The 63,865-nt window shown below is 43.0% G+C and overlaps 1 protein-coding gene across 1 annotated transcript; it reads left to right on the top strand.

The window, feature by feature from the left end:
- Positions 1 to 23,815: 23,815 nt before the first annotated feature.
- INO80C (INO80 complex subunit C) lies at positions 23,816 to 47,341 on the top strand. Its single transcript, XM_006889182.1, has 5 exons — positions 23,816 to 23,968; positions 31,874 to 31,984; positions 33,028 to 33,139; positions 34,252 to 34,319; positions 47,073 to 47,341. The coding sequence occupies exons 1-5, from the start codon at positions 23,816 to 23,818 to the stop codon at positions 47,202 to 47,204; spliced, it is 576 nt and encodes a 191-aa protein (XP_006889244.1). The 3' UTR covers positions 47,205 to 47,341.
- Positions 47,342 to 63,865: the final 16,524 nt, after the last annotated feature.

Genomic DNA, 63,865 nt, shown 5'->3' with positions numbered 1-63,865 from the left:
CAAGGATTCTGAAGCTTCGTCTGACATACTTTGGGCATGTTGCAAGGAGGGGTAAGTCCTTGGAGAGGGACATCATCCTTGAGAGGGTGAAGGAGACAGTGCAAGAGAAGAAGACCCTCGATGAGATGGATTGACTCAATGACTGGCGTAATAAAGGTGAGTGTGTCGGAGACAATAAGGTTGGCACAGGAAAGAGCAAGCTTCAGAGCTGTTGTACATAGACTTGCTACAAGTTGCAAACAACTTGATGGCACATAGCAACAACAACATATAGCATATATTGTAGGGTTTGAGGGAAAAAAATGAAAAGATAAGTGGTAACGAAAATTGCCAAGTTATATTGTTCCCCACATTCTCTCTCATCCTCTTGGTGTGAACTGCTGTAAGGCAGGGACAGTGAAGCCCACTGAATAGGGACCATAAAGAGGCCACGTTGAGTACAAGGTTCGGGGGGCAGGTGGCCCTCAGGATGTGAACTGCCTGAGAACTGTTGCAAGCTTGGTTTTAGACTGAACCTTGGCCTCAGCTGAAATTAACCAGCACTCTGAGCTATGAAAGGCACTGAACTCGTGGTTTGTACCCTGACATAAAGCCACACTGTGATTTCCTTCTCTGTGAAAGATAAAAAAAAATGCAGGACTGAGCAGGGTTTCATGCTGTCTTACACAGGGTCACCGTGAGTCAGAGCTGGATTGGAAACACTAATAAATGACATGTTTCAAAATAATTTTAATTTAATAATAAATAAATTTAATTTAATAACAATTTTAAAATCTTAGGAATTTAAAAAACTTAAAAAGTTTAATCTGGTGGAGAGGTGGGCAGGAAGAAAAGTGCAATAATGAGTGAATGGAAATCAAAAGTCTCTGTAAATTTTCATTAAAATTAATAATAATAGCAATAATAATAAAGTTTCATCTATTCCATTATGAGGTTTTCAGCTATGGGACATTGAACGCTGGCCTTGACAGGACTTTTGCACTAAACAGTGATGTATTTGAGCTGTCACCACCTCGATAGAAATCAAAGGATTGTCATCACACCCTCCTTCAAAGTGTCTACAGCAGAAACTGTGTGAAACTTCAACCCGCTGCCATCACGAAATGTCAAGAGCTTTTCAAACTCTACCAGCAGGCAACTGATGACAAACTCAAACTAGGGTCCTCGGAAAAAGGTTACCAAAGGCGCAGTTTAGAAAAAAATGAAGGCTGCCTGAAACCAGAGAGGTGAACATACATGTGGACAATGCACAGTGTTCATTCCAGTACTTTTCACAAGAGACAAAAGGTTGAAAAGCAAAATTCCATCAACAGATGAGAGGACCAACCGTGGAATCTGCATACAGACACCGTGACTCGACCATAAAGCGGAATGAAGTCTTGATGTGTTCCGTACACAGTGTGCCTGAGCCTAGAGAGCGTTATCCTGAATGAAATAGTCAATCATAAAAGGGCAAATATTGCATGATCACACTTATGAGAAGTACACAGAAACTGAAAATGACCAGTGATCACACTTACGAGAAGTACACAGAAACTGAAAATGACCAGTGATCACCAGGATTGGGAAGTGAAGGGGATGTTTTAGTATCGTATATTGTGTGTGCACTAAGAATAATGGAATAGTTTGAAAACAGATATTGAGGATCATTGTATGACTTGAAGAATGTGATTAGTATCATTGAATTATGGGTGTAGATATTGTTGAGCTGCTATTTTTTATTCCATGCGTTTTCATTTTTAAAAATTGATTTGAAGGGTAGATTGTTGTCATTAAGGGTCATCAAGGTGACTGTGGTTCCCGAATAGCTTGCCCTTCCTGTGACATCCTCACAATTTTTGCCAGGCTCCAACACACTGCTGCAGTCACGTCTCAATCCATCTCCTTGAGAGTCTTCTTCTCTTGCATTGACTCTTTACTCTTCCAAGGATGATGTCTTTTTTCCAAGGACTGATGCCTCTTGCTAGCATGCCCCAAAAGTACAAGCTGACATGGCAGCTTCTTCTTGTTGTTTTGTGCTGTCGAGTCAGAAATGACTCATAACTGACCCTCCAGCAGGTTTTCAGGGGCAATTAATTGCACAGGAGGAGATTTCTCATTTTTCCACTGAGCATCTGGTGGATTACAGACCCATGCCTTCAGGATTGTAATCCATCTTCTTACCACTAGGCCACTAGAGCTCCCTAACACTACTTGTTATGTGTTACTGAGTTACTCATGAGTCATAAAAACCTTATATACAGGATCCAGCGCCGGTGCCCCTTTTCCGGGTGGCGGTGACCCGCGCCGACCCCGGGCTGATCGGCGGAGCAGCGCGAGGACGCGCGCGGGACCAGACCTGCGCTCGGCTCGCGGCGGAGTCCCGTGTTGCGTTCTGGTTCCTAAGGAAGGAAGAGCAAGGCAGCCCTGGAGTGGCTTTACTTTACAGTCATTTCAACAGAAGGGTGAGAGATGGAACCCGAAGAAGAAAGGATTCGTTATAGTCAGAGACTGTGCCGACAAGATGGCGGACGGGGAGCTGAACGTGGATAGTCTCATCACCCGATTGCTGGAGGAAGTCTACTATGCTTAGTGGTAAAAAGATGCACTACAGCCAGCGGGAGCTGCATCACTACTGACCTGCCCTCTGGTTGACTCAGCAATTCTGGTAAATCACCACCTGTAGCAGAATCATCACCTGTACTAGCCACCCCAGAGGAAATCGCTGAGATGCAAAGAAAAAATGAGCTGAAACTCAAGATAAAGAATATCTTGCTGCTTTGCAGTTTGAAGGCTGCAACACTTCCATGATACATCTTCAAGGATATGAGCATATACGGCTAAGCACAATTGATAACAGTGCATCTAAATTCCAAAATCAATCTCCATAACAGTCTATGTGTTTCCTACTGCCAAAGGGGCCCTTTAGAGTAGTGAGAGAAGGCCTTCACCCTGAAACCCACAGTGTCCCTTTTCAGCAGGAAGTAGCTAAGAGAATACGCTATCCCCTTTTCCTTATGAATCAGGGTGAAGTCTCTCTCAGGGAGGAGAGATAGGGAATGGCAAGGGACACACTGACAAAGGAGATTAATCAGAACTGGCTTTGACAAGCACTGTGGCAATTGGACAATTAAAACAGACATGGGGGGGAAGAAGAACGAACTGGGGAGGAGGGTGGAGAAAACAGTGCAACAATGAATGAATGAAAACCCCAAATCTCTGTAAATGTTCATTAAAACTAATAAAATTTAATAAAAAAACCCCTTATATACAATAGGTCTGAAACTTCCATCAAGTCGCCAAGGCTACAAGTCCTCACACAAGGAAGACCATCTTATCTTTCTCTCAGGGGCAGCTGATCAGTTTGAACCATTGGCTTTTCAACCAGCTTGGGAGGGTGGAGGGACAGCGCAAGAGAGGAAGAACCTCAGTGAGATAGATTGACTCAATGACTGAGGTAATAGGGGTAGGTATTTCAGAGACAATGAAATTGGCTCAAGATGGAGCAGGGTTCAGAATTGTTGTACATAGGGTTGTAATGAGTAGGAGTCGACTCGATGACATAACAAGAAAAACACACCAAAAGAAGGGAGCTCTCATGGCCTAGTGGTAGTGGTGCGGAGCCACACTGTAATACCGAAGGCATGTGGTTCAAATCCACCAAGAGAAAAATGGACAATGTCCTCCTGTGCAATTAACTGCCTCTGAAAACCTTCTGGAGGGTCAGTTATGGATCAGTTCCAACTTAGCAGTACATAGCAACAATATGGAAAAAAACACTGCATGGTTTGAAATAAAGAAAGATATGTGTCAGGGCAGTGTCCTTTCTCCATACTTATTCAATCTGTATGTTGAACGAATCATTCGAAAAGCTGGACTGCATGAAGAGGACTGAAGAGGACTGTGGCATCAGGATCAGAGGAAAACCCATCAACAAACTGCACTATGGAAATAACACAACCTTGTTTGCTGAAAATAAGAAGGACTTAAAAACACTTATTGCAGAGGATCAAACAACAAGAAGACAAAATCTTCACCACCAGAGTTGGTCATGAACATCATGATAGATAGAGAAAAGATTGAAATTGTTAATGATTTCATCTTACTTAGATCCACAATCTACACACATGTACCAGTGTGTTTCTTGACTAAAAACTCAAAAGGCATGTGACTTTGGGAAAATTTGCTGTCGAGGACATTGCTAAGGTATTAGAAGTGCTGGTGTCAGTTTACAGACTATGGTGTGCCTGATTAAAGCCAGGTCTTTTCAAGTACTTGCTAGGTAGGCATCTGCAAGTTGGATAACGTATAATGATGACAAAAGAAGGATCAATGTCCTTGATTGGATAAGAGCCCTGGATATCTCATGGACTGCCAACAGAACAACAAATATGTCTTGGAGAACGTGCAGCCAGGGTGCTCCCTAAAGGCAAGGGTGACGCAACGTCATCTCTCATATTTTAGGCATGCTGTTAGGACGGTTCAGTTCTAGAAAAAGGGCATCTTGCTTAGAAAAGTGGAGGGTCAGCCAAGGAGAGGAAGATCTTCAACAATATGGATGGACACAGTGACTATAAGCCTGCATATATCAGAGCTGATGAGGTTGGCACAGAATAGGGCAGGGTTCAGATCTGTTGTTCATAGGATTGCTATGAGCCATCATCAATTCGACAGCACATTCCAACAAAAAACATGCCAAGAAAGGGCAACCGTGTACACAGTTGAACTGCACTTTTCCAGCAGAGGTGAAGCTGTGCTGTGTTCCCCAGGGCTGGACTCTGTCTCATCACTTCCTGGAGCTCCATCTTGGCCTCGGGAAATGTTCTTGACCCCAGACAGTCATAGTTCTTTTTGACTCCTGTTTACTAAGAGCCCAGAGGCTTATTCAATGCTGAACCAGCTCAAGGAAAGACAACAATAAAAGGATTAAGAAAGAAATACGGGAGAAGGAAAAAGTATCTAGTAAGGAGAACTGAGCCGAGGTAGGCACAAAGAAATGAGCCAAGATTTATATACAAACAAAAACATCAGAAACCTGAGGAACCGGGGAACATGCAGCTAATCTTCAGAATTTTGGTGGATTTTGATGGGGTCAGAAGCCATGCTCATTCAATGGATGGGGGAATGAGGGAAATGGGAAGGATCTTTTGTGGAAAGCAACGTATTCAAACTTTGTAAATAAATCAATATAACATTTTAAAATTTTTTTAAAAGGACAGCAGCAATGCTTGTTACTCATTGAAATACAGCCCAACACACTAGCAATGAAAACCTCAATATTTATTTTCTAAATGAAGCTATGTTTTATTAATCAGTTCTTACAAATTTTAAGTAGTGTGTGATAATGCAAATAAAAGTGGAGTTTTCGAAATTTACATTTGGGTAATTAATTCTATTGGGGAGGGCAGGGAGCAGTGGAGATAATATGTGGACTGGACCCTGGTAGATTTCTGGAAGGGCGCTCTGGTGACCTAGCTTTAAGGGGGTGTGCTGCCAACCGGAAAGGAAAGTAGTTTGGATTCACTAGCCTCAGCAAGAAAGAAGAGGGAGGGCAATGCCCTGTGGAATTTACAGCCTCTGAGAACTCACTGGAGGGTCTGTTATTATTCGATCTCCTGGGGACATGACAGTAACAGATTTCCAGAAGGAACAACATGAGTCCTGGGAGGTGGAACAGGACCCAGAGAGGGAGAGATGAGGCCAAGCCCAGGACCAGACTAGAAAAGAACTTTCTCAATCCGAAATTGTAATCTTTAAAAAAGCTCTATAAAAACTCAAACTCATTGTCATCAAGTCAGAGCCCACTCCTAGTAGATCCTCCAGTAGACTTAAAGAGACCGTAAATCTTTTAGGGGAAAGTTGCTTGACTTTCTTCCTTGAAACATCTGGTGGATTCTAACTGCTAGTCCTCATGTTAGAAAGCAAAAACTTCCTACTGATTAGGCCATCAAAGCGCCTTGTATTTATCATATTTCATTGTGCAAGATTTATGCATTCACCCTAATGAATAAAAGAAACAAAGCATTTCTCATCATTCTTATTCGACATTGTATTAAAAATTCTGGTCAAAGAAATAAACAAGGAACAAGCATTGATTGGCTCAGGACTGGCACTGGTAAGAGAGGCTTCAGGCTTCAAGACTGTACTGAGAATTTCTTACTTGGCTTGAAAAATGAACACCTCTGATCCACCAAGTCCCTTGCTGTGTGTTATTATTGTTATATGCTGCTGAGTCGCTTGTGACTCATAGCGGCCCTGTGTACAACAGCTCTGAACCCTGCCTTGTCCTGCGCCCATCTCTCTGCCTCCGGCGCACCTCCCACCATGACCCCAGTCACTGAGTCAATCCATCTCATCCGGGGTCTTTCTCTTGTCCCTCCACCCTTCGAGACAAGGCGCTGCCAACCCAAAGGTGATGGTTGTTGTTAGGTGCCATTGAGTCTCTGAACCCTGTCCTTTTTCCACCCTCACAATCAATCTGTGACACACTCAAGCCCACTGCTGCAGTTACTGTGTCAATCTGCCTGGTTGAGAGTCTTCCTCTCCTTCATTGTTCCTTCACCTTTCTAAGCATGACATCCCTCTCCAAGGAGCCTCTTCTATCAACATGCCCTAAGTACGTGAGATGAAGCTTTGTTATCTTTGCTTTCAAGGAGTACTCTGACCACATCTTTGCCAAGATATTTATGTTTGTCATTTTGGCAATACATAGGATATTCAGTTCTCTTCTCCAATACCACACTCCAAAAGCATCTATTCTTCCGTCATCCTGATTAAGCCTTATTGAAAACTCAGTGGTACGCAGTTCAAATGGTAACCTGTTTCATAGGAGAAAGATAGCCTGGAGGGTCAGCTATGAGTCAGTTTCAATTCAAGGGTACTCAACAGCGACAAGTAATCTACAGGTTGGAAGTTCAAAACCATCCAGCAGTATCACAAAAGTAAAGGTTTGGTGATCTTTTCCCATAAAGATAAAAATGAAGAGAATCCTGTGGAGCAATTCTGCTCCACAACATATGGCATCACCGTAAGTTAGAACCGACTTGGAGGCAATTGACATCACATAGAGTTTACACCACCTCTGCTTCATTTCATGGAGATTGTGGCCGTATCTTCTGCCTGGACCTTCTGCAGTATAACCTCAAAGTGTAGAGACAGCAAGTAGAAACCAAAAGTATTACAAGTGGATGATAAGAGCAAACAAAACAATTTAGCAGACGAGTTAGGAACCATGATGTCAAGGGCATGGTTTCCAAAGAGGTCCAGGGGCCTCTTCGAGTAAGAAATACAAAGTTCTGACTCAGATATAAAACTTGGAAAGGATACTGCTACAAGAAAGACACTGACACCGGACAAGAGCAAGTGAAAGAAACAGAAGTTTATTTGACGTTCATAATACACTAAGAACAGGTCAGGGAAGTTTGATTCTCTTCTTCTGTATTGTTGTTGTTGTTATGCACCATGGAGTCAAAACCGACCCATAGCTGACCCTCCAGGGGTTTTCAGAGTCAGTTAGTCTCATGGGAGGTGTCCATCCTTCTCCCACTATCCTTATATACAAGTGTATATATGTTCTCAGTGGGGTCAAGTTTACACAGCTTTCTGGTGGTGCACAGCTCCTGACAGATTTATGGTGGCCCCTGGGGTCTGCTCATCTGCTGCCTCCTTTTAGATGAGTCTGTTTTCCTTGTGTTGTTTTGTCACTGTTTCACATCACTGTCCAAAAGAGTTTTCTGATCTATTTATTTTGCTTGTGTTTCCTTTGCCCTTCCCTATCAACAAACAGGAGGGAGAGGGAAGGAGAGGAAGCAGCCTGCCAATTTAAGGAGGCAGGTGTCTTCACTGCCTAGGGCTTCACAAATTTGAGGTCTTGGAAGGGCAAAATAGGGAGGCGATCTCAGAGATAGAGGAATGATAGTAATTAGGATTGTTTCCATGCTTTACAGTGTGCACAAAATGTAAGTGTTAAAACAATAATTTCTTTTAAGTAATGGGTTGGCCTCTGGTAAAAGAAGAGAATGGACAGAGTTGCAGAAGGGAACTCATAGGTAAAAAGGGCCAGGAAAACACCATCCAGGGACCATGATCCAGGCTCTCAGACTTAAAGATAAGTACCTTACGATTTATCAGTATCTTTGGGTTATATATGTCATCGTAGATTAGTGTTTACATGGGAGGCATGGAGTTAAGAAGCATAATTTTCAGAAAGCAAGTTGTAAAACTTTTCTCTCACTCAACTCTGGAAATGTTAATGACAGAGGTAAAAATTTACAGAAGAGATTGTGTGGAGTTGACTCTGCCAGATATGACTGTGTAAGAAGCCCCAGCCCAACCTAAGGGGTTTCATTACCTTGTGGCTGATGTGGAGGTGCGTTCAAGAGTGGAGCTGTGTTCCTCACCTTGACTACAAGCACATGGCAGCCATAGGCAAGCCTCCAGCGCTGTTAATAAATCTCTCTGTTGTCTTTTTAGTCCTTTCTCATTGGAGTGTCAATGGATGGCTTTTCCAAACGATCCTACGACCCTTTCCCAGCCTCTGCCACCCTCTCTCCATGTTAGCTGGTGACCCTGTCTTCCCCTTCACTGAGAACGCTGGAGCTGAGAGATGGAAATCACACTCATTTCTTGCTCATCTAAAATTAGAACAGCATCTGGACCAGCCCAGCCATCCTCAGCTTCAGCCTCAAGTCAAGTCCCAGCTCCCTGCTTTTCACATGTGCTTCTAACCTGATCCCCTCAGGACAGAGACCCAGGAAAAGCTAGCGTCTGGCTCAAGCTTCATTCTGGCCACATCCTTGTTGATTGAGTGTGGAGCCTTTGGCAACAAGGAAACTTGCCCACCCAGTTCCACGCTTCTGCCCTTCTAGAACTTGCTCCAGATTCCAGGACAGTCAGGGGCTCCTGCCCAATAAGTCCTGTGCCTGTTTCAGGCCCCCTCTAAGTCTATACATATATGCACTTCCTGGCCTAGTAGATGATCAAGAGAAGGCTGTTTGCAAAGCTGGGGGTGGGGGCGTGGTCAGGGAATGAATGGAAGTTGATTTTCTTAGGGGTGAGAAGGGGTGGCGCTTATCTGGGCTAGGGTGACTTCTATGCTGCCACAGTCTGGAGCAGAACTGTAAGGGACTCTGACAATTCTAAAGTCAAATCTAGATTTCTGAATCACGGAGAGAAGGAGAGCACATTTTAATTTACATGTCCCTAGTTTGATTTGTAGGAAATCCTGGCAGCACACAATGTTAAGTGCTCGGCTACAAATCAGCAGGTCAGCACTTCAAATCCCTCAGAAAAGAGGCCTACTTCTGAAGGTAACAGCCATTGAGAATCCTATATAGTGCTGTTCTACTCTACACACAAAGGCATCAATTAGATTCATGGGCAGTTAGCCTGGTTGTTGTTATTGTTTGCTCTCTTTTTAGTGTAACTTCTAAATTTCATTATTAAGACACATGATATGTAGGTCTCTGGTGGCCTAGTGGCAAGAAGCTGTGCTGCAATCCCAAAGGCACGTAGTTCGAGACCACCAGCTGCTCTGCAAGAGAAGGATGCGCCATCTCCTCCCAGGCGCTTAATTGCCCCTGAAAACCCACCAGAAGGTCAACTATGGGTCAGTCTATGGTAAACAACAACAACAACTTGTATTCTTAGAGAACAGGGAGTGATGATAGTATAGTCTATAGGGAGTTGCAGAGTTTAACCCAAAGGAGGTGCTTCTTTGGTGGTTTGACTCTACCAGCAGCTACATGGGAGAAAGATGGACAATCTCCTCTGGAGTAATTTACGGTCTTCAAGAAGCCGCTGGAAGGTCAGCTCTGAGTCAGTTCCAACTAGATGGCAATGAGTCTGAACTTGACTTGTAGTCGTGCCCTGAATTCTGCAAATGTTAAAGACCAGCCTATTTTCAATTATTTTATTGCTTCTAACATTTACATCTCTCAGGTAAACTCACTTTCATGGGATTTATTGTTGTTATGAGGTGCCGCCAAGTTGAGTATGACTCACAGAGACCCTATACCTTACTCCGTCCTGTGTCATTCTCATCATCCCTGACACACCTTCAGTCATTGTGTCGATCCATCTGGTTGCTGGTCTTCTTGTCTTCATCAGCCCTCCACCTTTTCAAACATGATGTTCCTTTCCAAGAAATAGCTTCTCCTAAAAACATACCCAAAGTATATAAGATAAACCTTTATCATCGTTGCCTCTGAGGATCACTCTGGCTACTAGAGATATATTTCTTTGTTCTTTGTGGGATATTCAGCACTCTTCTCCAACACCACTCCTCTAAGGTATCAATTCTTCTTCTGTCATCCTTATTTATTGTCCGGCTCTCAGAAACATAGCAAATGATTGAAAGGACTATGGTCTGAATCAAGCTCACTTTAGTCTTCAAACTGATATCTTTGCTTCTTAATAATTTGGAGAGGTCCCTGATTGCAGACTTTCCCAGTGCAATGGATCCAAGTTAGAAGTTGTTAACAGTTTCAATCTTTTCTCCATCTGTTAAGGTGTTGCCTATTGGTCCAGTGGTGAGAATTTTTGTTTTCTTGGCATTAAGCTGTAATCCGTATTGAAGGCTGTATTCTTTGATCTTCTGTGACAAGTACTTCAAGCCTTTCTCACTTTTAGCAAGCAAGGTTGTGTAGTCTACAGGCTAAAGGTTACTGATGAGTTTTCACCCTCCAATCCTCATGCCACATTCTTCTTTATAGAATCCAGCTTTTCGAATAATTTGCTCAGCATACAGATTGAATAGGTATGGAGAGAAGATACAACCTTGACACACACGTTTCTTAATTTTAAGCCATGTGGTTTTCCCCTGCTCTGTTCACACAACAGTCTCTCAATCCAGGTGCTCAGGGGTCACATGATCACAATTAAGTGCTCTGGGATTCCCATTCTCCTCAATGTTAGACATAAATTGCTATCATCTTCACAGTAAAATCCCTTTGCATGATCAATAAAGCACAAACTGACATTCTTCTGATATTCTTTGTTTTCAGCCAGGATCCATCCAACATCAGCAGTGTTAACCCAGGGGCCCACGATCTCTTCTACACACAACTACAACTTATGGCTGGAACAGTTCTCTGTTCATATACTGTTCTAGGCATTTTTGAATGATCTTCAACAACAGTGTTGCCATGTGATTTACAACCTCTGAAAACACATTGGAGGGTCAGCTATGAGTCAATTTCCACTCCACAGCACATAACAACAACTTCAGATAAGCTGAAAGCATAGTGTGTAGCATGTTACTTGGTCAGCTGAAAAGTCAGTGGTTTGAATCCGTCAGCCACTCTGGGAGAAAGATGGGAAATCTTGTTACAAATTACAACCTTGAAAACCTCATGGAGACTCACGACAAGTTAGATCACACAACGGTGGTGTGTTAATGAAGCAAGAAATAAGCAAGCAGCTGATGTAACAAAAGTCCCTCTTTGGCCCCCACTGGCCTACGTGTAGTTTTTGTTTAGAGCACTGAGTTATTCTGCTTCACAGCTACCTCATGGTGTTGTAGCCATTGTGCTGACCCATCTCTCTGAGGGCTTTCCTCTCTTTTTTCAGTCTTCTTCTCCATCAAGCATAGTGTCTTTCTTCTTGGGGACTGACCCTTCCTGATAACATATCCAAAGTGCACAAGGTGAAGTCTTACCATCTTTGCTTCTAAAGAGCATTCTGGTTATACTTCCAAGATAGATTTGCCTGTTGTTCTTGCATTCCCTGGTATATTTAGTATTGTTTCCCAAAACAATTCAAATGCATTAATTTGGTTTTGAGCTTCTATTTGTACTGTCTAGTTTTTGCATGCAATGAGGCAATTGAAAAAAAAAACCAACTGTGCCTTGGGCCAGACGCATCATCGTCACCACAGTGGTATTTTTACCTTTTATGCTTATTTTATGCAAAAGAGATCTTTTGCAGCGGATTTGTTGAGTGAAATATGCCATTTCATTTCTTAGCTCTAGCTTCCATGGCAATGATTGTAAATCCAAGTAGAAGGAAATCCTTGAAAACTTTTACCTTTTTCCCATTTATCATGTTGTGTATTGGTGCAGGTGGGAAGATTTATGATTATTGTTAAACTCGCCTTGTAAACACAGCTTAATTGTTCAAATAATGGAAGACTTAGTAGACCATCACTGAGGACCTGCGGTGCTCTGAGTACAGCCAGGAGGAAGCAAAAGTCTCTGAGAAGGAGTCAACTAGAGTAAGGCCAGCAGAGAGGCAGGATATGCCAAGAAAGGAGGTCACCAATGACTTCTTAACAAAGGTAAGAAGTTTCCATTGTGACTTCTTGATTTCTTTGGCACACGGGGCTTTTGACTGTAACTCTGTTCTTCCTAGCTTGGCTTTTGTGACCACACTTTGCTGACTTTGCTATGATCTCCTCGTTAGCCTTGTTTCAGGCTTTCCCAGGACTCTACCAGCTTTCCCGTCATGGTTTCACCCACTTCCCCCTCCTCTGTTCCAAAGCTTAAATGCCACAAACACTCCCAATATCAATAGCTCTGCACACATCTCCCCTAACTTCAACACCTTTTTCTTTCTGACTGCGTATGCTCCCTTTGCAGTTGGCCATACCCCTCTCGCCTTCCTCCTGACTTAGGCTTTCATCTGCTCTGAGGGACTGGCACAGTAGGGGCCTATTTGGCCTATATCCCGCCTCTCTGCCAGATTACTCTTCGTAAGTTACAAATTTAATTTCATCTCTTCTTCCTTAAAAAAAAAAATTAAAAGAATCTGGGCGAGCTCTGGTGGCCTAGTGGCAAGAAGCTGCACTGCAATCTCAGAGGTGTGTGGTTCGAATCCACCAGATGCTCTGCTGGAGAAGGAGGAACAATCTCCTCCTGTACCAGTCAGATCTGATTTGACGGTACACACAAGAAATAATGAAATAAAGTAAAATTTTTTTAAAAAGTTAAAAGGATCTGAAAAGGGGTAAAGGAAATGGGAAAGATCTGCTGGGGACCTTAAAAGACTGGGTAATGGTGGGCATAGTGACAAGTAATTAATTTTATAAAACACAGTGTATGGAAATGATTGTAGGAAACATAAGGTTAATGAAGGAAAGTGTGGGGGAAATATTTTTTAATAAAAAAGTGGGAAGAAAAGCAATGTGGAAGAAAGCTACTCAGATAATTGACTTGATGACATTGATATTTGTGATCATTCCAAATAAAGATTGTGAAACAGAAAAAAAAAACAACCAACAAAAAACAAAACACACACTAGAAAGCAGGATTGGCCATTGATTTTTCAACAGTAGACCTTTGAAAAGCCTATGAATGGCAGAGGAACACAGGTATCTATAGTATTATAGGTAGAGCCATTATATGAAGATACCACAATTTCTTTACCAATTTGCCTATTGATGGACACTTGGGATGTTTCCAAGGCTTTTCTGTGGTAAATAATGCTGCAGTAAATTGAGTGTGTATGTTACAACAAAAAAAAAATGATCTCTATGCATCTTAGAGCTAGACAATGACTAAGGACAACTGAAAATAATTGATGCCTTTAATTGTGGTGTTGGAGAAGAGTACTGAATATCCTATAGACTGCCAAAAGAACAAACAGATATTGCTTGGACAACATGCAGCTAGAGTGTTCCTTGAGGGCAAAGATGAAGCTTTGTCTCACACACATTGGGCATGTTGCTAGGAGAGGTTATGCCTTGATGAGGGAGGGGCATCATGGTTGGGGAGGTGAAGGAGAGGAAGACCCTCAACTTGGTGCGTTGACACAGTCAATTCAGCAGTGAACGGGTTGGGTGTTTCAGAGATTGTGAGGATGGCACAGGGTTCGAATCTGTTGTTCTTAGGGTCACTACAAGTTGTAGTCAACTCCATAGCACCTAACAACAAGTGGTTTTAGTGGGAAGAACCTGTGCTGCAATCTCAAAGGCACATGGTTCAAATCCACCAGTAGCTCTGTGGGAAAAGGATGGGCAATCTCCTCCCATGTGATTTATTGCCTCTCCAAACCCACCGGAGAGTCAGCTATGGATTGGTTCCAACACAACAGTACATAACAGCAAACTTTGTTAAAATTTCATCAAAACTAAAGAAGAAAAAACAAATGAACTCTTCAAAATCCATTTCCTTTCAAAAAGAAAGTCTACTTCCTTGACACTCCATGAGATAACTTCAGATTGCGTGGTTCCACAGTCAACACTCTTGGCATTAGCAGTCAGAAAATCAAATGATGAATTGTATTAGGAAAGTCTGCTGTCAGGGACCTCTCTAGAGTAATGAAAAGCAATGATGTCAGTGTAGAGACTAAGGTGCACATGATCCAGGCCATTGTCTTTGCAATTACTTGCCATGCATCTGAGACCTGGACAATAACTAAGGATGATAGAAGGATCAATGCCTTTGAATTGTCATGCTGGAGAAAAGTATTGAAAATGTTGTGTACTGCCAGAACAACAAACAGGTCTGTCCTGGACAGGTTAAAACTGGGATTCTCCCCAGAGGCAAGGATTTTGAAGCTCCATCTCAAATACTTTGGGAACCTGGCTAGGAGGAACCAGTCCTTGGAGAGGAACATCATGCTTGGAAGGGTGGGTAGAGGGACAGCACAGAAGAGGAAGACCCATGATGAGATGGATTGACTTAGTGACTGGGAAAATGGGATTAAGTCTGTAGGAGATGATGAATTGACTCAGGATAGGGCAGAGTTCACAGCTAATGTGCATAGGGTCTCTAGGAGTCGCAGGAGACTAAATGGCACATAACAACAACTTCCTTGACACAGTCTACCAACCATTGCTACCTCTCCATCTTTTTCTCTCACCATTCAGCGGTCCTCATTCCCTGTTCACCCATCTGCTTACTTGCTAATCTCATTACCAAACCAGATTGTTTGTCCCCAAGGCATCTTGGCTTTTGCTTTCTTCTCTACTCGGAGTATCCACAAGTCCCTCGTTGCCTGGCAAACAGTTAAGGGTTCATCTTCCAAGCCGTGCTCAAGTATATTTTTTTCTTTTTCTTTTCTTTTTTATGCTGTCAAGTCAGATCCGACTGGCACAGGAGAAGACTGCCCCTCCTTCTCCAACAAACCATCTGGTGGATTCAAACCATGCACCTTCAGGATTGTAACAGAGCTTCTTGCCACTAGGCAACCAAAGCTCTCTTCAAGTATACTTACTAATAAGCCTGCCTTGAGCAATCTGCTGAGAACTCAGAGTAATCCACTCAATAAATAGTTTCACCCCACCAGGTTGATGTTGTTTGCATTTATTAGAGCAAAAAATCACAGTTCTAATTCTAGAGGGCCTGCAAAGTTTTCTGATTTGTTTCAGCACACACTCTTGGCTGTTGCATGGAGTTGGGGGCTCTACAGCACACTCCAAACACGAGAACTAATGTTCACAGAGGTCAAGTGGCTGTCCCAAAGTAAGACAGCTGAGAAGTGCTTTCTCATGTACTGCATATAAAAGACTGCATAGTGTTGAATGGAGTGTTCTGTATGGTGGAATTGTGAGATGGGTGGTTCATAGTCTAATGTTCTTATTGACAGTCAGAAAGTGTAGACTATTAGAGGTTAAGACAAAGGTAATTCCCATAATGACCCAATCTTTTTTTTTCCCCAGGGTCTTGGTGAAGGTGTCTGGGCTCCAGATCTAATCATTTCATGCTTGCCCACTGAATGTCTGGAATAGAAATTGTTTGGAGCAAGAGCTTCTCCTTCCCGTGAATTGATTGCTGCTCTTACACACCAGAGAAAGCACAACTGATCTCTAAGGGACAGCATCGTGTTTGTTCCTGGCTGTATATCCATCTTAGTTTCTTAGTGCTATTGAAACAGAAAATCTGCACGTGGGTAGCTTTGCAAACAGAAGCTTACTTTTTCATGTCTTAAGAGGCTAGAGTTCAAAACAACTATGAGATATCATCTCACCCCAGTTAGAATAGCAAAATTTAACAGAACAGCAAACATCAAATGCTGGTGAGGTTGTGGAGAAACTGAAACCCTTATTCACTGTTGGTGGAAGTGTAAAATGGTGTAATCACTATGGAAGGCTGTATGGTGCTTTCTCAAAAAGTTGCAAATAGAAAACCATTTGACCCAGCAATTCCACTACTGGGAATTTACCCTAAAGAAACCATAATTGACATCCAAGCAGATATATGCACACCCATCTTTATTGCAGTTTTGTTCGCAATAGAAAAGAGCTGGGAATAACCCAAATGTTGATCAAAAAACGAATGGATAGAGAAGCTTTGGTATATTCACACAATGGAATACTATGCAGCACTGAAAAATTAAGAACTCATGAAATATTATACAAAATGTATGATCCTGGAGGACATTATGCTGAGTGAAATATATCAGTCACAAAAGGACAAATATTGCACAGGGCCACTGTTGTAAAATGGGACTGACATCAGGGTTGAGGGAAGACAGAAAAGGAGGGATGAATGATGTATATGGCATTGAAACAGATGAGGGAGAGAACTGTTAAAAAGGGACATATGAATGGATATTCGTGTCATTTCAGAAGTCCAGAATAAAGGCTGCATAGTGGAGTGGACTTGGGGGGAGGGGTTGCGTAACAATGAGTTTTTCTTTTTCTTTTCAAAGAGAAGAGTGAATTGGGGGGATGGGGTGGGTAGGGAGAAAAGTGCAACAATGAATGAATAGAAATCCTAAGTACCTGTAAACTTTCATTAAAATTAATAAGGAAAAAAGACATAAATTAATTTAAAAAAAAAAAGAGGCTAGAGTCTGAATTAAAGACTCTCAAGGATGACTTTCTCTGTGAGCTCTGAGGAAGATCCTTGTTTCCTTTCAGCTTCTCTTCCCAGCTTCCTTGATAATTGTCATGCATCTACTTTCCCTCAGCAGGCTTTCCTTACTTTTGTGCCTCATCTGCTAATTCCATATGTATCTCAAATGTGACTGGCTTAAACCACATCCTAGAAGGGGAGCTCTGGTGGTCTTGTGGCAGGAAGCTGCACTGCAATCCCAGAGGCACATGGTTTGAATCCACCAGATGCTCTGCCAGGGAAGGAGGGACAATTTCCTCCTGTACCAGTCAGATCTGATTTGATGGTACACACACACACACACACAAATAATAAAATTAAAACAACAACAACAACAAAACCCCATATCCTACACTGCTGGTCTTGGTAACATAAGGAAAACCTACCACCAAATGTCAGAATAAGACCCAAGACAAGGACCTTCCTCCAGAACCGTAGAGAAAGAAAGCCCTCCCTTAGAGCTTGAACCCGGGACTCAGATACGGAGCCTCCTAAACTGTGTGACTTAGCTGTCAGTTTGTTGTGTTAGGATGTTGATCTGCATACTGCTAATTGTTTTGTAGCTTGGATATTTCTATTCTTGCTTATTAGTGTTCTAAGTCGTGCAGTGCTTGTCTGTCAGTTTGCTGTACATTTGAGTTGCTGTGATGCTGAAAGTTATGTCATGAGTGAGTGTTTCAAATGCCAAAGAGGTCACTCATGGTGGATAGGTTTTAGTGGAGCTCCAAAATTAAGACAGAATAAAAAAAGAAAGATAATAACAAATACAAATTCAACATCAAGAAGACAAAGATTCTCACCACTGGGCCAATTGGCAGCACCATGATAGATGGAGAAGAGATTGAAGTTGTTAACAATTATAACTTGCTCAGCTCCACAATTAACACTCTTGGCACCAGCAGTCAGGAAATCAAAAGACTAATTGAACTGGGAAAATCTGTTGTCAGGGACAGCAGAATACTGAGAAGTAACAATGTCAGTCTAGAGATTAAGGTGTACCTGATCCAAGCCATGGTCTCTGCAATTACTTGCTATGCAGCAGAGAGCTGGACAACGACTAAGGATGACAGAAGTAGAGTAGATACCTTCGAGTTGTCATGCTGGAGAAGAGTCTTGAACATACCATAGACTGCTAAAAAAACAAATAGGTTTGTCTCAGAGAGGGTGAAACCAAGTTTTCCTCAGAAGCAAGGATGTTGAAGCTCCGTCTCACACACTTTGGGCACCTGGCTAGGAAGGATCAGTCCTTGGAGAAGAGTGCTCAGAAGGGTGGAGGGACAGCACAGGAGAGGATAAGATAGATTGATACAGTAACTGGACTAGTGAAGGTAGGTGTGTCGGAGTCAGTGAGACTGGCTCAGAACAGGGCAGGCTTAAGAGCTGTTGTACATTGGGTTGCTATCAGTTGCAAGAGACTTAAAGACGCATAACAACAGCAGCAACAAGAATTGGCCAACCAGTTTTTTTAATAGCAGGCCTCTGAAAACCCTATGAACACTAGAGGGACACAAATTGATACAGATTCCCAAATATGGTTAAATACACCATTATAGGGGTTAGGAATTATATCTTTTTTTTTTTGAGGAGACAATGAAATTCTTCAATTCTTAATAACCTGTAATTCAGAATATGCAGTGCAATGCCTCTTTCATTGGCGAGTTGGAAATTTTGAGGGACTTTACTGCAGCTTCATGATTTCTTCACGTCATCATCAAGGAGTCACACACACCAGCTGGAGCAGCCACACTGCACACAGTGAGCAATGCTCATCATGCTCTTCCATCGATTATTGTGTATCCATTGTGCTTCCTGAGATTTTTGGAGACAAGAAATTAATTATCCTATCATTAATTTGAGGTAGCTTAATAATATGGGGTATCTTAACAAGCACATAATTAACTTTTAATCACTGCGTATTAACTGAGTTCAAGGCTCTTGCTGATTCTGCTGAACCACTATGCTCCAGAAAGAGCAGGAAAACCCCACGGGGCTCCAGCAGCTCTCATAAAGGAAATGTGGCATCGGTGAGGGACACAAGCATGACAGGTACCGGCAAGGAGACTGGAGGAGAAGTCCATGAAAACTCCTACGACAGCAAAGCTGAGTCCAGCCTGGTAAGTTCTCAGGTGTTAACTGTGGATGGTTCTTGGGGATGGGTTAAGTCCTGCCTTAACATGCAAGCAGGCAGAATTTAGGTTATCTGTGTTAATGTATCATTACCCAAGAGTGTGGGAAGCTGTCAGTTGTACATACAACAAAGTGTGTGAAGTACTGCTTGTGTCAGTGCTGCTCAGCGACTCGTGTTTCCACCATGGATGTGGTGCAGGTTCTGGGCTTCTGAAAAGTGTCCTCATGCTTTTCTCCCACTTTCCTTGTTGCCATCATTTGTTGATGCTCAGCCACCCGACTCCTGATTAGTCTGGCAACTGCCTATGCCTAGATCATTTCTAGTCAGACAGACGTACTTAAGCTCTCTTCCCCTGATAAATTAGGAGTTGCCTACGGGTAAGGGCTTTTTTGTTTGTCTTTGTCCTCATTCTCACTGCATAGCACATAACAAGCAAATGATAGCACTAGATGACTGAGGCTGATGGGAAGAAGGGTTTCTGTCACATGAGTTAGAATCAACATGATGATACTCAACAACAACAGATGTGTATGGAATGTTCAGAAAGTAGGGTGCAAGGCAAGATGGACAGGGGAGTGGGACTTATGGAACAGAAGAGGGTGGTACTGGAAGACAGGAGTCCAGACAGGAGGGGTGCTATGTGTCAAGGCCCTGAGAAAAGAGAGAGCACAAGTGGTTGTTGGAAGTGAGGAAATGAAAACAGAGTTAAGAGTCCTGAGCTAAGGATAAGGTTTGGGAGATAGACAGGTCTCCAAAGACATCTGAAATCATGGTAAGGACATTGGACTTCCTTCTTGGAACTGTGGGAAGCTACTTAGGGGTTTTAAATAGAGAGTATGATCGAAGTATTTTCACTGGTATTATTAAAGAGACCATCTAGGAGTGTTCATGGGGGCCAGGTGGGAGGGATCAAATACTGTTACAAGAAGAGCCAACTCGTAAGGCTATGTGGGAGTCCAAGAGAAGAGTGATGGTTTTTGGAACAAGGCTATGATATGGGGTGAATAGAGAGGAGGAATCAAGGTGACCATTTGGTTTTTGGTTTGGACAGACAAAGGCATTTACTAAGATAGGAAACATCGAAGGAGAAACCAGTTTTGGAGGAACAGGGAGGACAGGGAATTCTGGGCAGGCTGTGTTAAGTCTGAGGTATCTGTAAGCATCTGGGTGCTGATGTTATGTTGTTGTTGATTGTCGTCAAGCACAACTCATAGTGACTCTATGAACAAAAGACCTAATCCCTTTCCATAACTGTCGTCATTTCATCAAGTTCATAGAGTTTCCAGAGGCATGTGGTTTAGGAAGTGGATGCCACTCCTGCTTCCAAACCTGTTCCACATCTGGGAGCTCCACCAAACACTGTCCACATTGGGAAGCCATTCTTGTATTTGATACTCCAATGGTACAAGGTTCAGCATCACAGAAAACCCAGGTTACTTCATACTGCACATTGACAAAGAGTGATGGACAAAGTGGAAGAGTGTCCCTCCAGATATAACAGCACTAGTTTCACTTAGCAGTGCTTAAGTGTCATCAAATCGAATACGACTAAGAGTAAGTTTTGCGCAAAAGACCTAAGCTCTGTTCTATGCCTAACATCATTTCTGTACATAACATTGTCCTATAACTACCATCATTTCTGTACATCCTGATGTAATAGAGGAAATGATATTGATCTTTGGGGGAAAGATCAAGCTAGGAAATGCATTTAGATGATATTGAAAGTCCCGTGAGTTGATGAAATAGCTGGAGGTGGGTGGGAGAGGGGGTTATAGACAGATTATAGACTCATAAAGAGACAGCCCCGCACAAACCCTGAAGAATTTTCAATGTGCAAGAAGCTGCTTCCAAATCTGATGGATCGTTAGATAGACCTGAAAAACTAAAAAATGTGTGTCTTGTGGATAGTTTATATTTCTAAAACCCATTGTAGCATTAGAAAATATTTGATACAGAAGGAAAACCAACAGAGAGGCTGCAAGTAGTTAGGAAAGAAAGACCCAAAACAAGAGTGCTGGTTCAGATAATAAGGGAAGGTTTTAGGAAGAAAAGGTCAGGATTGAATTTAGCGATAGGAAGCTGGATGGCGAAGCATCCACTTGTCTAACTCCTTACAAGCAGAAACCTGGTGTTTGAACTCAGCCAACATTTATCAAAGGATCACAGGAAGGAGCTCAGCAGATCATCCTGTGTTCAATGCTCTCAGAGGCTGACACAGGTTGGAGGGAAGACAAGGAGGAGAAGGAAAACACATCAGATAACGGTAAGTTTTTCACTGGAAGTAGCATCTGAATTGAAGACACATGAGATATTAACCAGATAAGGAGAAATCCTATGAGAGACACCAGTGTGAGTAACTGTATCATGAGTTAAAATGCAGGGGATGGGGGCGGGGACGAGTACACTCTAGAAAATAATTTCTGGCTAAAGCACAAGGAATTGAGTGATGGGAATGAACCAAGAGAAGGGGGGCAGGGCCCAGTTATTAAGAGTTTTATATGCCAAGCTACCAAGTTGTATGGATTCTATCCTGTAGGCAAAGGGTAAATATAAGAAAGTAAAAGACACAGATTTGTAATTTAGAATGCCCACTCTTGTCAACCAGTGTGAAAGATGGGCTGGGGTCAGGAAGGATTAGGGAATGATGGAGACTCCAATTTCCTCTAGGAGACTCTTAAGGATCTAGATGAAAGAAGATGGGTGGGTTTGCCAGGGCAGGAGGAATGGAGAGAAGTGAGTTAGGAAACAGGGAGGTGTCACTGATTGGAATGAGATGCTAGAGAAGTTGGTCCCAGGGAGTCAGGACCACACCCAGTTTCTGCCTAAGGTTTTTCTAGTTGGAAGGAAAACTGATCGAGATAAAAAGTACAAGAGAACAGATTAAACTATCTGTAGGTGTGAAGGTTGGGGCTTGGGAGGGAACATTTCAACACTGGTAGGCTACTCCTTTCCCCAAAGGAGATATAATGCCAACACCTTACTGCTATCTCCCCTATCTGGTTTCTCTCTCACCTCAGTCCTACAGCCAATTTCCCTCAAATATGCAGATTATAGTGGGCACTTTGCTGTACTGCTCATTGTAGTTCCCAACTAGTCACTGTGATGGGTTCATTCATTAATTTTAAATAAAACTCATTTACATATGTTGTCAGTTTAGAGACTAAGGTGTGCCAGATGCAGGCCCTGGTCCTCACAATTACTTGCTATATGCATCAGAGAGCTGGACAACAATGAAGGATGACTGAAGAACTGATGCCTTTGTGTTGTGGTGCTGGAAAAGTCTTGCACCACCAAGAAAACAAATGTCTGTCTTGGGGAAGGTGAAACCAAGTTTCTCCTTGGAGGCCAGGATTTTGAAACTCTGTCTTACATATTTGGCAGCATGGCCAGGAGGGACCAGTCCTTGGAGGAGGACATCATGCTTGGAAGAGTGAAGGGACAGTGCAGGAGAGGAAGACCCTGTATGAGGTGGATTGACAGGGTAACTGGGGCAGTAGGATTAAGTGTGTTGGAAATCAGTGAGACTGGCTCAGGATCGGGCAGGCTTCAGATCTATTGTACATAGAGTCGCTATGAGTTGTAGGTACATAACACCACCATGTTGTTGTGGTTGTGGTTGTTGTTGATTGTTGAGTCAAGCGCAACTCATAGCGACTCCATGAACAAAAGACCTAGTGCCTTTCCATAGGTATCATCAATTCCAAGTTCATAGTTTCCAGAGGCATGTGGTTTAGGAAGTGGATGCCACTCCTGCTTCCAAACCTGTTTTACAACTGGGAGCTCCACCACACAGTCCACACTGGGAAACCATTCTGGTATTTGATATCCCAATGGTAAGAACATCATATGTATTTATTTATATTCACCCCCCGAATTATAATGTGCCAGCTACTAGAGACAGAAAAGTTATAGAATGGGTCCTCTCCTCACAGAGCTCACATCTTGAAATAGTTGTGGTTGTTAGGTGCCATCTAGTTCACTACAAATCATAGCAACTGCTCTGAACCGTACACTATCCTGCAGCATCTTCCTCATATAATCAGTTTCAGTAACTATGCCAATCCATCTTCTTAAGGGCCTTCCTCCACCTTTCTCAGCAGGTCTTTTTTTGTAAGGACTGGCCTCCTCCCGACAATAAAGCCCAAGTATGCGAGAACTTTCACCATCCTGGTCTCTAAATGGCATTTGGTTGTACTTCTTCCAAGACAGATTTTTGTTCTTTTGTCAGTCGTGGGATATCCAGTACTGTTCCGCCAACACCACAGTTCAAAGGCATTGATTCCATCCTAGCAGTAGGGACTTTGCCATATATACTCTGAAAGTGTAGAGTAGTGTGAGGAAAATATAGGGAGTGGATCCATTGAGGTCTATTCAGGTTCCGGCGGGTCTGTGAACTTGGACCAAAAGCAAGGGGGGGGGTCTATTTGAATCACTCTCAGGCCATTAAGTTTACTTGCACAGCACGATACAACAGAGATGGTAAAAAGCGGTGGTCTTGCATAAAGTTAACAGCTTGACAGGTCTGTGAAGATGATTCTAATTTTGCTCTTACAAATAACTCGAAGTGAGGGATCTTCTGATTTTGTTCGAATGGACCAGACAGTTGATTTTTTAAAAAACAAAACAAGACACCACAGTACTGGAAAAGATCGTCAGATGATCTATATAGGTCACTGGGTATTTCCTAGCACGTGTCTGCAGACCGAGGTAAGAACACAGTAAGTGGGACACGCCCCGCAGACGCCAGCCCGTCGCTGCAAAGGAACAAGCCACTCCGAGTTCCGTCTTTTAGGTTTGGCCGAGGGAAGTCAACGAATCCTTTGCGAATCCAGTCCGGGTTTTCAGGCATGAAGACAAAAGCGGCGACGAGACGGAAGTTTCAAGGCCAGCATCAGGAAGAGGGGGGGGTGGGGCAGGCAGCCTGGGGGAAGAGATGGCGGCTCAAATTCCAATAGTGGCCACCAGTTCCACTCTGGCGATAGCCCGAAACACCAAGAAGCGGCCAGCCAGCCCTGCCAACAACGGCAGCAGCGCCGGGGCCTACAGCGCCAGTAAGAAGAAAAAGGTAGCTTCCAACTACGCGCAGGTAAATTCGGCTCACTTCGGCTGCGCTTGCGCAGAGCCGCGTGGAGGCGGGCGGGGAGACTGCGCATGCGCGTGCTGTCACGCTGTTCGGTGGTGAACCCGGGCAGTCCAGTGGTTGGTGCTTGGTACCCTGCTATTGCTCCTGACCTTCTGATCCTGTAGTGTATCCTCTATGGTGCAAAGGAGTTCTTTTATCCTTCGTTTTCACCAGTGAAATTTTAGCTAGTGAAGAACTCCCTGCCTCACTTGACCTTGGGGAGAGATTGGAAGGTTGTTATTGTTGTTATGTGCCGTCGAGTCGCTTGAGACTCTTAGCAACCCTATGTACAACAGCCCTAAACCCTGCTCTGTCCTGTGCCAATCGCCTGGCCTCCGACACACCCATCCCGATTACCCCAGTCACTGAATCAATCCACCTCAGAGGGTCTTCCCCTCCTGCGCCGTCCCTCCACCCTCCCAAGCATGATGTCCTTCTCTAAGGACCTGTCCCTTCTTACAACATGTCCAAAGTATGTTAGACAAAGCCCCAGAATCCTTGCCTCCAAGGAGTAGCCTGGTTTAATCCTCTCAACGATAAATCTGTTTTCTTGGATTGGAAGGTAGTACGATTATTATTGACGTAATAATAGACTGATCTTGTTGGTGTTTGGAGATTGGGTACCTTTCTTCAGGAAGTAAACCTGTCTCACCTTGATCTGTTCCGCAGACCTTTACTAACCACCCTTAATCAAAGCACTCTGACACGGAGGAATGCCATGGAACGTGCCCTTCACCCATCTGAAGTGCGTTTGGTGTCTCTTATCTCTTAAGGTTTCTATGAGTGTTAGGTAATGGTTATAATAGCACTGAGCACAGCAGCAGGGCAATGGAGGCCTCACAGTCCAGCGAAAAAGAGTTTTAAACTGGAATGAAGTGTCGGCAACTCCATTTTACTTGAATCCACAATCTCACAATCCTGTGAAAAAGTGTTATAAACACGGATTAAACATCAGCGACTTAATCTTATGTGGATCCACAATTCATTCACTTGGTTACCTCAGTCAGCAGGTCAAGAGATGTATTGCACTGGTAAAGCCCTCCGTCAGGAATCTCTCCAAATTACTGAGGAGCACAATGATGCTAGGACTATGTGTGCCTGATTCAGACCATGGTCTTTTCAGTCGCTTGCTGTGCTCCCTGAGAGCTGGAGAGTAAATAAGGATGACAGAACAAAGCAATGATGCCTTTGAACTGACGTATTGGAGAAGAGTACTGTATATGCCATGGACTGCCAGTAGAACAAACAAATGTCTTGGAGAAGATGAATCTTCATTGCTTCTTGGAATGAAAAATGGTGAAGCCTCATTTTGCATACTTTGGGCAAAGCTAGGAAAGGCTATTTTCCTTAGAAAAGGACGTCATGCTTGGAAAGGTTGACGGTGGGCAATAACCATGTAGATTGACACAGTGACTACAGCAGTGACTTTGAAGGTGTGAGAAATTGTGAGGATGGCACAGAATAGAGTAAGGTTCAGATCTTTTGTTCATAGTGTCACTGTGTTGTTCAAATGGTCAACAACTGTGTTGTTCAAAAAGGTCACCATATGGAGAGCAGTAGAGAGTAAAAGAGATTGGCACATGTGACTACTGCAGTTTAAGCACCCTGTCGTGTACCACCAAGTTGGAACTGACTCATAACTGACCCTTCCGCCGCTTTTCTGAGGCTGTAAACCACACAGGCAGTGACTGCCCATCTTTTTCCTGTGGAGCTTATGGTGGATTTAAACCACCAGAGAGGCATCACCTTTGGGGAAACAGTGCAACTTCTTTGGGGCTGTGTCACCAGAGTTCCCTTTCTGAATATGAGCCAATGAAAACCTTATGGGTCACAACAGAGGACTTTCTGACTTGCTTGCTTTGATATCGAGAGGGACCCTTTACTAGATGAAGACTTCTTATTTAGTGAAATAGAGGGTCTTCAATGAGGTCTGTTGACATGGTTGCTCCAATAACAACAACAAAATCCTGTCTGCGTGAAATCAGTTCCAAATCATAGCTTTCCTGCTATGGAAAGCTCAGGGTGGTTTGGAGGTAACTGATTTCCAAGGCTGTAAATCTTTATGGGATGACAGTGCCCATCTTTCTCCCTCAGAGTGGCTGATGAATTTGAATGCTGACCTTTTGGTTAACAGTCCAGCCTGTAACACACTACACCACCACAGTTTTGGTTAACACCATTTAATATGTAATACTCTTGATAAGCATCCTTTACCAGATATATGTGTCGTGATTACTTTCTCCCAGTGTGCACATGGTTAGTTTTGGTAGTCAGTGTGTCAAGACCAAGGAGTATAGTCAGTACATACTGGAAGGAATGATTTTTTTTGTGACCAAAAGCAGGCTGCTCCTCCCACCCCATCAAGCTTTAGAGAATGGCATATGCCTACAGGATGCTGGAAATTCCCTGTCATCCACCTTGATGGAGATCACTCTTTAAAACTCTTGAGGAAGTCTACTCCTTCTCCTTCTACTTTTCTTCATATTTAGAGCCTACTAAGCCCTCAGGAGAGGCTGGGAAACCTGGCTTTTTTCAGAAGTTATTGTGTACAATAGAGTCAGAACTGACCCATAGCTGGCCCTCAGGTGGGTTTTCAGAGGCAGTTAATCACATGAGAGGGGATTGCCCATCTTTCTCCCGTGGAGCAGCTCTTGGCCTTGAACCACATGCCTTCAAGATTGCACCTCAGCTTCTTGCCACTAGGCCACCAGGGCTCCCTTTAAAAGTAGGGATTTCTTTTGGTTTTGCTTCCCTGCTGACATTTAACTAATGTGAAATCCAGTAACCTCAACTGACCCTCAGTGTTGCATAAGGAAGTAAAACATTTGTGTCCCATCTCATGAAAAGCTCTACTATAGCTTTTCAACTAAATGCTCTGGTGGTGCGATCCACAGGGAGTTGTACTGCTAACCTAAAGGTGATGCTTCCCTGACAAGTTCACATCTATCAGCTGATCAGGAGAAAGATGGGCCATCTCCTACCATGCCTGTTTACAGCCTCCTGAAAATCCACTGAGTCAATTCTGACTCGACCACTATGAGAGAGAAATCATCTCGGACTCCAGTTTGTTGTTTGATGGCATACGAGGGCATCAGCACATTTCAGCCCTGGGGGCTGCCCAGTCTTCCTGAAAAGGTCCTCATCTGATCCCTTGCCCAGCCCTTCTGTTCTGTTGTATTTCAGTTCAGTCAGCAAGAACTTAACTGTGTTTCTGTTCTATTCCTAACAGTATGCTTAAGACATTTCAAAGGATTATAACTTGTCTCTGCCTTTCAGAAAAAAAGTCTCTCAGGGGGAGAGACACATTACCACAAATTATGGCTTAAAATAACATCCATTTGTTAACTCACAGTTCTCTAAGTTAGGAGTTCTGGCATTAGGAGACTGGGTTGGTTTACTGCTCAGGGTATCACAAGGCTGGAACCAAAGTGTTGGCTAGACAGAGTTCTTGACTGGTGACTCGGTGGGGGCGGGTGAAGAAATCCATTTACAGGCTCATTAAGATCGTGGGCAGAACTCAGCTCTTTGTAGTGGCAGGATTGTGGTTCCAGTTTCCTGGCTGGCAGTCAGCCACCATCCACATTTCCTTACCACATGACCACCTCTGTCTTCGAGGCAAATGGGGGAGAATTTACCTTATAGAATCTACCTTGTGTCCAATCCTCTCACACTTCAAAACTTCCAGACTTCTCTGCCTCTAGACTCTAGACCCATATTTAAAATATTTATGTGATTACAGTAGGCCCACCCAGATAATCTGGCCAGCTGATTTGGGGCCTTAATTATATCTGCAAAATCCTCTTGCCACAGTGCCTAGATTATTGCTTGAGCATCAGAGAGAAGGTCTGTGTTCAGGGAGCAGGAATCTCGGGCGTCGTCTTGGAATTCTCTCTACCACAAGTATGAGGCGGTTTGGGAAATGAAGTCTTTTCTAACCATGATTTTAAGAGTTTGTTGTTCAAAATGGCTTCCCTAGCCACTGTATTTGACTTTGTCACTTGGATGGGTTGGAATAGATGAATTAGGGCTTGTTAGCCTATCCACAGGGAGATTGGCTAGTCTCACCAGTCCACAAAGGGAATGGCTAGTCTTGCATCTTGCCATTACTCTGAGCAGATCCAGCAGCAGAATGGGAGAATCTGTCACTAGCAGAGGAAAAGCAAGCATATAGAGTGTGTCCTCCAGGCCCAGAGGTTCTTGTGTCAGCTGGAGCCACAGTAGCAGCAGCCGTGGCCAGAGCAGAGAACCAGAGGCCCAACATGAGGTGGAGCTGACCTTAGAACTGCTACCCCTCACTGACAGAACCAGAGCTAAGAGCCTTTGCCCGAGTTTGTTGGACAGCTGGGGAGGAGGAAGACGAGGAGAGCCGTAACTGGCAGGACTAGGAGCTTTTTAACACTGACCTAAAGCCATGAGGCTCAAGGCCAAGGCTCCTGCAAACACATTTCAGAAGCTGTCCTGACTGTATTCTGCTGCTAAGCTGACTTTGAGCCTTTTGCCTTCCTCAGTATGGTTCTGCATGGTCTGTGAGCTATTGCATCAGATTTTGGACCTAGGAGAGCAGTAGGATTGGTATGGGAATAAGTAGCTATAACTGAGCGTTAGATTTCTTGTGATAAAACAAAGAATATTTGCCTTCCTTCTTTTAACCACAGACAGCATGCCTGTCTTATCCATCTGTCTGAGTGAGAGTCACACAAGCTGCTTACAAGTCAGGCAGTAATTTTTCTGTGATTCTACAGATGCCGAAGGCACACAGTTCAAATCCACCAGCTGCTCCATGGGAGAAGAAGTACAGTCTCCTCCTGTGCGATTAACTGCCTCTGAAAAGCTACAAGAGGGTCAGCTATGGGTCAGTTCCAACTCAACAGTAAACAACAACACGGTTTGCAGAGTCCATTGGTGGAACATATGGTTAATACACTTAGCTGCTAATGAAAAGGTTATCAAGTCCGGGCCATCTAGATGAGCCTCAGAAAAAGACCCAGCAGTCCACTCGGATGCCCTGTTGGAGCACAGACATACACTCCAGGGGTATGGGAGACATGTGTTGTGTAGAATCTACTCAGCAGAACTGCTTTTACGGCTCTGCCTTTGGTTAGTGCCGGGCTGAGACCCCAGGGCTCACTGACACCAGCTCAGCAGCCCGCGTGCATGTGTTTGATAGCCAGCCAACTGCCTCTTCCCAGGGACTCCCATCAGCTATTCTAGAGCTGCATGCAGTGGGCAGCCCTTACTCCTAGGCGGTCCCTCCTTCCCTTTGCTTTGGGCGTTCATGTCTCAGGGCGGGACAGTTCAGCTCGTAAAGTCTCTTAGTGTTAATAGTGGTTTTGTAATATGGAAACTATACATCAGTTTTCATTTTCTTTTATTGCAGCCAAGCCTCTTAGACGCAATCCGTCCTTGGCAGGAGGTCTCTCCCTCGCATCCTGTCATGAATAGACACAGGCATCTCCGCTTGGCTGAGGCCGAGGGGAAGGGAAAAATGAGGCTGTGGTAACACGGGCAGGAGTTACAGCAGAAAGAAGGGTGGAAAATCTGCTTCTGGGGCCAAGGGAGGGGTGGCCTTCTTTTGGAGCCCAGATGGTGCAAAGAGAGCCTTCCACTATCTCAGTGACAGGGTGCAGCTCTCTAGTTACATGGCCCAATTCTTGCTGGGGACTTCCTATCTTCAGCCTGACTTCCCAGTGGGTATCTGACCCGTGTAAAGAGAGGAGAGAAGATGATTATGTGGATAATCATAGGAGGAGTTTGTTTTGAAGGCCATTTACATTTTCTGCTCAGTTCTTCCCTCTCGTACTGCCCACAATCACAATCACTGTTGTAGACTTCTGACCTCTGCTCACGCCACTGTCCCCTCACTTTATAGTGACTGCACCTTTGCAGTGGTGGGTCCCCTCCACTGGCAGAGCTCCCAGGCTCTCCCGCCATTAGCCTCTCCGCCCCTTACCGACATATCAACTTAGTGGCCCCTGAGAAAGCGTCACTTGCTAGAATCTTTTGGCGACAAGAAGATGTTTATGCCTGACACTGTTTTCTTTGGAACAAAAAGTTTATGTAAATGTCCCCTGTACCTCTTCCCTCTCACTGTTCATGCAGCAGCTTTGGGCTTTCTGGAGGCTTTTCCCATTAGGGATCATGGAAGTGACACAAACAGAATGGGAGAAGGGAAGTCTTGGAGCTTTTCTGGCATGGAGGAGAAGGCTGACATCACTGCCCAGCCTCCCTGGAGCTGGCATGCAGGTGGAGAGGCACCTGTGCTTCTCAAGGACTGAGGAGAATGTCCAGATCTCCTGACTACAAGGAGCGTGATGTGAACAGGTCTAAGGAAACCCATCAGTTTTGAAGAAGGAAAGGGCCATTCTCCTGATGAGTCACAACTTCAAGGGCACCACAAAGACTACACAGTGAGGGGAAGAAAAGGAACTAATGACCTTAAACTGTTCAGAGGCTGGACCTACAGGGTGACTTAAATAAAGCAACTGAGAAGCAGTCCTAAGTATTAACCAGTAAGCATCACATCGGGACCAAAACCCAAGATTACTGTGAACAACTTGGGTCTGATCTAAAAACTTTATTCTAAACTAATGATGACAAGCGAGTACTGGGTGCTGTCAGAGTCCATGTACGTGGAGTTCTAGAATAGGAGAAAGTAGAAACCAAAACAGTGGTTACCCCTTGGGGTGGAGGGTGATGACAGGGAAGGGGCCTGACAGAAATGGGGTGGGGGTGGCACTGCTACATCTTTACAGGTATAAGTTATATAAGGATAAACATTATCAAACCTCATGAACCCTGTACTTCAAATCTTGTTCATTTCACTGTATGTTAAGTATGTCTCAGTTTTTGAAAGGTCATTGCAAGATTGAGAACAGTGTTTTGCAAAATTTTAGTGTTTTGAAGTGATTTTCTTGGTTTTTTAAATTTTTTCCTTCCTGATTGTTAGCTTAAAATGATTTTTCATCTTAAAGCATATTCACTGGCTTGCTCAGGAAACTGGCTGTAGCCAGCTGACCCGTGGCCCTTGAGCCTCTTTCCTACTTTCCTTCCAGCAATCCTACAACGCCTTGTGTCCCTTAAGCACACCAGCTCCAGCCTGGTTTCTGGTCAGCTACACTTCTCAAGGTGTTGGCCCTTTTATGTTTTAACATTTCAGGAAGTAGTCTGGCCTCAGCAGTAGTTGGGACCATATGGTATCATGGAGATGGGAGGGCCTTTTGATATGGCTCAACTTGAGTTTGAATCTAAAGGCTTTGAACCTATTGTTGACCTTTAACTTTCCCGCTGAGCCTCAATTTCCTTTCCTGGAAACTAGGGATAATAGCACCCAACTTGTAGTGATAGAATTAAAACAGCTCAGCTCAGCTTGGCCTAGAGAGCTGGGAAGCAAGGCAGCTGTGGCTTCTGACAGCCTTTTGGCTTCTCCCTCCTCTGTGCCTGTGGGGCTCTGGGTGCTGTCTTTCTGCATTCAGCAAGCAAGGTTGTGTCCTCTGCGGGCTGCAGATTGTCAGTGAGTCTCCCTTCAGTCCTGATGCTTTGTTCTTCATATAGTCCTCCTTCCTGGGTTCTTTGTTCAGCATACAGGTTGAATAAGTATGGCGAAAGGACACAACCTGGATGCATACCTGCCTTATCATTAACCTCCAAGTATGTCCTTGTTCTCTTCAGACACCTGCCTCCTTGTCTAAGTACAGGTTCTCCACGATCACGTTAGGTGTTCTGGTCTTCCCTCCTCTGGTTCATAGTCTGTACCTGCCATATCTCTAGTGCCCTGTCTTCCCTTGCACGCACATCTCTATCTTACAGGGAAGGGATTTGGAGAACTTGGTTAAAGAACCTGACCTCTAACCATTCTTCCTATATTTTTAGGGGATCGGCATAGAAGCGGTGAATGAGAATAAAATGGTGCCGTCTGATTTTAGCACAGGACCTGTGGAAAGAGCTGCCAAGCCCTTGCTATTTAAGGATCCTAACTTTGTGGTAAGCATCTTAGGTGTTTAAAATATACAAATACAAACACATGTACCTCAGCTGTGATGATAGTGGGGTCCTTTTCTTTTCCCACTTGAATTGCCACCTTCTTCCTGACGAGCTCGTGTGGGAGAGGTGGGAATGAGAAGAGAGTGGCCTTTCCTGTTGATCTCCAATGTGTCAGTTCCCAAGGATTTTCCACCTTCTTTGTAATTTGGTAAAGGACACTATTTTGAGTGTGAATCCTTTCCAACGTGGTTGCTCCATTCTCTTTTCATTGGCCTTACATAAGTTTTTGATGAGGGTTAAAATAATTAAAGAGTCAATAATGTAGTCATTCATTTCTTTAAGTAAATCTAAACTGTTCAACTGTTTAGAATTACCTAAAGAAACTATTTCTACTGTTTAGATTCATTTAAAGAAACATTATTTCTTTTAAAGTAAAAATAAAGTGCTCTCTCTCATTCTGGAGAGAGAGAATCAATGATAGCCATTCAGGTCACACTATTTAAAATTCTTTTTGATTAATTAGTTTTGAAAATGCAGTTGTCCCCATGCCTGTAACAGATTTTGCTATAGTCCATTTTACCAAGGTTTGCTGTGCTGAGCTTTAGACTCACAAGTTTTCCAGGGTTACCAGTAATTTATAAGGTTGTGACTTAGCCCCCAAGGGAAGCTTAGTAATGTGGTCATGAATTGCAGTCTAACTTCTTAGTAAATTTATTTTAAAAGGTTGGGAAATTCGTGAGTGAATTTCAAAAGATTAGATCCAAGAAAAGATTGCTTTTCCCTCCCTCTATGTTCATGTATAGAAAAGTAACCTTTTATTTCGACTCCCTCATCAACCCTTGGATTTTGACAATCCTAAAGGCTTTATTTCTTGTTATTAAGATTAAAGTGTACAATGTCATACTTTTTGAAAACGCCGCAGGGTTACAAAAGATTGCTGACAGAATGAGGAGTATATTATAGTTGTGATTAAACAGTGTCAGATTCACAAATGGCAGTCTTCATTGATTTTTATTTCCTCTAACTCTTGCTTTTAATTGAAGCATTCTGGCCACGGTGGCGCAGTAGCTGGCAAGAAGAACAGAACCTGGAAGAACCTGAAACAAATTCTCGCTTCTGAAAGGGCATTGCCGTGGCAACTGAACGATCCCAACTGTGAGCTATCTAGAGCGTCCCGTGTGTTTATAATGTTCACACTGGGAACTTTCTCGTAACAAGCCCGCATTATTTCCTTGTGTTTGTATTAGGAAAGGGAAACAATTTTTATCCTGAGACTTTCCAGTGACATCAGTCTTGAGCTCTATTTCCTCCTAACTATAGTGAATCTGTTTGTTTGTGTTGTCATAGCTGTGTGGTTTTTAGGGTCACTGTGTAGCATTTTAGTCTGAAGAAATAGGTCCTGACATGATAATATTAGTATTGGTGTTACGAAACTTTTTATTCAAAAGTCTTCTCTTAAAATATGCTTCTAAGGACAATAGAGACCTCAAGGATAAACGCCAGGTTTAGAAGATTTTTATCAACCAGCTTAAACGCCAACTCTGATGACCTCCATGAACCACTGTTTCTTAGGGTATATGTTTTATGCTACTTATGTCCACATCTATGTAAAACGCTTGTGTGTTCGCCTCAGCATTAATGAAACAGACAGGTTCAAGGTCCCTTTCATCTGTCCCCTGCACATCTTCCATGGCATGAAAAAGGTGGCACACCAAGTGAGCCATTTGTCTGAGTGTGGACGTGCTGGTATCCAGACACTCAGTCAGCATGAGTGGGTTACTAAGCATCTAAACACCATCACCCCAGAGAATCTGAGATGGTGCAAGGAGCTCATGAGCAGATTGATTTTTCGGTGATTCTGCTGGAGTTGACCACAAGGCTCAGTGCAGAGCCCATACCTGGTCTGTGGTACACTGGATTATTCCTATGACTCTTTTCTTACGTCTTTGGTTAATTCCCAGAGAATTCTGTGGGTACTTCGTCATAAAGTAAAAGTTAGAAAGTGTTATTAAACAGAATTACCTGGTTGTGTTGTCTATAGGGGGACGCATTGTTAACCCAAAGGCAGTTCAGATCCACCAGCTGCTCCTCGGGTGAAGGATGGGCAGTGTCCTCCTGTGCAGTTTATAGCCTCTGAACACTCAGGAGGGTCAGCCATGAGTGAGTTCTGACTCAACGGCTGTGAGTTTTGGTGTATTACATTACAGAATAAAGGAGAATGTTTTAAGCCAATTTAATTATCTCTTTTTTTATTCTTTCCCTTCTAGACTTCAGTATTGATGCTCCTCCATCCTTTAAACCAGCTAAGAAGTATTCTGATGTTTCAGGTCTTCTTGTGAGTATAAGTTCATCTATATAACTTATAGCTTTAACTTGAACAGAAGATTTCACGCAGGCGTGTCTGTTAGGTAATGCTGAGCCTCAGTCACTGCTGATCCTGCCTGGAGCCTGCGCACTGTGAATAGGCAATGCATTCCCACTGAGGTATTCAGGCATTTGCTTCGTTGCGGCAACCTAGGGCCTTGATGTGGGTGACCCAGAGGGAGAGCTACCCCAGAAAGCCAGAGACCCACATTTCAATTCCCTCTTCCTCCTCTTGTTACTACCCTGCAGGAACATGAAAGAGATAGCTGTTTTTTTCATTAATGAAATAAAAAAAAAATTGATGCATTTTAGATAATGATTTTTCTCTTTTTGAAAAAGAAATGAAATGAAACATTTAATGGTAAGGAGTTGTGTTGCACACAATTCAAATCCACCAGCTATTCTGTAGGAGAAAGATGGGCAGTCTCCTCCTGTGCAATTACCTGCCTCTGAAAATCTTCTGAAGGGTCGGCTGTGACTCGGTCGGACAACAAAAAGGCAGTGTGGTCAAGGTGGTAATTTTCAAACTTGCCCTTTAGCATCAGATCTTCTTTTTTCCAAATGAATTATTTTCTAGAATTCAGTATAGCAAAAGCCTAGAGCCCCTCTGCCCACTGTCTTCTCAATGGTTTTAACCCCTGACTTCCTCCCCACCCACTCTTGACATGACTCCCCAAAGCATACTGAGAACCACCAATGTCCTTTTAAGAGTGGGAATCGGGCAAGTTGCAGAAACTCCGAGAGCCTCATTTCTTTCCCTGCAGAACATCGACTAAGTGTGGAATTTGTAAAAGCACCTTCATACTCCTTCATCTCTAGTAAAGCTGGAAGGTGGGCTTTCGGGCATAGTTGGAGATAATGAAACATCCAGTTTTTTAACTCATAACCACAGCATTCAGATCACTTACATCTTTATAAAAATATATGACTCCAACTTCTATTGCAGATGGATCCAAATTATTTACATAAATTTTACCTTGGGAGAATTTTGAGTTTTCACTATATTTTTAAAAATATGTTGGTTATTCTAGCTGAGTTAGTCACATGGTGTTTTTTATTTCTCCAGAAAGCACACACTCCTCAGAATGTGCCATAAACTTGTGAACATAGACCGTGAAATACAGTGACACTAAAAAATAATAGGGAGAAAGAAGGATTAGAAAGTGCTGTGTGTGTTTGTATGTTGGGTTCCTTTTGTAGCCGCTCGGGTACATATCTTCTGAAATAATCCTGAGGGGAGGTCAGCATGAGAAAAATGTTAGCGGGGCTGGAGGACCTTGATTGCAGGCAGGACTTTGATTGCAGTCAGGACCTCGATTGCAGGCATCTCTAAGGATCTCTTCCTCTAACACACCTTCTCCTGGGACCTGACTCCCTGGTTTTCTCTCATGTCACTCGTAGCAAGCACTTCCATGAGTGAAGTCTCAGGCAGACCTCCTTCCTGAAGTGTGTGCTCTAGGGACAACCTCTGCTTCTAGTTATGTAGCTCTGGTGCAGGAACAGTCCTGCTACTGTATCCTCTAACCAACACTGTGGTTGCAATTGTTGCCATTTGTCTTTGTTTGCCATAGTGCTGTGTTGAGAACCCAGGGCAGAATGGGCTGGGTTGTGGTAGGGATGAGGTTTCCTTTGATACCCTCAGCTAGGCCTGTGGAGAGTCCGGTTCAAAAAGAATCATCTTAATACAGCTCAGTGAAAAATGATGTTGTCCAGAGTCTCTGGGTTTTGATCTCCTGAGCTCCAGACAGATGTCTTTTGTATTCTAGAGAGAATTCCTTGGTTGCTAAAGGATTGTCAGTTGTTGTTATGTATCATTGAGTCAGAACTGACCCTTAGCCGACCCTCCAGTGGTTTTTTGGCAGCAGTGAATCACACAGGAAGAGATTACCCATCTTTCTTCTGCAGAGGATCTGATGGATTTGAACCATGTGCCTTTGGGATTTCAGTGCAGCTTCTTACCACTAAGCCACAAGAGCTCCTTACAAATCCTCTCAAAGGACTGTCAGATGTCATCTTTTTTATGTTTTCAGGCAAAATAAACAAGAGAAATAGAATAAACACCTTTAATATATGTGCTAAAATGGGAGGGAGGAGATTTATTTGCCTTTCCGTGCCTCGATTTTCCTCAGATAGACTTCCAGCTCTTTGCCCCCTAGCACAGAGCCATCTGTGCGGCCACACTGACCTGGCCTGGAAACGGTACATGCAAGAAGCTTGCCCTGTTGGAACTGCTTCTCTTGAAGACCGCTGAATTTTGCATTCCTTTTCCTTTCATCGTACTTTTTCTGAATTTTCTTTGATCACTTTTTGTTTAAAATCTCTTCCTCCTCAGGAGTCAGCTTGGCCCCCTTCTTGCAACCCAGGGGTGGTGCACAGTGGGACTCGTACCACGGGCGGTATGGTGTGCTGTCAGTGAGCACGATACAGTTCATCACCACGGTCTTGTTCGGACCAGCTTATTATTGGAGGCGTTGTAGACAACATCAGTTATCCTTGTTTTGCAAGTACAACGTACATGTGCCTCCTCTCACACAAACTGTGTATACAGCAGAGGCCAATCTTGGTGTTGGCAGCCAGGCGTCCCAGCTCACACTTCCATTTCTTGTGGGAGGGCTTTCTCCTGCCCCTAGTCTTGCGGCACTTATGCCAATTCTCCTGGGAGATGCCCATCGCACCTCACTGCCTGGAGAGAGCCAGATGTCATCTTTCAAAAAGAATTTTTTTTTCATTTTAATTGTTTAAAAAGTAAACACTCATTCAAAGTTTGTTCAGTAGCATCAATTACATTCTTCAAAGTACCTACCCAGTTTCACCCATTGTTTCTTCATTGTTCCTCCTCCATTGACATAAACTCACTGCCCCTTAAGGATCCTCTGTAATAGTTCAAGTTACTATTGTTAATTCAGTATTATATAGATTGGGGGTTTTTTGTTTGTTTGTTTTTGGGGTTTTTTTAATTGAAATTTTAAAGCTTATAGAGACTTTGTATTTCTCTTCACTCATTGTTGCACCTTTTCATCCCTGCCCACCCACTCCCCACCCACCCCGTTGGTTTTTCTTTGAAAGGTTAAAAAAAAAAACCCAAAAAACATTCGTTACTATATAATCCCCACCCACCCCACTCCACTCTGCCATGAAGCTCTCATTCTGGACTCTTTTCATGAAAATAATACCTAATCATATATTCCTTTCAAACAATTCTCTCCCTCATCTGTCTCAATGCAGTATATATTATTTATTCCTTCTTTTCTTAGATTTCCTCCAACCCCCATGTCAGTCCTGTTTTATAACAATGGCATGCAGTATTTGTCCCTTTGTGACTGAGATATTTCACTCAGCATAATGTCCTCCAAGGTCACCCATTTTGTATAATATTTCATGAGTTCCTTGCTTTTCAACACAGCAGAGTATTCCATTGTGTGAATATACAACAGCTTCTCTAGCCATTCGTTTGTTGATGGGCACTTGGGTTGTTTCCATCTCTTTACTATTGTGAACAAAGCCACAATGAACATTGGTGTGCATATATCTGTTTGGTGGCAGTTCTGCTTTCCTTAGGGTATATTCTCAGTGGTGGAATTGCTGGGTCAAATGGTATCTCTATTTCCATCTCTTTTTCTTTTTTATTCATTTTAATGAACATTTACAGAGATTTTGGATTTCCATTCATTCATTGTGCATTTTTCTCCCTGCCCACCACTCCCCCCCAGTACACTCTTCTCTTTGAACAGTAAAAAAAAAAACAATACAGTCCCCCTCGCCGCCCAGTACACTCCACTATACAGCCTTCATTCTGGACTCCTGTCAAAACTATAATACCCCATCATATATTGCTTTTAAACTGTTCTCTCCCTCATCTGTTTCAATGCAGTATACATAATTTATCTAATTTTTCTCAGTCTCACCTCAACCCTGATGTCAGTCCCGTTCTACAACAGTGGCACTATGCAGTATTAGTCCTTTTGTGACTGAGATATTTCACTCAGCATAATGTCCTCCAGGCTCACCCATTTTGAATAATATTGCATGAGATCCTTGTTTTTCAATGTAGCATGGTATTCCATTGTGTGAATATACCAGAGCTTCTTTATCCATTCATTTGTTTTTGGGCATTTAGGTTGTTTCCATCTCTTTGCTATTGTGAAAAAAGCCACAATAAAACATGGATGTGCGTATATCTCCTTGTGTGGCAGTTATGGTCTCTTTGGGGTATATTCCCAGTAGTGGAATTACTGGGTCAAATGGTATCTCTATTTGCAACTTGTTGAGAAAGCGCCATACCACCTTCCACAGTGGTTGCACCATTTTACGCTTCCACCAACAGAGAATAAGGGTTCCAGATTCTTGGCAACCTCGCCAGCATTTGTTGCTTGCTGTTCTGTTAAATTTTGCTATTCTGACTTGAGGTGAGATGATATCTCATAATTGTTTTGATTTGCATCTCTCTTAGAGCTAGAGATTTTGAGCTTTTTGAGAAAGTGCCAAACTGCCTTCCATACTGGTTGCAATAGATTGTTTCTAAAAGAGACTAAGAGTTCAAAGATTGTCTCAGGGCAGTAGGTTTGGGAATTCATTAATCCTTGTGGCTCCAGAAAATCTGGAATCTCTGATTTAAAATTCCATTCTGCATTTTTCTCCTTTTGATCAGGATTCTTTTATCGAAAAATGCCATCTCTTTTTTTTTCTTTTCTTTTTTACTGCAGGAATAGTTTGTGACTTCCTATCTTCTTAAAGTCACTTTTACTGAAGTATTATTTCCCTTAGTAAATATTATGTCATAAAATTCACTTATTAATTGACATTATTTGAAATTCATTTATTATTGGTGGATTTGAACCCCTTGTGTTTGGATTCGCAGTGCAGGCCACCAGACTTCCTCTAGAAGTGGGCAAAGGCAAGTAAACAGAATTTGCAAAGATCCTCCAGAAGGGAGTGCAAGCCTTCTGACCTGTTGATTTTAGCTTAGACTTCTGCTCTGTAGAACTGTGAGATAATAAATTTGTTTAAGCCACTAAATCTGTAGTAAGTTCTTAGAGCCGCAATAGAATGCTAATGGTCTGTTTTGTGAGTTTGCACTTGAGAATAATACGGTGTACTGTTGCTGGGTGGAGTGGTCTATAAAAGCGAATTAGGTCAAATTGGTTTTCAGGTCATCTAAATGCTTACTCATTTGCTGCCTATGGACTCCATTAAGTCCACCGAGGAAAGTGTTCAGCTCTCCAACTCTAACAGTGGGTTTGTCCTTTTCTCCTTGCACAGCTGTCAGGTTTTGCCTCAAGTGTTTTAAAGCTCTGTTGTTAGGCATCTACCTACTTAGGATCATATTATCTCGGAGGATTGATCATTATGTAATAGACCTCTCTGTCCCTGGTATTCATTGCTCTAAAGCATCTACTTAAAAATTAATATGTTGTTGTTGTGAGGTGCTATCGAGTCAAGTATGACTCATAGTGACCCTGTGAACCACAAACCTGAACTCTGTTCTGTCCTGTGCCATCCTCACCCTTCCTGACACACGAGAGCTCGGTGTGACAGTCACCACATCAGTCCACCTGGTCGAGCGTCTTCCTCTTCACCGACCTCTCACCCTTCCCATCATCATTTCCTTCTGCAAGGAGTATCCCCTCCTAACAATACCCAAAGTATGTGAGGTGAAGTCTCGTCATTCTTGCCTCCAAAGAGCACTCTGGCCTCACCCTCTCCAAGACATACTTGTTTGTTCTTTTGGCCATTCATGGGCTGTTCAGCACTCTTCTTTAACACCACAGCTCAAAGGCATCAGCTCTTCTGTCATCCTTACTATCCAGCTCTTAGATGTATAGCAAGTGATACTCCCATTTTAATTGGCTTATGTTTGAATGCTCTTTTTTGGTATTTTTACTTTTAACTTGGCTATGGCTTTATATAAAATTAGTATCTTATCGAAAGCTTAAGGAACATTGGTGGCCTTGTGGAAAGAAGCTGCTGCAGTCTCAAAGGCACATGGTTCGAGGCCAACAGCTGCTCCATGGGAGAAGGGTGAGCAGTCTCCTCTCATGTGATTAAGTGCCTCTGAAAACCCACTGGAGGGTCAGCTATAAGTCAGTTCTGACTCAACAATACACAACACCATAGAAAGCTTATAGTGGGTTCTTAGTTTTTATTCATTATTACAATCTTTAAACTGGTATCTTTAGGTTATTTACATATAAAATTATTATTGATGGTTCTAGATTTTTAGCTACTGTCATTCTAAGCTGTTTTCAACTATTTTGGGCTTTTTTTCTGTCTTGGGATATAGTGAACATTTTTATTTGTTTTTAAAGTTTTTATTCTATATTAGTTTGCTTATGAAGTTCATATATATTTTTCACACTATCCTGCATTCACGTTGTGTTTCGTACAGTCATTCCCATTCATTATGTTGGTTTTTGTTGGGTTTTTTTTTCCTTGCGTACCATCAAATCGGATCCGATTGGCACAGGAGGAGATTGCCCCTCCTTCTCCAGTGGATCACATAGTGGATTCCAACCACACACCTTTGGTTTTGCAGCGCAGCTTCTTGCCATTAGGCCTCTAGAGCTCCCTCCTATTCATTATGTTTTATAAAATTAATCGTCATTGAACTATGCCCGCTATTACCCTGTCTTGCCAGATCTTTCCTATTTCCTTTACCCATCCCTCCCTCCCCCTGTTTCCCGCCTTCCTCACCTTGGATCTTCATACATGTTTTACCAGTCCTCTTTCTACTTCTGCAATAATGGTCTTAAGCATTATTTGTCTTTATGAGATCAAGTTACTTCACTCAGCATAATGCTGTCCAGTCCCTGCCTCCCTCCCAAATTATGTATTAATTTTCAAAATTGTTGGTTCTTGAGTGCTGCATAGTATTCTATTATGTGAATGTACCACAGTTTCTCAATCCATTCGATTGTGGTTGGACATTTGGGCTGTTTCCATGTTCTTGTGATTGTGAATAATGCTTCTATGGACATTGGTGTATAAATCTCCATTCCTGTCTCAGTTCTAATTTTCTTGGGGTGTATTCCTAGCAATGGAATAGCTGAGTCATATGGAATTTCTATTAGTGAACATTTTTAAATGAACTCTACCCAGAGGTACGCAGTTCAAATCCACCAGATGCTCTGCTGGAGAAGAGGCAGTCTCCTCCTGTACCTGTCAGATCTGATTTGACAGTACACACATAAAAATAATAAAATAAAAAATTTAAAAAAAATGAACTCTAGTTTCCGCAGTTGTTTTAGATTTTCAGAAAAACTGAGATAACAGTACATAGAATTTCCCTGTGTCCCACACTTATCTTCCCCCATTACTGATATCTTGTATTGTTGTTGCTATGTGCAGTCAAGTTGAAACTGACCCATAGCTGGCCCTCCAGCAGGTCTTAAGGTGCTGTAAATCACACAAGAAGAGATTGCCCCTCTTTCTCCCATGGAACCGCTCATGGATTCAAACTGCCTGCCTATTGAGTTTTAACACACTCATAGGTGACCCTCTGTAGGGAGTGTTCAGAGGCTGCAAATTGCACAGGACTAGATTGCCCATCTGTGTGGATGGTGGATTTGAACCTTGGGTTGTATGATTGGCAGCACAACTCCTTAACACTAGGCTACCAGAGCTCCCTGACCTTTTGTATTGATGTACAAGGTGTTTTTGTTATTTTTAATGAACAAATATTGACACATCATTAGTAATCAAAGTATTTTGGTTTTCATATTTCTTTAATTTTTGTCAACTGTCCCTTTTCTATCCAGAATCCCATAGAGGATGCTATATTACGTTTATTTACTGTGTCTCTTTAGCTTCCCCTTGGCTGTGATGGGTTCTCAGAATTTCCATTTCTAATGGCCTTGAAAGTTTTGAGTTAAGGAGTACTGGTCAGGTATTTTGTAGGATGGCCTACTGCTGGAATTTGGTATTTTCCTCAGATTTTATTTGATATGCCTGGGGTTAATTGAGCATTTTTATTATTCTGTTCTTTTCTAATAAACATCTTATACTTCTTTTAAGAAACTTTAATGAAAATAAAATGTAATGACTCCTTTCATGTTTATAATATACATCTTAAAATTACCTGAACCCACCTTTAAATAATATTATAACAGTTGCTGTGTATTATAAGGATCTTATAGTATATTTCCATTTCCATTCTCCTATTCTTTTTGGTATTATTGTTACACAGTTTACTTTTACATATATTATAAACATACTGCTGCTATTTTTCTTTAGATGGTCAGTCATCTTTCAGAGAAATAAAAATAAGGAAAAATCATTTTATTGGGTTTTTTTACTTTCATTTATTCTGTTTGTAACTCTTCATTTCTGCATGTATACCCACATTGCAATCTGATACTGTAATCTTTCTATCAGAGAAACTTTATTTTGGCGTTTGTTATAAAGTAGGTTACTGGCAATGAATTTCTTTGCTTTATTTGTTTGTTTAACTGAGGATGCCATTATTTTGCCTTCCTTTTTTAAGTGGTATTTTCAGTGGATATAGAATCTGGATTGATGGCTCTTTTACAGTATCAATCTTTCAATGTTGTCTCTTTACTTGCATGATTTCTCATGAAAAGTCCAATACAATTTACCTTTGTTCCTCTCTTCCTTCACGTTGGCTCCCTTCAGGATTTCCTCTTTGTCTTTTGTTTTCAGCCATTGGAGTATGATACTGACAGGGTCATGTTGTATAGGTTGTCATTTTTTCAGCTACTTATCTTGTTTAATGCTCTCTGAGCTTCTTAGATCTGTGGTTTTTTTCTCTGTCATTAACTTGTACAGATCTTGGCCATAAATTCTTCAGATATTTATTTTGCTTCTCAATCAGGGATTCCGTCTATGTCCATATTAATCCACTTGATAATACTCCACAGCCCTGGAGGGCTCTGTCCTGTTGCTATTCTCATTATTATTTTGTTCATCCCTTTTTTCCATTTCTGTTGGCATGTCTTCAGGTCCCTTCCTCACTGAATCAAGTGTGCTGATGAGCCAGCTGGAAGCATTCTTCATCTCTTTGGTTGGTTTTGTTTTGTTGGTTGTGGTTTGTTTTTTAATTTCTAGCCCTTCTCTTGATTCTGATCATTTCCAAGTCCCTAATGAGATAATCTTTCTGATCTTACACACTTTCTACCTTTTCTTTTAGCATTTTTAACATTGTTGTTATAGTTATTTTCAATTTCTAACATTATAGTTTCAACATCTGTGCCATGTCTGGGTCCAGTTCCACTGACTTCTTTGTTAAGACCGAGCTTTACACTGTCTGTCTACTATCTTCAACATCTAGTTCATCTTGAGCTGGTTTCTGTTTACTGCTTTTTTTGTAAGTGAGTCATTTATTCTTGTTTCTTGCATATCTCTGTGTGTGTGTGTGTGTGTGTGTGTGTGTGTACTGTAGATTATGTTCCACAGACTTCAGATTCTGTTATCTTTCTCTGAAGAATGTTGAGAGGTTTTTCTTGTTACTACTGTTGTTTTCTGACCAGTAGCTCAGTTATTGAATAATTATAGGCTAAATTTTATGATTTGTTAGAACAGGTCTATGAAAAGCCAAAATCTTTTTCACTTAAAGCTTTCAGACTATTCTCTGCTGACCCCATGGAGGTTTGGTATTAGACTTTGTTTAGATTTGTCAAGAATAGGCCTTATTCCTGGGCTCTGTCTTTACTCTTAAGCTGTGATCTGTCTAATGTGTCGGCTTGATGCCTGCTGGGTTCTGCAGACCCCTCCACTTGGCTAGACTTGACCTTCTGCTTCTTCCAGTACTTCTAGACTTCTGATGTCTCTGTTCTCATAAGCCAGAGGTAGCCACTCTTCATTAAGGCATCCATAGCCCACCCATCGTCATGGACTCATGGGAGATCTCAAATAGATCTTTTCCTTCTTCCTCTATAGTTGCCTCCTATCAGGTGCCCGGCTGTATAAATTGTGGCCACTATGGTGGCCCCTGACTCTGACCTCTTCCTCCGCAATCTCAGAACTGTGGTCAGAAAATTGTGTTAGGTAGAGAGTTGGGATGATCATGGAACTCACCTACATTTCCTTTTTCACAATTTTCAAAGACAACATTGTCTGTTGCCTGAAAAGAATGCTCTTGAACATACATTTGGCTTATTTTAATGTAATTTATGGCAGAAACTGGTCTGATAGCAGTTAGACTACTATGGCCTCAAGCAGGAATTTTTTCTCTAGGTCGTTTTGTGCTGAGCGTATAATTTATGACCAGGCTTGGAGAGTGGTGCCTGAGAAGGTCAGCTCCTCTGGTGGCTTAGTGATAAGAAGTTGCACTGCCTACGCAAAGGTATGCAGTTCAAATCTACCAGGCGCTCCACAGGAGAAAGATAGGCAGTCTCCTCCTATACCGTTTACTGCCTCTGAAAATCTGCTGGAGAGTCAGCTATGAGTCTGTCCAGACTCAACAACACACAACCAACAACCATAAGCTAGAGGGATATGCAACAACCTAGATGAATTGCTAAGGTGTGCTGTTAACTAGAAGGTACAAAGCAGTGTCCACAACATGGTACCTCTAAGTAAATGTCAACACACACAAAATGTACGTGAGGGTATGTTTTTTGCCAGGTCTGGAAGGGTAGCCCCCTAGCAGTGGTTTTCTCAGGAAAAGGCCCAAGACTCTTGGATAGTAAATGGTGGTAGAAATTCTTCTCTGTAATGGTTGTCTTCAGAATGTATTCTCATGCTCCGTGTATAATTTAAAGCTATATAATTAAAAAGCAAAGCCCGGCTCATGTATGGATTGAGCCAGCTGCTCCCAGCCAGCCAGGTGACTGTTTACTCAGGGTTTGGGGCCCACAGGAAGGCATACAGGTCACACCTGTGTTTAGCCCTCATCTCAGAGCTGTGGAGAGAATTGTGGCTTGGGATGAGCGATGAGGACAGCTTTGGTGGCAGTCCAGAAAGCACTCAACGCTGTCACCCTGCAGCCGGCAAGGGCCCAAGGCTGTTGACTGACTGCCCCAGAGACCCTTTGTCTCATTCAGGCTCAAGGGTCCAGAGGAAGGTGGACTTTGTGGGTGAAACGCTTTACTTGTCCAATTCAGAGGTGTCACTTGGCTGCTTTCTCCTGTTCAGCGTATGGAACGCTGGCACGTGGGCCAGCTCTGATCTGTTCAAGTTTTGCCTGTGACCTTTTTGTCAGTGCCTTCTGGTCCCCTGTACTCCACGTTCCTTCTTCCTCAGCCTTCCTGGCAGAGAGGGCTGAACTTGGGCGGGCTGGCTCACCACAGCTTGGTAGCAGGAATGAGGCAGCCACAGAAGTGGAGCCAGGCTGGGCCTGGCTCATCTACGGAGGACAGATGATCAAAGCCAGATGCCCAGGCAAGAGCTCTGCCAGTCAGGCCGTCTCTACCTGCCTCCCAGCCAGGTGCCCACCCACAGAAGGGGCCTATCCCTGCTTTTCTAATTAAGCCATCCCTATGGTCCTGTCGTTAAGGGAAAGGTGGTATGAAAAGGCTCTACCTAGATCCAGCCAGAAATTTGTTTTATTTAGAGCTCAAATTAATCTTAACTTTTCAGGAGTAATCTGATGTTCCTAACACACAGAAGTTAAGTTTCTCGAAGAGCTCTCCACTAGAAAAATCAGAGACTTCTTAGAGCCACAGAGTCCTCCAGCTGTGTCCACCTCCGCTTGTCATTTTCTCTGCAGAGTCTCCTCCCCTCAGTAACTCACAGAAATACTGGGAGTCTGGTAATAGAGATGATCAACCCGGAACAGATGAGCCACATATGAGTAATTAGATATTATCTGTCTAGACTTTAATGGCATCTTGAATGACTTTTTTTATAAAAACTCAAAATGACTCACCCCATGTTTGAAAATCTGTCGAAGCTTGAGACACATAGTAAGCAAATTGTTTTCTCTACTTTGCATATGGGTAAGCAGAAGGCGAAAGGATTTTGATGTCATTGGGGAAATAAGTTCTTTTCTGCCTGAAGGTCCCTCTCATCCATGCATTCACTTAATTGTTTTTGGTACAAACACTGACCAGAGGCCCACTGTGCGCTATGCTAGGAGCTGGGAAGCAGTGATTAGCAAACAGCAGGGTTCTGCCTCCTGAAACTTCATCCCTGTACCTTAGTCAGATGCAGATCATCCATGTGAAAGCGACAGGACAAGCATCCCAGGTTTTGAGCCTTTGTATGGAGGAGAGTAAAGAGTAGAGGTTTAATATTGAGGAGTGATGGGAGCACATTGCGGGTTGCAGTGGTGGCGCTGGCTGCAGTTACAGGAGACACCCATGCGTGTGGCCTGTCCAGTGCTGTGGTGTAGCTGGGAGCCGTGGACCTGGTACAGCAGGCGGTACACACGTGGTGTCTTAACAGTGCGGGGCAGGAGTGCCAAGCATGGGTGGAGAGCGGGCACCCTCCCTCCCTCCAAGATCGTTTCTTTCTTTAAAGTGGGTAGGAGTTTGAAGGCGAGGAGGATTGACGGTCATGAATTCTATTTTGGACATTTTGCCTACCGCTACCCAGGAGAAGGCCCAGAGTCTGATGTGGTTACTCCTCTTCCTCCTGTCCACACCCTGGAGTGTTTCTCCAGTCTGAGAAGATTAATGACCCTTTGCCCATGTGAGAAACTCAGGGCCTCCTGTGACAGGAGAACTCGCAATGAAGATCTGTTTCACTCACAGTAAAATGGGGAGAAAAACCCCAAAACAACTTAACTTGTACTTGAACTCCACATTTCCTTGTGCCCTTTCTTGCCTAGGCCAACTACACAGATCCCCAGAGCAAGCTGAGGTTCAGCACCATTGAAGAGTTTTCCTACATCCGGAGGCTGCCGTCCGACGTCGTCACCGGCTACCTGGCCCTGAGAAAAGCTACGAGCATTGTCCCCTGAGCCTGGGAAATGGAAACCAAGCGGGGAAATGGCTTCAGAGGCAGATGCTGGCCTCGCGGTTTTATTTCCTGGAAATCCTCGTTCTTCTGTCAGCCTGAAAATGCCCTCGCTGAACCTTGGAGAGAATGTTTGGCTTTCACAGGAGGATCTTCCCGCCATGTTTTCCCTCCAATGTGATATTAAATTATTAAATGATACTTGTTGCCTCAAGTAGAGTTAAAAAGAAAATACAGTAAAATTGTACCTTTAATTTAACCAAGTGAGCCTCCTGAATTTTTACTTTCAGCTTGTGACCTACATGTAGGCACATCGGCCCACAGGTCTGGGTTACCCTGATCCCCGTGATGCCCACTCGTGAGTCTGCCGGTCTCTGTCTTCCGTCAGAACATGTGGAAAAGGTCTAGAACCGGGTCTGGAAAAGAAGAGCTAAGAAACTTTTCTTGTCCTGCTCAGCCAGTCCTGGGCCTTGCACCTCAGCTCCAGACCAGCGTCCCTGGGCCTGACCCTGTTTCTGGAAATGTGAGCTTTCAGTGTTGCCACCATCTTGACCCACAAAGGACCTTTTGGTTTCAGGCTGCCCCAGAAAGGTCGTATTTGCTTCTGCATCTAATAGGAAGGGAAGACATTTCCCTGGGCCTGGAAAAGGGAGCTATGGACTTTGAGGCCCTTCCTAAACTGTGTCCCCATTTTTTCCTTGAGAGAGCAGTGGCACCCTCAGATGGTCCCAGAGGCTCCTGAACCAGAGCTTTCTGGGAGGGGATATTAACATCCCAGATGTTCTTTCTTTCTGGGAATGCCCTTCCTCCAGCCCCTCTTAGGCTTAGAGAAAACAAAGCTGGAGTCAGCCCACAAGCTGGAACAGGTGACAGCTGCCTGGAACTTGGCTTCCTTTGTTCTGGGTGTAGCAGCCCTGGTGTCATTCGGCACCTTCCTGGTCACTAGGAGTGGAAAGTTGGGGACTGTGGGGAGGAGGGGGCAGGGAGGGCGACCATTAGATAACCTCTGTCCATAAAGGGACCTGAGATGATGGCCAGGAGAGGTCGGGGGTCTGGCCTAATTCTGTGGTCACTGATGCATTCTAGCCTCCATTCTCAAGCTTCATGGAACATCGAGATCACCTGAGGGCTTGTTGAAGCAGATGGCCAAGCTACACCACTAATAAATGATTCTATAGGTCTCTGGTGGGGCCCAGGAGGAGCGCCAGATTTTGGTTGTAAGATGGGAGCATTTGTGGGCAGGTTGTTAGGAGGGGCTATTCCTTGGCGAGCGAAGTCATGATTGAAAAGGTGGGAGCATCATTGAAAGAAGAAGACCCTCAACAAGATGGATTGACACAGTTTCTGCAGCAGTTGGCTCAGATATGGTGAAGATGGCACAGGATAGGACAAGGTTCAGATCAGTTGTTCATAGGGTTGCTATGGTTTGTACCCTACTTGATGACACATGACTGTAACAAGCTGAACAGTAACAAGGTCTTTTCTTGAGCTCCCATTCTTGATCCTGGATTTTCTGCCTATAGTCAGTCAGTTGAGGAAAACCCCCAGTTTCCCATCCTGTGAAAACAAGCAAGTGAGCCGAGGATCCTTCCTGCTTCGCTTCCACCTTCAGTGATAAAAGGAAAACATGGCATCAGTCCACTTCTTTGCCCCCAGTTGGGCACATACTGCTTTTCTGGAGCAGACTGTGCCCAAAAGGCAAGACGGAAGCCTTTGGATGGTGTTAATGCTGGGACACCACACCTCCAGAAATGGATTTTCAGCACTGGGTGCCAGGTGTCACCTCAGATTCTCCAAGGTGAGGTCCAGGATTTACAAGGGCACATCCATCACAGAGGACAGAGACGAGTCCCCCCGGCCTCACTGTTTCTCAGTGAGCCCTGGGAGAGTCACCTGGGATCTTTTAAAAGTGTGGGTTTCTTTTCTGGTGTGAAAAACAATGTATACAAGCTTTGTAAGTAAATCATTATAAAAGAAAAATTTTCTTTAAAAGAATAAAGTGCCGGCTTCTGATCCATACCTTCCACCATCAAACTCAGGAAGTGGAGCCCAACAATCTGCATTTGGCAGACATCCCCCTGACAATACTATGTCCACAGTGTGAGAGCTGAACAGTTTCATAGACAAGGAAGCAAGAACGGGCCACCTTGCTCCCTTCCTTTCTGGTTCTTGCCAGTCCTCTGCTCATGGTGCGGCCTCTTGAGACCTGTGAATGCCAAAGCAGGACGTTTCTCTCACCCAGGCTCCCAGAATCCAAGCCAAGCCAAACCAAGCTTTGAGTTATGAATGTTTCCAAGAATGCATCCTACAGGTTCGGAACAGGAGGGTCATTGATCCTGTGCTGAAGGAGTCCCTGTCCACGCGGTAGTCCAGTGGTCCTCAGCCCTGGCTGCACGTTAGAATCGCCTGCAGAGAGGGGAGCAGGACTGGGGTTTCTGATTCAACTGGCCTGAGCTGGACCCTGAGCATAGGTATTTTTTTTAAATTCCCCAGATGATTGTAGTGCACAGCCAATAGTGGAACCATTGCTGTAACTACAAGGAGAATATATCTCTCGTGCATTTTCTTGTTCCCAGATCATTTGACTCTTTCCATCTCTGGACCAATGGCATTCTGGAGGAGAGTCCCTGGTGAGTGAATGGTTATGCACGTATTTAGGGAATTTCCTTTCCCTCCTCCAACGTCTCCCTGTGCTGGAGCCAGAAACCTGGATGTCCTTGAAGACTCCTTCCTCTTCTCTCTTTATTCCCCATATTAGATTTGCTTTTTATTCCCTTCATTTCTCACCCTTTCCCCTACTCTTCTGTCTGCCTCTGCCCCCAGCCCACTCTAGGAGCTAATCCTAACTGTGTTTTCCAGTACAGTGTGGTCACTTCTCCCCCACTTTCCATCCTGCCTTTCCATGGCCTTGAATTGGTATTTGATTTTCCTTATCATTGGTGTGTTTGTTGGTGATTTGTCTTGAAACCTTGTCAATTCTGTCATTGGCCTGTAGAGTCCAAAGGCTAAACTCAGCCAATTTTAAGAGAAAAAAAAAACGTTTAGCTGGATCAAGAAAATCAGATTGTCGTCTTAAAACCAAATTGAGGTCTAATCTGCTCTGAATAGAGTTAACTACTTTCCCAGTATCTGGCACTTGTCTTCACTGTGAAAGGAGGAAATTATTATTTGGCAGAGTTTACAGCTATCTGTAATGCTGGAGACATGCTTTCCATGGCCAGAGACAGTCACTGTGGATGTGGGAGGCTCATTTGCCCCATCTCACAAGTCAAAGCATGCAGCCTCCAGATTTTCAATGTGTTTTGCAATACCATGGTCCAGCATCTGTCAGAGGGCCAAAAGCAGGTTTCATTTTTAAAAATCTATACTTTCTGAAGTCATAGCCCTTGGAAAGAGATATCAGGCATTTAATATTATTTCTAATGACTTACAACTTAGAGCTGGGATTGTGTTAGAGGAAAAGTAAAGGGTAAGAACAGAAAAGTTAATGGGGATAGGTTAAAAAGGATAGGTTGTAAATGGTGCCCTCTAACAGTTGTATAAATGAATTAATAATATGTAAAATATTCTTACCTTTACACAGTCCACAAAGACAATGTTCTACATTTTACTTGATGAGTCTTGAATAGCGTCTTAAAAGCTTGTGAATAACCATTGAAGGCACAGCAATGGGTCTTCTTTCCCTGTGTAGAACAAAGGGAAGAAAAGCAGGGTTGTGTTGATGCAATTACCGTGAGCCATGTGAACCTTTACCTCCATGACCCTGGGGCTAGAAAGCCAGGTGGTGCCCACCCTACCACTGCTGACCACTTGAAAAAGATCACAGCGGACAGTCCTGGAGGGAGTGGGTGAAAATGTGGGGCAAAGCTCAAAAACAGGAATGTGGTTGTACTTATCGGTCCAGTAGAGACTGATAGAACCTTCAAGACTACAGCCCTTCGTTGCTCTTCAAACTTGAACAAAACTCACCCCCCCCCCAGGAGTTACCCCATCACTCAACATGACAACATGATACCCCCTGTGGCTCAACTTTCAGCCAAATGATTGATGTGCTCTCTACATCTATTGTCTAATAAGGTGAACAATCAGACCTGTAAGCCGCGCTCCTTATGAACAACCATATAAGGTCAAAAGACCATTTGCCCAAGAATAAAGTCCTCAAGGCAGGAAGGGGTAGGATAGAAGTAGTCATGGAAATGAGAATTACAGGAGAAAGTGGGGAAACTGAAATTACAGTGTAAGTATTATAATTAAGGTTATCAAATAAAATGTGTATGAGTGGTTGAAAAAATTGCTACACTCAAATTACAATAAAAAATAATGGTATATTCAAGGTTAATGTGTGGGCCTAATTTGAATTTTTATTCCAATAAAACTCTAAGACAGTGTAAGGAGAAAAGAAAACCACACATACCAGTTTCAAGATAGTGGAAAATTTGATGTTTTGGTGTTTGATACTATTTAAGGAATTCTGATAAACATGTTTAGTGGTGAAAATGGTCTTGATGATGTCTTTCTTTTAATAATAATTTAAAAAAGCTCATAGTTTTCAGAGACACATACTGAAATATTTATGGAAAGAATGAGATGATATCTGAGATTTACTTCAAGATAACATGGAAGAGAGGAAGTAGATGGGTGTAGTGTTGGAACAAGACTGGCCATGGGTCAGTAACTGTTGAAGCTGAGTGTTGGGTACATAAAGATTCATTATACTATTGTTTATTTCATAAGTTTTGGATAAAGTATTTTTAAAGAAAATTATGTTTATATTACTAAAAATTAATATGACTACTTACCTAAAATTGGTGGTCTACATTAGCTTGAAGTGGCTTGTGGATGCTGAAATGTTCATTTTATGTCATTTTAAAATTATTATTAATTAAAATGAATGTTTGCAAAGCATATTGGTTTTCATTCAATCATCCATACACATTTTATGACATTGATTAGAAACCTACAATATCTGATCATTCCCTTTTTCATTACCCATCTTAGTAAGAGTCTTTTACCTAATTATTATTTTCATGCCCCAGATGAGATGTAGTGATATAGTATCTGGGACAATGGAAGTTTGTGTGTTGGAATTAGTGAGACTGGCTCAGGACAGGGAAGGGTTCAGAGGTGCTTTATATTGGGTCACTATACGTCATCGCAGGCAACTCAAAAGCACATAGCAACAAAAGCATATCATATTGGGGTTTTTTTGGTTGTTTTTTTAATTACTTGTGTGTACCGTCAAATCAGATCTGACTGGTATAGGAGGAGATTGTCCCTCCTTCCCCGGCAGAGCATCTGGTGGATTCGAACCGTGTGCCTCTGGGATTGCAGTGCAGCTTCTTGCCACTAGGCCACCAGAGCTCCCCTTGTTAGTTGTTTTTGGTTTGTTTGTTTTACTTTATTTTATTTATTTAAGCCTTGTGTTTAGAGTCTACAAGATCTCAGGGAGAGCCTTTGTATTCAAAAGTTGGTTGTTATTATATTTTGGAGGAACTTTCTTCTAAGTGCTACAGCATTCTTCTGTCAATATGCTGTACTGAGATAACCGGGGCTGCTGTGATGCTGAACCTTGTGCCATTGGGTGTCAAATGCCATAACAGTTACCATGGTGGACAGTGTTTGGTGGAGCTCCCAGTTTAAGACAGGTTTGGAAGGAGGAGTGGCATCCACTTCTTAAGCAACATGCCTCTGGAAACTCTATGAACTTTGATAAATGATGATAGTTATAGAAAGGCTTCAGGCCTTTTCATAGGGTTACTGTGAGTTGTGCTTGACTCAATGGCAATCAACAACAACAACTCCGTCTCCTCCTTTCTCTGCAAACATTCAAGAATTATTCTATCAGCATGTGAACTTTTGTTTAGCTTCTTATGTTGTTGTTGTGTACCACTGAGTTGGAATTGAATCATAGGTGACCCTCCAGTGGATTTCATAGACAATAAATCACGTGGGAGAAGATTGCCATTCTTCTCATATTGAACAGGTGGTGAATTTGAACCACATGTCTTTGGGACTGCAGCCAGCTTCTTAAAACCAGGCCACCAGAGCTCCATATAATCATGGTCTTCTGTGTTTTTATGGCTGGCTTATTTCACTCCGGATGCTGAAATATTGAGTGGCATGAGGTTTTGGAGAGAGAGAATGTTCAATAACTGAAGGATTTAGGGCAGCTCTTATGGAATATTCTGTAGCATGTTGCTCTGCTAAACAAAAGGTCTTATGTTTTCTGTGGTTCAAATCTACCAGCGACTTCTCAGAAGGAAAATGGGCTATCTCTTCTCATTAACCACCTCTTATTTACCACCTCAGAAACCCAATGGATGGTAGCCATCAATCGGAAGCAACTTGACTGCAGTGAGTTTGAATTTTAATATTATTTTTTTAATTTCATAAATAATGAGTTAGAAAAAAGAACATGAGGCAATTAATGTTATCCTCTAGATGTTTTTAATGGAGATCTTCATTGTGTATTCACTTGTCTTGTGGTGGTAGTGTTGTTTCTCATGGAGTCAGAACCAACCCATAATGGACTCTCCAGTGGATTTTCGGAAGCAGTAAATCACACAGGAAGAGATTGTTCATCCTCTGGTGGAGCAGCTGGTGGATTCAAACCATGTACCTTTGTGGTTGCAGCAGTTGTGCTCCTGGGTTGTAAAAGAATTTCCTCTGTAGAGGTTAGTAGGCTTAGGAGTGGGAAGAGAAAACAACCAAGAACTTAGATCTTCCTCTAGGGTATAAATAAATCATATGATAGTGGATTTGGGATGCGTTAGAATGACTTGCTACTGTTAAGAAAATACCTATTGATTTGCTTCTGGATGGAATCTGCAATGTAGCTGCACAGAGAAGGAAATTAGATCATGAGAGAAATAAACGCTTTGGGAAGAGAGTTTTGGCCAGAGGTTTTGTTTCCTTATATTTCAAAACTGAGTTTATGTTTTTGTCTTTATACTAACAAATTGAACCGAGAGAGGCAAGAGACACAGATTTAGAAAAACTTCCACTGCACCAGAGGTACCCTGTGGGACCTCCCTTCATTCTATAGGGTAAGCTTGTTCTGCACCCAGACTTGAAGCCTGACAGCCTGTATTTGAAGCTCACTTCTATTATTGACTGTGATCTTGTGCAAGTTATTTATTCTCAAATTCTCAGTTTCCTTATCTGTAAAATGAGCCCCATGCTATATATGCCCACCCACGTGATTATCAAGATTAGACAAGGCGTACTAGAAGAGCATTTAGCTTAGTCCCTAGCTTATGCACCCAGCAAGTGTGAACTGTAGTACCTACCTCCCTCCCCTATATCTCTGCCCTAAAAAGATAAATCTTTTCCTGAATTGCAGATGTTCTTCTTCTGCCTGATTATTTCTCTCATTTCTTTGGCTCCTGTTCCATCTAAATTTGCAGCCCACTTGCAGTTGCTGAACAACATTATATGATAGACATTTCTATGTGCTCATCCTATCGCTAGTTCTGCTTCTGTTTTCCATGTCTTCAGTGCTTATCTTGACTAGTTAGTCTGTCTTTTAGTCCATGTATTATTTTAAGTTGGCCCAGATTTCCTATGGGACAAGAGGAGTAAAACAATTAGCTTTCAAAATAAAAAGGGGGTGAGGTGGGGCAAATAATCAGTGGTTAAGGCCAGGAAGGAGAGAGGGGATGCGGTGAAGACTCCAATGGATTCTTCTGGAATGCATGAGATAAAAGAAGACCCAATAGACTTTAGACCCAATATTACTTTATTCTTTCTTTGACATTGGTCTTAATCAATTATTTATTTCCCTGAAATAACAGGTCATAAAACCTTTCAAAACAAAATGGAAACCAGTTGTTTACTAACTGATTGAGTAGAACAATGGGGGATCCCACTTCCTACTGCAAACATAGAATTCCTGGATTCGGTCTGGTTTTCTTTCATGACTCAGTGGCCTCTATCTACTGGGGGTTCTGTTTCCACTGCAGACAAAGCATTTCCTGGGAAGAACCAGTGTTTTCCTGGTGGACAGGATGCTGACTGCCGAGCCAAGTGCACCAAACACACCATACTCTTCTATTTCCGATCAGGAAGTTGAGTCACGTTCCCTGGCCCCAGACTCCGAGCCTCTGATCTTTGCAGGTTGAGTGAAGAGGGGCGTGGCCTGGGGTTCTGCCATGTGCAACATTGCAGGGGATCTAGTCAAGGACTTGATGACTGATATCTCCCCTCATTACAGGTGGAGAGGAAATGGCTAAATAAAGATAAGGGTGAGTTTCTGGGTTTCTCAAAGAAAAAAGACAATACCAGAATTTTGGATATTAGTTGCCCCGAAAGTACACACTTGTACAATGTCCCAAACTCCTAGTTTGGCTGTCTGGAAGGTTTTGTGAAGAAATAATAACCTCTGGGTTGGTGCCCACTCGTTACTCTGAAATGTGATGCTGCCGTCTCTTTGCGACGGCATGGCAGACGGCCAACAGTGTTCTTTATGGGGCTTTTGGCTCAGCCTCAGAGGCAAACAAGGCCACAGGAGCCCAGAAGAAAGACAAGATGGAACACTCGAGGAATGGAATATGGACATAGTGGCTTGACTGTGTGCTGTGTCTTAGAGAGAAAAGACAGAGGTTTTCAAATGGCAAGGCCTAAGACTGAGGCCCTTCTCAGAAAAAGGCATCTGAGCAGTGTATGAAGGATGGTTTTATGTTCTAATTTAAGAAGTAAATTTTAATTTCCTTAATTTTTTTTCTCTCTATTCTAATTGAATTTTAAAACCTTGTATATAATAATGTCAGATTGACCACCAGATGCTCCGCTAGAGAAGGAGGGGCAATCTCCTCCTGTATCAGTCACATCCGATTTGATGGTACACACTCAAAAAAATAATAAAAAATTTAAAAAAATGTCAGATTGAGACATAAAAACCCCATATATTATTAAGCAAACAAAAAATATCATAAAATTATACTCAAACCCATTTTTTGGTAGGAAAAAATACCAATACATTTTTATGCACATAAGAAAGGATATGAAATGACATCCCAGTTAATAGTGGTCTCCTTTGAAGAAGGGAGTGGATTTGAAAGTGGGATCATGAAGAAGGCCAAGTTCTTATTCTGAGTTTTTTGTTTGGTGGAGGTGGTTTTTTGTTTGTTTGTTTGCTTGGTTTTTATAGAAAGCCTGTGGTAGTTAAAGGTACAAAGGAGAAGAAACAAAAGCTCAGGGTAGGATCTTTGAGTTGGAGTACTGCTGAAACAGCCTTTGTTTTGAGTCACCTGAGTCATCTGGGTCCATTATGACAACTGAGGTACGACTTGGTTCTCCTTCCCAAATCAAGGCATGGAGTCTTCTCTGGCACAGCTCATTGACTGCACCTAATGAATACAAAGCGCCCCTCAGGCATGATTTCCATTCCATCCTTACTACAGTCCTGCCAGGTCTTAGCAGCGTGTTCTTGTCAACACCCAAGGAGCTCAAAGCTCCAGAGGAGAAACTGCACAGTTAAGCGGAAGGCAGATGGGACTGTGGGCCGGGCAAAGGACTCCTTCCTTCTCCGTTAGCCAGAGAAGGCTGGCCTGGACCTTCTTTAAAGAGGTTTAGAAGGAGAACAGGACCTATACATGGATGCAATGCTACAATTTTCATTGCGAGTGGAAGTGTGTTTTATTAAAGGAGACGCATGAACACATTTAACGTAAGTCACCCTTCACTAGTGTTATCACACCCAGCAGGATGACGGAAGAAGAATTGATGCCTTTAAATGCTGGAGAAGAACATTGAACATACCAACATACTGTAGACCACTGAGAGAACAAACAGGTCTGTCCTGGAGAAACCAAGCTGCTCCTTGAAGGTGAGGATTTTGAAGCTCCATCTCAAATACTTTGGGCATGTTGTCAGGAGGGACAAGTCCTTGGAGAAGGAAATTATACTTGGTTGGAAGATAGAGGGACAGTGGAGGAGAGAAAGATCCTGGAGGAGATGGATTGACACGTGGGTATGTATGTCGGAGACAGTGAGGCTGGCTCAGGGTAGGGCAGGATTCAGAGCTATTATACATAGAGTCATTATGAGTCAGCTCGACAGCATATAACAACATTACCTTTTCTATCTTTTGGGAAAATGAATTTGGTATCTGTATTGAGATTGTGTTGAATGTGTAAATTGCTTTTGATAAGGTTGTCATTTTTACTATATTGAGCCTTCCTACCCATGAACAAGGAACATTTTTCCATTTAATTAAGTCTCTTATCATGTCTCAAAGTTGTGTTTTGTAGTTTGTTTTTTTTTATAAAGTCCTTTTGTGACTCTAGTTAGGTTTAATCTCAAGTATCTCATTTGTGATTGGGTGTTGTAAATAGTACTGCTTTCTTAGTTTCCTTCTCTAGCAGTATTTACATTTTAAATCAGGAGGGCAATGAGAAGAACTCAAAAGGTGTCACTTCTCAAGCCACAGACACCACATATTAGCTGTGCTGTTGCCTCAAGTACCAGAACTCAAGTGCTGGTTTCTTCCACTTCCCTCTGAGCTAGTCACCACTTGTCTCGTATTAACCGTGAGGAAAACCGAGACTCACGGGTGTTGGGAAGTCTTCCCCAAACCACACATGAACCATCTTCTGAGCTTATTCCGGGACCACTGGGAAGGGAAAACCTTTCTAGAAGGATATACCCTGGTCTATCTGTGCTGCTCGTCCCTTGAGCCTCACTGCTTCTTAAAGAGATGAAGAGACTGAGACTTTGCCTCCTGGGTGTACCATCCTCTGAAGGGTGATTCTTAATTCCCAGGAATATTTCTGCCCTAACATCTCCTTCTCAAATATGCAGAGAGGTATGGTTGTCCCCCACAACACTTCATTTCCCACAGTGTAGCAGAGTGATCCTTGTCCCCTCACCTGGAGGGCTTCCTCATTGCTTAGCACTTTGATTTATCAGAGGTCTACCTGTCTCCTCCTCTGCCGCATCGTCCCAAGGGCTCCCATGGAACCATGGCAGTTCCCAACCTCCACGCCTGTTGCCTGTTTGGTAACTAGGCTGTGAGGACAGGGAGCCCCTCACTTAGCACACTGTTGACATCTGCTCGATCTGGTAAACTAAGCCACACAGAGAAGTTAACATCAAGGTGATGGAAGTATATGCTACTAGGCTAGTAAATATTCTTTAAAAACAGGGTGAAATGGCGAGAGTGTGAGTCACCTTGTCTGACTTAAAATTAGGGAGTGTCCACGGTGTAGGCTGTAGTTAGTTGCTCTGCTGACTCAAAAGCAGCGCCTCTCTTGAGGTTCAAATCCACCAGCGACTCTGCAGGAGAAAGATCAACCATCTCCTGTGCAATTTACAGTCTCAGGAAAACCCGCTGGAGGGCCAGCTATGAGTCTCTTCCCATTCAAGCACAATGAGTTTAGTTTGAGGGTTTCTTTGTTTTGTTTTGTTTATTTAATAAGGACATAAAAAGGCGGTGGGGAATCATTTGAGTCTAGAAGTTTTTCTTGGATAATAAGTAGTCATTCCATGTGTTACTTTTAGGTGCCACTGTGTCACCTAGGACTCGTCGTGCCCCTGTGAACATCTGATCTGGACCTGCTCCATCCTCACAATCCCCACCACGTTTGAGACCATTGTTACAGTCTCTGTGTGAACCCGTCTTGGCTTTCTTTCTGTGACCCTCCACCTTTCCCAACATGATGGGTTTTTTCCAACGACTTGCACCTCCTGACAACATGCTCAAAGTGCCATGAGGCACAGGTGACAGGAATAAATTCCCGATGCTTTTGGAGAATAAAAGAACTAACAGCCAGAAAGGATGGATGGCAACTGAGTCCCTACATGGAGGGAAGGTAACCTGTGGCCAGAATGGTGACTCAGGTGGGAGGAATGCGGCTCAGGCTGCCTGCAGCTGTGAAGACAGGACGGGACACTGCAGAGGACTTCCTGAGACAGCTTGGGGACTTTCCATGCAGGAACACATGTGGAAACCCAGCCCTCCAGAGAATTCTGGTTTGCATACCCGGTGCAGTCCAACAAGTGAGTATGGAGAGAAGCCTTGAAAACGCTGCCGTCCACCGCCATCACGGGAATCACTGGGCCTTGCCTCACGGCCCTGCCTCGCAGAGGGAGAAGCAATGGGCACAGTGGGGAGAAAAAATGACAGTGTCCACTGTTCTAGAAAGACAGCTTCCTCACTGGCTTCTGCCTCCAGGACATGAGCTAAAACTTTCCCAGATAAGCCTGGGGTCCCGTCATGCTCTCTGACTCCTAACCCCTGACCAGCACCACTTGTGCCATATTATTGTGTAATTATTCCCACTTAATTCCACCGCTCCCACTTCTACACACGTGACTTCTGTGTGTCTTTGTGGCCCCATTAAAAATGCCCCTGGATGTCCTCACACTGGTTACCAGATGGGTTCAGGTGGCCAAGTACATTCTCCCCTTCTTTCCCTCCCACTCCCCCCCCCCAAATCTTCTTCACTTGACAGTGTAAATCTCGTTGGTTTGCCAGGAGGCAGAGAGCCTTGACTGGCCATATTTCTGCCTCCTATCCTATTGCTGAATCTGGAGCGCAGACTCCTCTCCCAAGCAAATCCAGGAGCTGAAGTTCTGGGCCATTGTTCAGGGAGCTCTGTGCTTCTTTTCTGAAGTAAAACAGAAAAAAATTATGCTGTTAAGATCAACAATGCTGTCATGTTGATAGCCTGTCTCCCTGGAACTTCACATCACCTCTGTAGTGGCTCCTGCAAACCTATGACCCATACCTAATCATCAGGACAGAGTCCAATTGAGAAACATTCTAGGAAAGGCCTGACTAAAATGCCTCAGGAGCTCTGCTGGCCTGGGAGTTGCACTGCTAACCCAAAGGCCACCCCTCTGTGGCATTTTTAACTCACCAGTGGCTTCAGAGGAAAAAGATGGCCAATCTCCTCGCTTGTACTTTATAGCCTGGGAAACCTGCTGAAAGGTCATCTCACTTCTTCCGATTTGGTTTTCTTTCTTGTCGTGTACTGTCGTGTTGGATCTGACTGGCACAAGAGGAGATTGTCCCTCCTTCTCCAGTGGAACATCTGGTGGATTCGAACTGCCTGCCCTTTGGTATTGCAGTGCAGCTTCTTGCCACTAGGCCACCAGAGCTCTCCCATCTCACTTATTCTGGACATGCTATTGTGGACATGCCTTCAGGAAGGATTAGTTCTTACCGCGAGATGCCAGACTTGGTTAAGTAGAAAACTCAACTCATTGCCATTGAGTCAGAACCAACTCATTGCAGACCCTCCTACAGGGTTGGTTTTGGGGGTATTTTTGTTTGTTTGCTTTTTAAGTTTCCAACTACTTTATTTGGCGCCACAGTCAACACCCATGGTGCAGTAGTCAAGAAATCAAATGACAGCTTGCACTAGGAATTTGCTGAAAAATTGAAACTAAACCCACAGACCCCAAGTTAATTCCAACTCAGGTGACCCTCCACTCAGTTTCTGAGGCTGTAAACCTCCAGAGGAAGAGATGCCTCAACTTTCTTCATTGGATCAGCTGTTTTATTCTAGTTTCTGACCCTTCTGTTACTCTAGCGTTGCCATTGAGACTGACCTTTGTAGCTGACCCTTCAGAGGGTTTTCAGAGGCTATAAAGACAGGAGGAGATGGCCCATCTTCCTACCACAGAGCCACTCTCCAACAGCCAGAGAGACACCTCTGTTAGGTTAGTAACACAACTCCCTATGGGTGAGGCCACCAGAGCTCCCCAACCATTCAGTCTGTGGGCCCAAACATAACATACTAAGTCACCATGGCTATTCCTTAAAGTGTTACTTTAAAAATGTTACCTTGCGGCCCAAATGCACTTGACTCAAGCCATGGTATTTTCAGTTACCTCTTAGGCTTGTGAATATTGGATAATGGCCCTGCAGGGTTTTGAAGCCTGTAAATCACACAAGAGGAGATTGTCTGTCTTTCTCCCAAGGAGTAGCTGGTAGATTAGAACAGAATGCCTTGGGTTGCATGCAGCATGATTCCTTACCCACTAGGCCACCAGAGTTCTGATTAAGTTGAAAGTTGGGACGGCGGGGGGGAATCCAATGAGATGAATTAACAATGGATTGGAAAACAGTGAATGTGATGATGATGATGATCTGGACAATTGACTCCGTTATGTGTGGTGTCACTGTGACACCAACTCAATGGCATCTAACAACAACAATGTCCTTGATGTGGTCCTGGGTCAGAAAAAGAACTTTTGGATGAAATAAAAGTAAGCTGCAAACTTTAATTAATATTTCAACACTGGTTAATTGTAACCTGTGAATCATACTAATAATAAAAGATTTTAATAACAGGTAATTGGGTGCAGAGTATCATCACAATTTTCTTATGAACTATTCAAACAGAAAGATTATTTAAAATATTTCAAGGTTTTAAAAATTCCCTTATGGAGCAGCAGCTGTGAACGAAATATTAGTGAAGAAAATTCAAAGTGCCATCTTTCGAGCTGAGACGTATGATGAAGTACCAACTAGTCACTAAGTGAGAACTCATTAACTTTAGCTTTACGTGTTGCTGTGTTAAATATCTACTATGCAATCCACAGAAATTATTCTTAATGTGTACCTCAAAAATTCTGGCCTGGCTTCTTTCTGATTCAAAAGATAATATGTTGCCTGGTACAAATTTAGAAGAAGACATTATTGTCACCATTGTTTCTATCTTGAGAACTGGCATTATTTTGCAGAACTTCCCTAAAAAGCTTTTTTGAAAATGACTCAGAATACCCAGTGACTCCACCACGTTCTGCCTTGTAGGGTTTGTGGTAACAAGGCAGTAATTTCCAGCAATAGCTAGGTGTGACAAATCCTAAACAATTAAAGACTGTCTATGCAGGCTCTGACCCATTCATTCCTGGAGTAATAGATGAGGCTATAAATACATGTTACTCTGGCTCTTTCTATGAAGATCAGAAAGGTGGTGCTTGTACCATTGCTTATTTTTGAGAAGAGGGTGGATTTGAGCTGGGGAGAGATGCTATCAGGGGAAATTTGGGGAACATTTTTGTTCTCAGTTGAAAAACCTCAAATACAATACATAATATTTGCCTACTTATAACACATGTCACATCATGATACTGTAAAAGTTACAGAAAACATTTTGCTGATGGAAAGAAAATGGAAAATAAGTAACTGGCAAATACCTTTTAAAAACAGAAATATACTACATGAACTATTCTGTCTCAGAAGTCTTAACTCTAACATTGCCCCATTCTGTTTCGACTTCTCTCTAGTTCTCCTGTCTCCTGGACTTCCTCTTACCTCAGCACTGTTGTTAGGCCCTGTTGACTATGACTCATTGTGGCCCTATGAACAACAGAACTGAATCTTGCCCTGTACCATCCTCATGGTCTCTGTCATGCTCAAGGCCATTGGGGTGGTGGACTGTGTCAATTCATATTGTTGAAGGTCTTCAATTCATATTGTTGAAGGCCTTTCTCTCTTTCACTGGCCCCTCTACCTTTCCTAGCATGATGCCTTTTTCCAAGGACTAATAGCTCTTGACAGCAGGCCCAAAGTACGTGAGACAAAGTTTCACCATCCAAGGAGCATGCTGGTTGCACTTCCTCCAAAACAAACATGTTTGTCCTTTTGGCAGTCCATGGGATATTCAGTACTCTTCTCCAACACTACAAATCAAAAGCATAGTCTCATCTCTAGGCTTCCTTAATCATTTTCAACTTACAGACAGATAAGAAGCAATTGTAGTTGTTCATTATTACCAAGCCCTCCCCCCACAACTCATGATGACATTACGTGCTGTCCCACAGAACTGCTCCATAGGATTTTCTTGGTTATTGTCTTTGCAAAACACTTCTCCAGGCCTTTATTCCTTTGAGCCACTGGGTGAGTTGACCAGTTGAAAACCATTTGCACCACCCTGATTCATTTACCTCAGACCTGGACCTCTTTTATCTTCTCTTTGCCAATTTCTCTCTGGCCTCTTCTTCTTTCTTAGCCTTTGACCTGTGAATGAGTCATGGAAGAAAACGTGACCCCAATGGTTAGTATGACTTCTAGTGACTCCTTTGCTACATTTGTCACAGACTACTCTCTGGTTGCCTCATTTGGTTGGTTATGGCTTTAACATCTCAAAATGAAGCAAATACTCGAATAAAAATTAACTAGATCAATCAGAAAACTGATGGAGTGATTCCATAATCTTAAAACTCATTTCTGAGCATCAATAGCCGTTTTCTCTTTGGGTAGGTCTTAATTATCTAGTCAGGCCATTGTCTTTTCCATCACTTGCTATGCATCTGAGAGCTGGACGCTAAGGATGACAGAAGAATTAATGCCTTTTGAACTGTGGTATTGGAGAAGAACACTGAATATCCCATGAACTTCCAAAAGAATAGAATGTCTTGGGAGAAAGTGCAGCCAGAGTGCTCCTTGGAAGCAAAGACAGTGAAGCTTCATCTCCCATACTTTAGGGATATTGTTAGGAGAGGCTATTTCTTGGAGAAGGACATCATGCTTGGAAAGGTGGAGAGACAGCAAAGGAGAGGAAGACCCTCAACTAGGTAGATCGCCGCAGTGACTGCAGCAGTGGGCTTAAGTGTGTCAAAGATTGTGACAATGGCACAGGATGAGAGAAGGTTCAGATCTGTTGCTCACATGGTTGCTATGAGTCATATTAAACTCAGTGGCTTATTTTTTTT

This window comes from Elephantulus edwardii, unplaced genomic scaffold, assembly GCF_000299155.1.
Source record: "Elephantulus edwardii isolate Elephantulus edwardi_28Jun2011 unplaced genomic scaffold, EleEdw1.0 scaffold00076, whole genome shotgun sequence".
Classification (NCBI taxonomy): Eukaryota; Metazoa; Chordata; class Mammalia; order Macroscelidea; family Macroscelididae; genus Elephantulus; species Elephantulus edwardii.
Note: the sequence above shows the minus strand (reverse complement) of the source record. Positions and strands in the feature narration are given on the sequence as shown.

What these genes read in the sequence shown, in the direction of transcription:
- INO80C (XM_006889182.1), top strand. Translation starts at nt 23,816, where the DNA reads ATGGCGGCTCAAATTCCAATAGTGGCCACCAGTTCCACTCTGGCGATA. An exon ending in TAGCTTCCAACTACGCGCAG is followed by an intron (nt 23,969 to 31,873) that starts GTAAATTCGGCT and finishes CTATATTTTTAG; the next exon opens with GGGATCGGCATAGAAGCGGT. An exon ending in CTGATGTTTCAGGTCTTCTT is followed by an intron (nt 34,320 to 47,072) that starts GTGAGTATAAGT and finishes TTTCTTGCCTAG; the next exon opens with GCCAACTACACAGATCCCCA.